Consider the following 68,761-nt stretch of genomic DNA (forward strand, 5'->3'; position numbering starts at 1 on the left):
CAGAAAATAAATCCCAATATTTTGTATTGGATACATTTTGGATGTAGCAAAGCATTAAGTAACTTCAGTTCAAAGAGTAAAGAGTTTCATGAAAACAGCTATTGAACAACAAGAACAACCAGAATCTAAAATAAAACCATTCTGCATGAAAATCAACACTCTTTGTTGTCCTTTTACAGATGCACAAAACACACACAAAACAGAAGCCAAAATCTAAAAAAAGAAAAAAGCAAAACAAAACATGACGTGCCTAGGTCAGGGGTGTGTGTGCCTGTGACACACACGCAGACCCGATACAAAGAATATCTTATGTTTGATTTCCACCATGCTATTATTAAGATATAAATAGATTATACCTCAACAAGAGAGGGTGCAGCAATGTCATCAGAAAGCAGAACTGTGCTGTGAGAATAACAATTCCCGTGTTTGCTATTATTTAACTTATTACACCAAATACTTTCAAATATTTTAAGCTTTTATTAGAGTCACAGTATCATCTGTACTTGGTGATGTGTGCAAACTGTCAAAGTAACATGTTATTAGCAAAATGAACAAAGTGCAAAATATACTTTTCAGTTTATGAAAAATAAAACAGAAATGTTTGAGCTAATATATAGTTAACTACAGCAATGGAGTAAAAGTGCAGTTCCTTCAAATAATAATGTGATACTCAAAGAGAAACTGCTGCCACATCTGCTGCTGGAGTAGTTTTACACCTCTGTCCTGGTTTATCAACATCACAGATTAGCAGGAACAACAAAAGTACAAGTGAGCCATGAGTCCAGTGATATTACATCTGCATTATAATTTGCAGATCACAGTGGCTCTATAAAGTCAAAATGCTTGAAACAATGGTGTCGCATCACAACAACAAGAATAGCAGTGCATTTAGTCATGAGGGGGGAAAAGCATCATGATAAATTAAGAGCATAATTGAAACTTGATTTCACACTGTCTCTGTAAGTTATAGACATAGGATGTGTGTTTGCATATAAGCTTTGACTGTTTGTAGCTCCAGTGAAAAACTTGCATTGATTATGGGTTTACACTAACTACAGCGGGACAGACAAGCATCCATGGCTAGTGCCATTATAGCCAAAACTTTGTTTGCTGTACTAAGCCTTTAGAAAATAGTAGTGAGGAATAAATACATCTGTATGTTAAACTGTACATAAATGTACATTAAATCTTCAAAAGGTGTTGAGGGATTTCTAAAATAATGCTGTGCAATATTTCATGTAGTGTGATGTAGAAAAGATCTCACCATGACTATTCATTCCTTACTCTACAGGTTTTTACAACTATGACAAGTAATCATGGACTCATATAAATTTAGTGAATAAAGAAATGCAAAACACGGAAAATATAAATAAAATTTACATTGCAAAAGAGAAAATGAAGGCTCAGTGACGCATCATAGGAAATCGTACTCATTCATTTATATTTAGAAATTAAAAAGCTGTTGCGTACCCTTTTTGTTTAAATGCACAATTGAACACAGGGTGTGGTAAAGTGCGTTAGCAGAATGATTTGACAAAAGAGGAGATGAATGTCTGAATGTTCATGCTGTAAAAATGTAAACACACCCAATCCTGAGCTCACCTGTTCAGTATATAAAGTGTGGGAGTGCTCCTGAGATTTAGTATCACAGTCCAAGGAAACTAATCTGCAGAACTGACCTGTTCATCACAATGAAGCTGACTGCTCTAATTGTCCTTTGGGCACTCTCCAGCACAGGTAACTGCTCTTTTCCTTATCATTCAGGATTTAATTTAAACATTTAAAGTCTAAATTTTACAATAAAAGAAAAATAAAACCTTAAAGTTTATTTTATATAGATATTAAATGTCCTTTTCCAAGAACATCCAAACAGTTTACAAGATTAGGTAACTACATGAGCATCACACCACAAACATAACTAAGTTTTCTCTCAAAGCATTATCAGGAAACCAAATATCTGTCAGCATATATGTAGAGAAAACCGATCAATGAGTGTGATACACCCAATTAAAAAGCAAACAAGCAAACAAAAAAAAACCAAACCAAAAAAACCCAAGAGGCTCTGAGAAAGATATGCCATACATTTTGTTTTAGTTTATAAATTCTGTTTCTGAATCTGTTTGGCAAACTGATGTGGAAATCTTTTACTTTCGCCAAATCATTTCACTGAGTGGATAAGTTCTACTTCATGCTGAGCAAAACTGGGAAGTGGACATTTCTGTGAAAATGCTTCCTAGAAAGTAGGTAGTGGTTATTTTCCAATTCAAGCTACACTTATACTTTTCCAGCCAAAGGTTAATTATAATTTCTTTAGAATGATCATTATTTTAACTTCTAATTAGAGTTGATTGGGATAAAGTGATCGATAGAGGAAATTCTACTTCAGTCGTTAAACAAAGTGGAGGAAAGGCGTTACACTCAGTAACTATCCAGCAGGTAAATAAAAGAAAATAAGATTTAATGTATAGACTATGGAGCAGTTATCCTGCACAGGTCAAATTATTATGGTGAAGTATTCACAGGGTGATCTGCTAGCAGTGTGGTGTAATTTAGATGCAAAGACCCAGCAAGTTCACTTCAGTAATATACAGTGTTCTGCCAGGAGGAGCCCAAACTAACATCTCAAAGAAATGAGCAGACCAGGTAGGGTCGCTGAGGGAGCGAGTAATAACCTATTAACAAAAAAAGGTTTCAATTAAATTTGATTCAATTTTTTTTATAAATGATTCCCCTACCCAACCTTGAATATTTGTCAGGTAAATGTCAGGTTAGGAAAAGGAGGTACTTCTAAATGCACTCTGTGTGTTAAAACAAAAATGCCAAGGAGGAAAGACATAAGCCATATTATGTCTTACTGTTTCTGTCCATAAATCTGGCAAGGATTAAACCAAGTTCTATCATTCTGCATTAAGAAATATTATTCACAAAGTGAAAACATTTAAGACACTTTCCAGGAAATTCACTAATTGGAAAACAAGAGCAGTGTTGGTTCCTGGTGCATTATGACAGGTGTTATGTAACTACATTCTTTATGCTCATTGTAATATAAGTGTGCATAATGTGATACTGGTATCTCTTCATAGTGTCCTTAACTGGGAGGACAGCTCTTTTCTCAAGTTTGGAGTGAAGGAAAATCAGAACGTGTTCTTAGGTTCTACACTCAGATAAGCAAATATATGTAGATGCAAGATTGCTTTTAGAGGGGAGCTACAGGCAAGAGACACAGGAAAAAACTTGGAGCCACTCAATCATCTTACCGTAGGGGAGCTTTTCCCAAAATGAAGAGTGCTGCAGCTCACTTTAAAAACCAGAAAATAAATCCCAATACATTGTATTGGATACATCTTGGATATAGCAAAGCATTAAGTAGCTTCAGTTCAGAAGAAAAAACAAAACAAAACATAACGTTTTGCTGCAGCAGTATAAAGCATCTGTCTGAATAATTTCACTGAACAGATCGGTCACCTGGTTTATCAACATCACAGATTAGCAGGAACAACAAAAGTACAAGTGAGCCATGAGTCTAGTGATATTACATCTGCATTATAATTTGCAGATCACAGTGGCTCTATAAAGGCAAAATGTTTGAAACAATGGTGTCGCATCACAACAACAAGAATAGCAACTGTTTGTGATTGGGAAAACAGGTTTAACCCAGAGATAACTGGCAGTTAAAGTCCACCTTAAGATTTCATATTGCGGTAGATTCTTTTCTCACACTAGGTGGTGCTACACATGCCATAAAAATTATAACATTTTAAATATAGTTTCACAAACTGTTAAATGTTGGAAGGTTTTTAGAGCAGGCCTCCATGGTGTAAATTACCCTTAATAGATTAACCTTAAATTAACTTTAATGTAGTGTTTCATGTCGACTTTATTAAAAATATTTATACACACACACATGTTAAAGAGATTAACTGCATTTTATCAATCTGTGTAACAGTGTAAAGAAATCAAAGAGATAACGATTCTTTAATTATGCCAGTATACTGGGGTATTTTAAAACCTTTCATTTTTCATTATAACTTCAATCCTTTTATTGTTTCTCTCCTGATTGCAGCTGGAGCCCTTGAGTGTCAAACCTGCACAGATCAGACGTGTTCAAGCACAGCACTACTTCCATGTTCTTCAGAGACCATGTGTGTTACAGCTACTATTTTAGGTAATCTTCTCTTCATATTATGAAATTTCCCCTTGTGGGACTAAAGGTATATCAAATCAAATATTATGTAATAAACTTCAGTAAATTTCAATGACTTTGAAATTATGTGTACTTTCCATCAACATTAATAAAATACACTTCGAATTTGCAGCTACTTCATCTGGAAATACGGCAACACAAATCTACAAGGCATGTGCATCTTCCTCCCTGTGTCCAGTTACGAGCTCTCAGATATTTTCAATTAACATGGGTGTTCAAAGTGCTCTTGCATCTGCCACGTGCTGCAACACAGATAACTGCAACTCACAAACTCTGGATGGTAAGTACAAATCTATAAGTGTTTTATTAAAGACGCAATAAGAAACAATATTCTGATATTTGCTGAAATGTTCTCAGTTCTGAAATGAAATGATGCTCTTTTCTTTTACAGCTCCTGCTCCTCAGTCAAGTAATGGCCGACTATGTAACATTTGTTCCACCCCTCTGTGCGACACTCCAATACAGTGTCAGGGAGTGGAGGACCAATGCTTTCAATCAATGAGTGAGTCTTCATCATATATACTTTAACAAAGATCATCTTTAAATTGGCTTTTATACCTAAAATAAATTCAAAACATATTCTTTTTTTAAAAAATTAGTCAGTGGCAACATTATGAAGCATTTCATCAGTATGTGTAAGACATTTTATTTTGTACCTTAAATCTTTGAAGATGAAGGTCAGGATTTGATAATTAGTTCATGAAATTATATATATGTATTAGTTAACAAGTATTCCCCGCACGAAAATAGAACACCCAGTGTAGGTACACTATTCACTAAAAGGGAATCACAGTGGCTTCTGAAATTGTAACTACATGTTTTCATAAACGTGAAAGTCACTATAAAAATTGACTGAAAATCAGGCTCTGTTCTTCTCTCTGATTAAAAAATGTTTACCAGTGGCATTAGAAATGTTAAACAAACAACTACACCCTTTAGTGGTGTTCTCGGGTCACTGCAGTGAGATTTTGAGTTTCAGCAAACAGAACACAAACAGATTTTAGATTACTCTTTATGTGAAAGATATTGAAGATAGGTACAAAGCATTTCCCTAACCATTTGCAATCCAATAATGATGGTCAATGCCCACAACTCTACAGTTGATCTACAGTGTAGCTTCATGATTTTCTTTTGACTAAAAAATAATAAGAAGCTCTAAATAAAATGTAACAGAATATATTTAATAATAATTGCTGTGACAGGAGTGTTAGTGCATAAAAAAGGAAACCATTTTAATTATAATACTCTGAGTGCATGTTTGGATTGTCACAGGCTACTACACAGGCATGTTTGTCTTCTTATATATTTTTTGGTTAGAATTCACATGTCAACATGAAAGATTCTGAACATCAAATTAACCTCATGCATTATAAGTGTTGCGCACAACAGTTAGAGAGCACAAAAAAGGCTAACTGTAAAACTGCTGTCTGAGTTTCAAGTTTTATTGTCATGTACATATAAACAGTGTAGCCACATTTACCTGTAGTGAAATTCTTTGGCTCGTGCTCCTCAGCTTTATATGAACATATATAAGTCTGCAGTTATATTTTAAAAGAAAATAACCACAACAACAGCAATAATAATAATAATGATAATAATAAAGATAACAAATAACAAAAAACTAAAGTATTAATATTAACAGAATTTGAGACAGTTGTTCAGAATTTACAGTTTCAACAGTATAGGATAAGTTAGAGGGTATGTAAGTTTAGGCTTTTTGAGACTAGGTGGGTGTCAACAGAGGCTATAAAAGCTTTGGGTAACGCTCCACCATTTTGAGATTTGCTGTGCCCCTCTGCATGCATGTCTCCCCATCCGGATGGTTTGTGCTCATGTTGAATTGTATGGAATAAAACATTGTTGATTGAACATTTATACACCGAGTATTGTCCTTCCTTCAGCCCAAAGAATAAAAGAATTGGGAGGATTTAACACTGGATATCAGAAAAATTATTTTTAAGATGTCTTAACTAATGCTTTAAATATGATATGTAATGACATCATGACAAACATTTTTCATCTGCAGTGACCGACAGCACCAGCACTTTCCCAGCTTACGGATGTGCATCTACAAACCTGTGTGCAGCTGCCTCAAGCTTGAAATCTCTACCTTTCATGAACAGCATTGGTACGATAACAACAGGACCAACCTGTAATTCACCCTCGACCACTCCAGCACCAACCACAACCACCGCTGCTCCAACCACAACTACAGTGGCAACAACCACAACAACAACAGCTGCTCCAACCACAACAACAGTTGCTCCAACCACAACAACTGCTGCTCCAACCACTACAACTGCAGCTCCAATAACAACCACAGCTGCTCCAACCACAACCACAGCTGCTCCAACCACTACAACTGCTGCTCCAACAACAACAACTGCTGCTCCAACCACAACCACCGCTGCTCCAACCACAACTACAGTGGCAACAACCACAACAACAACAGCTGCTCCAACCACAACAACAGCCGCTCCAACCACAACAACTGCCGCTCCAACCACAACAACTGCAGCTCCAACCACAACAACTGCCGCTCCAACCACAACAACAGCCGCTCCAACCACAACAACTGCTTCTCCAACCACAACAACTGCCGCTCCAACCACAACAACTGCCGCTCCAACAACAACCACAGCCGCTCCAACAACAACCACAGCCGCTCCAACCACAACTGCTGCTCCAACAACAACAACAGCTGCTGCAACCACTACAACTGCTGCTCCAACCACAACCACAGCTGCCCCAACAACAACAATTGCTGCTCCAACCACAACAACAGCCGCTCCAACCACAACAACTGCCGCTCCAACCACAACAACAGTTGATTCAACCACTATAACTGCGGCACCAACCACAACAACTGCCGCTCCAACAACAACAACAGCTGCTCCAACCACAACAACAGCCGCTCCAACCACAACAACTGCCGCTCCAACCACAACAACTGCTGCCCCAACAACAACAATTGCTGCTCCAACCACAACAACAGTTGCTCCAACCACAACAACAGCCGCTCCAACCACAACAACTGCTTCTCCAACAACAACAACAGCCGCTCCAACCACAACAACTGCCGCTCCAACAACAACGACAGTTGCTCCAACCACAACAACTGCTGCTACAACAACAACAACAACAACTGCTGCTCCAACCACAACCACAGCTGCTCCAACCACAACAACAGCTGCTCCAACCACAACAACAGCTACTCCAACCACAACAACTGCTGCTCCAACCACAACCACAGCTGCTCCAACCACTACAACTGCTGCTCCAACAACAACAACTGCTGCTCCAACCACAACCACCGCTGCTCCAACCACAACTACAGTGGCAACAACCACAACAACAACAGCTGCTCCAACCACAACAACAGCCGCTCCAACCACAACAACTGCCGCTCCAACCACAACAACTGCAGCTCCAACCACAACAACTGCCGCTCCAACCACAACAACTGCCGCTCCAACCACAACAACTGCAGCTCCAACCACAACAACTGCCGCTCCAACCACAACAACAGCCGCTCCAACCACAACAACTGCTGCTCCAACCACAACAACTGCCGCTCCAACCACAACAACAGCTGCTCCAACTACAACAACAGCCGCTCCAACCACAACAACAGCCGCTCCAACCACAACAACTGCGGCACCAACCACAACAACTGCCGCTCCAACAACAACCACAGCCGCTCCAACAACAACAACTGCCGCTCCAACAACAACAACTGCCGCTCCAACCACAACAGCCGCTCCAACCACAACAACAGCCGCTCCAACGACAACAACTGCCGCTCCAACCACAACAACAGCTGCTCCAACCACAACAACAGTTGCACCAACCACAACAACTGCCGCTGCAACAACAACAACTGCCGCTCCAACCTCAACAACCACAGCTGCTCCAACCACAACAACCACAACTGCTCCCACAACAATCACAGCTGCTCCAACCACAACAACCACAGCTGCTCCAACCACAACAACAGCTGCTCCAACCACAACAACAGCTGCTCCAACCACAACATCTGCGGCACCAACCACAACAACTGCCGCTCCAACAACAACAACTGCCGCTCCAACAACAACCACAGCTGCTCCAACCACAACAACAGCTGCTCCAACCACAACAACTGCAGCTCCAACCACGACAACAGCCGCTCTAACAACAACAACAGTTGCTCTAACCACAACAACTGCCGCTCCAACAACAACAACTGCCGCTCCAACGACAACAACTGCCGCTCCAACCACAACAACAGCCGCTCCAACGACAACAACAGCCGCTCCAACGACAACAACTGCCGCTCCAACCACAACAACAGCTGCTCCAACCACAACAACAGTTGCACCAACCACAACAACTGCCGCTCCAACAACAACAACTGCCACTCCAACCTCAACAACCACAGCTGCTCCAACCACAACAACCACAGCTGCTCCCACAACAATCACAGCTGCTCCAACCACAACAACTACAGCTGCTCCAACCACAACAACAGCTGCTCCAACCACAACAACAGCTGCTCCAACCACAACATCTGCGGCACCAACCACAACAACTGCGGCACCAACCACAACAACTGCCGCTCCAACAACAACAACAGTTGCTCTAACCACAACAACAGCCGCTCCAACCACAACAACTGCCGCTCCAACCACAACAACCACAGCTGCTCCAACCACAACAACAGCTGCTCCAACCACAACAACAGCTGCTCCGACCACAACCACTGCGGCACCAACCACAACAACCGCTGCTACAACAACAACAACAGTTGCTCCAACCACAACATCTGCTGCTCCAACCACAACAACAACTGCTCCAACCACAACAACAGCTGCTCCAACCACAACAACTGCGGCACCAACCACAACAACTGCTGCTACAACCACAACAACAGTTGCTCCAACCACAACAATCACAGCTGCTCCAACCACAACAACTACAGCTGCTCCAACCACAACAACAGCTGCTCCAACCACAACAACAGCTGCTCCAACCACAACATCTGCGGCACCAACCACAACAACTGCGGCACCAACCACAACAACTGCCGCTCCAACAACAACAACAGTTGCTCTAACCACAACAACAGCCGCTCCAACCACAACAACTGCCGCTCCAACCACAACAACCACAGCTGCTCCAACCACAACAACAGCTGCTCCAACCACAACAACAGCTGCTCCGACCACAACCACTGCGGCACCAACCACAACAACCGCTGCTACAACAACAACAACAGTTGCTCCAACCACAACATCTGCTGCTCCAACCACAACAACAACTGCTCCAACCACAACAACAGCTGCTCCAACCACAACAACTGCGGCACCAACCACAACAACTGCTGCTCCAACCACAACAACAGTTGCTCCAACCACAACTGCTGCTCCAACAACAACAACAACAGCCGCTCCAACCACAACAACAGCCGCTCCAACCACAACAACTGCGGCACCAACCACAACAACTGCCGCTCCAACAACAACAACTGCCGCTCCAACCACAACAACAGCTGCTCCAACCACAACAACTGCGGCACAAACCACAACAACTACCGCTCCAACCACAACAACAGCCGCTCCAACCACAACAACAGCCGCTCCAACCACAACAACAGCCGCTCCAACCACAACAACTGCGGCACCAACCACAACAACTGCCGCTCCAACAACAACCACAGCTGCTCCAACAACAACAACTGCCGCTCCAACAACAACAACTGCCGCTCCAACCACAACAACAGCCGCTCCAACGACAACAACAGCCGCTCCAACGACAACAACTGCCGCTCCAACCACAACAACAGCTGCTCCAACCACAACATCTCCGGCACCAACCACAACAACTGCCGCTCCAACAACAACAACTGCCGCTCCAACAACAACCACAGCTGCTCCAAGTACAACAACAGCCGCTCCAACAACAACAACTGCCGGTCCAACCACAACAACTGCGGCACCAACCACAACAACTGCCGCTCCAACAACAACAACTGCCGCTCCAACCACAACAACAGCCGCTCCAACCACAACAACTGCCGCTCCAACCACAACAACTGCCGCTCCAACAACAACAACTGCCGCTCCAACCACAACAACAGCCGCTCCAACCACAACAACTGCCGCTCCAACAACAACAACTGCCGCTCCAACCACAACAACAGCCGCTCCAACCACAACAACTGCCGCTCCAACCACAACAACAGCCGCTCCAACCACAACAACTGCGGCACCAACCACAACAACTGCCGCTCCAACAACAACAACTGCCACTCCAACCACAACAACTGCCGCTCCAACCACAACAACTGCCGCTCCAACCACAACAACCACAGCTGCTCCAACCACAACAACAGCTGCTCCAACCACAACAACTGCCGCTCCAACCACAACAACAGCTGCTCCAACCACAACAACAGCTGCTCCGACCACAACCACTGCGGCACCAACCACAACAACCGCTGCTACAACCACAACAACAGCCGCTCCAACCACAACAACTGCCGCTCCAACAACAACAACTGCCGCTCCAACCACAACAACAGCCGCTCCAACCACAACAACTGCCGCTCCAACCACAACAACAGCTGCTCCAACCACAACAACTGCGGCACCAACCACAACAACTGCCGCTCCAACAACAACAACTGCCACTCCAACCACAACAACCACAGCTGCTCCAACCACAACAACCACAGCTGCTCCCACAACAACCACAGCTGCTCCAACCACAACAACCACAGCTGCTCCAACCACAACAACCACAGCTGCTGCTCCAACCACAACAACAGCTGCTCCAACCACAACAACTGCGGCACCAACCACAACAACTGCCGCTCCAACAACAACAACTGCAGCTCCAACCACGACAACAGCCGCTCTAACAACAACAACAGTTGCTCTAACCACAACAACAGCCGCTCCAACCACAACAACTGCCGCTCCAACCACAACAACCACAGCTGCTCCAACCACAACAACAGCTGCTCCAACCACAACAACTGCCGCTCCAACCACAACAACAGCTGCTCCAACCACAACAACAGCTGCTCCGACCACAACCACTGCGGCACCAACCACAACAACCGCTGCTACAACAACAACAACAGTTGCTCCAACCACAACATCTGCTGCTCCAACCACAACAACAACTGCTCCAACCACAACAACAGCTGCTCCAACCACAATAACTGCGGCACCAACCACAACAACTGCTGCTCCAACCACAACAACAGTTGCTCCAACCACAACAACAGTTGCTCCAACCACAACATCTGCTGCTCCAACAACAACAACTGCTCCAACCACAACAACAGCTGCTCCAACCACAACAACTGCGGCACCAACCACAACAACTGCTGCTCCAACCACAACAACAGTTGCTCCAACCACAACTGCTGCTCCAACAACAACAACAACAGCCGCTCCAACCACAACAACAGCCGCTCCAACCACAACAACTGCGGCACCAACCACAACAACTGCCGCTCCAACAACAACAACTGCCGCTCCAACCACAACAACAGCCGCTCCAACCACAACAACAGCCGCTCCAACCACAACAACTGCCGCTCCAACCACAACAACTGCCGCTCCAACAACAACCACAGCTGCTCCAACCACAACAACCACAGCTGCTCCCACAACAACCACAGCTGCTCCAACCACAACAACCACAGCTGCTCCAACCACAACAACCACAGCTGCTGCTCCAACCACAACAACAGCTGCTCCAACCACAACAACTGCGGCACCAACCACAACAACTGCCGCTCCAACAACAACAACTGCCGCTCCAACAACAACCACAGCTGCTCCAACCACAACAACAGCTGCTCCAACCACAACAACAGCTGCTCCAACCACAACAACTGCCGCTCCAACCACAACAACTGCCGCTCCAACAACAACAACTGTCGCTCCAACCACAACACCTGCCGCTCCAACAACAACAACTGTCGCTCCGACCACAACAACTGCCGCTCCAACCACAACAACTGCCGCTCCAACAACAACAACTGTCGCTCCAACCACAACAACTGCCGCTCCAACAACAACAACTGTCGCTCCAACCACAACAACAGCTGCTCCGACCACAACCACTGCGGCACCAACCACAACAACCGCTGCTACAACAACAACAACAGTTGCTCCAACCACAACACCAGCCGCTCCAACCACAACAACAGCCGCTCCAACCACAACAACTGCGGCACCAACCACAACAACTGCTGCTCCAACCACAACAACAGTTGCTCCAACCACAACTGCTGGTCCAACAACAACAGCCGCTCCAACCACAACAACAGCCGCTCCAACCACAACAACTGCGGCACCAACCACAACAACTGCCGCTCCAACAACAACAACTGCCGCTCCAACCACAACAACAGCCGCTCCAACAACAACAACTGTCGCTCCAACCACAACAACAGCTGCTCCGACCACAACCACTGCGGCACCAACCACAACAACCGCTGCTACAACAACAACAACAGTTGCTCCAACCACAACATCTGCTGCTCCAACAACAACAACTGCTCCAACCACAACAACAGCTGCTCCAACCACAACAACTGCGGCACCAACAACAACAACTGCCGCTCCAACCACAACAACAGCTGCTCCAACCACAACAACTGCGGCACAAACCACAACAACTGCCGCTCCAACAACAACAACTGTCGCTCCAACCACAACAACAGCTGCTCCGACCACAACCACTGCGGCACCAACCACAACAACCGCTGCTACAACAACAACAACAGTTGCTCCAACCACAACATCTGCTGCTCCAACAACAACAACTGCTCCAACCACAACAACAGCTGCTCCAACCACAACAACTGCGGCACCAACCACAACAACTGCTGCTCCAACCACAACAACAGTTGGTCCAACCACAACGGCTGCTCCAACAACAACAACTGCCGCTCCAACCACAACAACAGCTGCTCCAACCACAACAACCACAGCTGCACCAACCACAACAACTGCCGCTCCAACCACAACAACAGCTGCTCCAACCACAACAACTGCGGCACCAACCACAACTGCTGCTCCAACCACAACAACAGCTGCTCCAACCACAACTGCAGCACAAACCACAACAACTGCCGCTCCAACAACAACTGCTGCTCCAACCACAACTGCTGCTCCGACCACAACAACTGCCGCTCCAACAACAACAACTGCCGCTCCAACCACAACAACAGCCGCTCCAACCACAACAACTGCGGCACAAACCACAACAACTGCCGCTCCAACAACAACAACTGTCGCTCCAACCACAACAACAGCTGCTCCGACCACAACCACTGCGGCACCAACCACAACAACCGCTGCTACAACAACAACAACAGTTGCTCCAACCACAACATCTGCTGCTCCAACAACAACAACTGCTCCAACCACAACAACAGCTGCTCCAACCACAACAACTGCGGCACCAACCACAACAACTGCTGCTCCAACCACAACAACAGTTGGTCCAACCACAACTGCTGCTCCAACAACAACAACAGCCGCTCCAACCACAACAACAGCCGCTCCAACCACAACAACTGCGGCACCAACCACAACAACTGCCGCTCCAACAACAACAACTGCCGCTCCAACCACAACAACAGCTGCTCCAACCACAACAACCACAGCTGCTCCAACCACAACAACTGCCGCTCCAACCACAACAACAGCTGCTCCAACCACAACAACTGCGGCACCAACCACAACTGCTGCTCCAACAACAACAACTGCTGCTCCAACCACAACAACAGCCGCTCCAACCACAACAACTGCCGCTCCAACCACAACAACTGCAGCTCCAACCACAACAACTGCCGCTCCAACCACAACAACTGCCGCTCCAACAACAACAACTGCCGCTCCAACCACAACAACTGCCGCTCCAACCACAACAACTGTCGCTCCAACCACAACAACAGCTGCTCCGACCACAACCACTGCGGCACCAACGACAACAACCGCTGCTACAACAACAACAACAGTTGCTCCAACCACAACAACAGCCGCTCCAACCACAACAACAGCCGCTCCAACCACAACAACTGCGGCACCAACCACAACAACTGCTGCTCCAACCACAACAACAGTTGCTCCAACCACAACTGCTGGTCCAACAACAACAGCCGCTCCAACCACAACAACAGCCGCTCCAACCACAACAACTGCGGCACCAACCACAACAACTGCCGCTCCAACAACAACAACTGCCGCTCCAACCACAACAACAGCCGCTCCAACAACAACAACTGTCGCTCCAACCACAACAACAGCTGCTCCGACCACAACCACTGCGGCACCAACCACAACAACCGCTGCTACAACAACAACAACAGTTGCTCCAACCACAACATCTGCTGCTCCAACAACAACAACTGCTCCAACCACAACAACAGCTGCTCCAACCACAACAACTGCGGCACCAACAACAACAACTGCCGCTCCAACCACAACAACAGCTGCTCCAACCACAACAACTGCGGCACAAACCACAACAACTGCCGCTCCAACAACAACAACTGTCGCTCCAACCACAACAACAGCTGCTCCGACCACAACCACTGCGGCACCAACCACAACAACCGCTGCTACAACAACAACAACAGTTGCTCCGACCACAACAACTGCCGCTCCAACAACAACAACTGCCGCTCCAACCACAACAACAGCCGCTCCAACCACAACAACTGCCGCTCCAACCACAACAACTGCAGCTCCAACCACAACAACTGCCGCTCCAACCACAACAACTGCCGCTCCAACAACAACAACTGTCGCTCCAACCACAACAACTGCCGCTCCAACCACAACAACTGTCGCTCCAACCACAACAACAGCTGCTCCGACCACAACCACTGCGGCACCAACGACAACAACCGCTGCTACAACAACAACAACAGTTGCTCCAACCACAACAACAGCCGCTCCAACCACAACAACAGCCGCTCCAACCACAACAACTGCGGCACCAACCACAACAACTGCTGCTCCAACCACAACAACAGTTGCTCCAACCACAACTGCTGGTCCAACAACAACAGCCGCTCCAACCACAACAACAGCCGCTCCAACCACAACAACTGCGGCACCAACCACAACAACTGCCGCTCCAACAACAACAACTGCCGCTCCAACCACAACAACAGCCGCTCCAACAACAACAACTGTCGCTCCAACCACAACAACAGCTGCTCCGACCACAACCACTGCGGCACCAACCACAACAACCGCTGCTACAACAACAACAACAGTTGCTCCAACCACAACATCTGCTGCTCCAACAACAACAACTGCTCCAACCACAACAACAGCTGCTCCAACCACAACAACTGCGGCACCAACAACAACAACTGCCGCTCCAACCACAACAACAGCTGCTCCAACCACAACAACTGCGGCACAAACCACAACAACTGCCGCTCCAACAACAACAACTGTCGCTCCAACCACAACAACAGCTGCTCCGACCACAACCACTGCGGCACCAACCACAACAACCGCTGCTACAACAACAACAACAGTTGCTCCAACCACAACATCTGCTGCTCCAACAACAACAACTGCTCCAACCACAACAACAGCTGCTCCAACCACAACAACTGCGGCACCAACCACAACAACTGCTGCTCCAACCACAACAACAGTTGGTCCAACCACAACTGCTGCTCCAACAACAACAACAGCCGCTCCAACCACAACAACAGCCGCTCCAACCACAACAACTGCGGCACCAACCACAACAACTGCCGCTCCAACAACAACAACTGCCGCTCCAACCACAACAACAGCTGCTCCCACCACAACAACCACAGCTGCTCCAACCACAACAACTGCCGCTCCAACCACAACAACTGCCGCTCCAACCACAACTGCTGCTCCAACAACAACAACTGCTGCTCCAACAACAGCAGCTGCTCCAACCACAACAACAGCTGCTCCAACCACAACTGCGGCACAAACCACAACAACTGCCGCTCCAACAACAACTGCTGCTCCAACCACAACTGCTGCTCCGACCACAACAACTGCTGCTCCAACAACAACAATTGCTGCTCCAACCACAACAACAGCTGCTACAACAACAACAACAGCTGCTCCAACCACAACAACCACAGCTGCTCCAACCACGGCAACCACAGCTGCTCCAACCACAACCACGGCTGCTCCAACAACAACCACAGCTGCTCCAACCACAACAACTGCTGCTCCAACAACAACAATTGCTGCTCCAACCACAACAACAGCTGCTACAACAACAACAACAGCTGCTACAACAACAACAACTGTCGCTCCAACCACGGCAACCACAGCTGCTCCAACCACGGCAACCACAGCTGCTCCAACCACAACAACTGCTGCTCCAACCACAACAACTGCTGCTCCAACAACAACAATTGCTGCTCCAACCACAACAACAGTTGCTCCAACCACAACAACCACAGCTGCTCCAACAACAACCACAGCTGCTCCAACCACAACAACAGCTGCTCCAACCACAACAACTGCGGCACCAACCACAACAACTGCCGCTCCAACAACACCAACTGCCGCTCCAACCACAACAACAGCCGCTCCAACCACAACAACTGCCGCTCCAACAACAACCACAGCTGCTCCAACCACAACTGCTGCTCCAACAACAACAAAAGCTGCTGCAACCACAACAACTGCCGCTCCAACCACAACAACAGCTGCTCCAACCACAACAACAGCTGCTCCAACCACAACAACAGCTGCTCCGACCACAACCACTGCGGCACCAACCACAACAACTGCTGCTACAACAACAACCACGGCTGCTCCAACCACAACAACTGCTGCTCCAACAACAACAGCTGCTCCAACCACAACCACAGCTGCTCCAACAACTACAACTGCCGCTCCAACCACAACAACAACCGCTTCAACCACTATAACTGCTGCTCCAACCACAACAACTGCTGCTCCAACCACAACAACAGTTTCACCAACAACTACAACTGCCGCTCCAACCACAACAACTGCCGCTCAAACAACAACAACTGCTGCTCCAACCACAACCACAGCTGCTCCAACCACAACCACGGCTGCTCCAACAACAACCACAGCTGCTCCAACCACAACAACTGCGTCTCCAACCACAACAACAGGCGCTCCAACCACAACAACTGCCGCCCCAACCACAACAACAGTTGCTCCAACCACAACAACTGCTGCTCCAACCACAACCACAGCTGCTCCAACAACTACAACTGCCGCTCCAACCACAACAACAACCGCTTCAACCACTATAACTGCTGCTCCAACCACAACAACTGCCGCTCCAACCACAACAACTGCCGCTCCAACCACAACAACCACAGCTGCTCCAACAACTACAACTGCCGCTCCAACCACTACAACTGCCGCTCCAACCACATCAACTGCCGCTCCAACCACAACAACTGCGGCACCAACCACAACAACTGCTGCTCCAACCACAACAACAGTTGCTCCAACCACAACAACTGCTGCTCCAACAACAACAACAGCTGCTCCATCAACTACAACTGCCGCTCCAACCACAACAACAACCGCTCCAACCACAACAACTGCCGCTCCAACCACAACAACAGTTGCTCCAACAACTACAACTGCCGCTCCAACCACAACAACAACCGCTTCAACCACTATAACTGCTGCTCCAACAACAACCACAACTGCTCCAACCACAACAACAGCTGCTCCAACCACAACAACTGCGGCACCAACCACAACAACTGCTGCTCCAACCACAACAACAGTTGGTCCAACCACAACTGCTGCTCCAACAACAACAACAGCCGCTCCAACCACAACAACAGCCGCTCCAACCACAACAACTGCGGCACCAACCACAACAACTGCCGCTCCAACAACAACAACAGCTGCTCCAACCACAACAACCACAGCTGCTCCAACCACAACAACTGCCGCTCCAACCACAACAACTGCCGCTCCAACCACAACAACAGCTGCTCCAACCACAACAACTGCGGCACCAACCACAACTGCTGCTCCAACCACAACAACTGCTGCTCCAACAACAACAACTGCTGCTCCAACAACAACAGCTGCTCCAACCACAACAACAGCTGCTCCAACCACAACTGCGGCACAAACCACAACAACTGCCGCTCCAACAACAACTGCTGCTCCAACCACAACTGCTGCTCCGACCACAACAACTGCTGCTCCAACAACAACAATTGCTGCTCCAACCACAACAACAGCTGCTACAACAACAACAACAGCTGCTCCAACCACAACAACCACAGCTGCTCCAACCACGGCAACCACAGCTGCTCCAACCACAACCACGGCTGCTCCAACAACAACCACAGCTGCTCCAACCACAACAACTGCTGCTCCAACAACAACAATTGCTGCTCCAACCACAACAACAGCTGCTACAACAACAACAACAGCTGCTACAACAACAACAACTGTCGCTCCAACCACGGCAACCACAGCTGCTCCAACCACGGCAACCACAGCTGCTCCAACCACAACAACTGCTGCTCCAACCACAACAACTGCTGCTCCAACAACAACAATTGCTGCTCCAACCACAGCAACAGTTGCTCCAACCACAACAACCACAGCTGCTCCAACAACAACCACAGCTGCTCCAACCACAACAACAGCTGCTCCAACCACAACAACTGCGGCACCAACCACAACAACTGCCGCTCCAACAACACCAACTGCCGCTCCAACCACAACAACAGCCGCTCCAACCACAACAACTGCCGCTCCAACAACAACCACAGCTGCTCCAACCACAACTGCTGCTCCAACAACAACAAAAGCTGCTGCAACCACAACAACTGCCGCTCCAACCACAACAACAGCTGCTCCAACCACAACAACAGCTGCTCCGACCACAACAACAGCTGCTCCGACCACAACCACTGCGGCACCAACCACAACAACTGCTGCTACAACAACAACCACGGCTGCTCCAACAACAACAGCTGCTCCAACCACAACAACAGCTGCTCCAACCACAACAACAGCTGCTCCAACCACAACAACTGCGGCACCAACCACAACAACAGTTGCTCCAACCACAACAACAGTTGCTCCAACCACAACTGCTGCTCCGACCACAACAACTGCTGCTCCAACAACAACAATTGCTGCTCCAACCACAACAACAGCTGCTACAACAACAACAACTGCTGCTCCAACCACAACCACAGCTGCTCCAACCACAACCACGGCTGCTCCAACAACAACCACAGCTGCTCCAACCACAACAACTGCGTCTCCAACCACAACAACAGGCGCTCCAACCACAACAACTGCCGCCCCAACCACAACAACAGTTGCTCCAACCACAACAACTGCTGCTCCAACCACAACCACAGCTGCTCCAACAACTACAACTGCCGCTCCAACCACAACAACAACCGCTTCAACCACTATAACTGCTGCTCCAACCACAACAACTGCTGCTCCAACCACAACAACAGTTTCACCAACAACTACAACTGCCGCTCCAACCACAACAACTGCCGCTCAAACAACAACAACTGCTGCTCCAACCACAACCACAGCTGCTCCAACCACAACCACGGCTGCTCCAACAACAACCACAGCTGCTCCAACCACAACAACTGCGTCTCCAACCACAACAACAGGCGCTCCAACCACAACAACTGCCGCCCCAACCACAACAACAGTTGCTCCAACCACAACAACTGCTGCTCAAACAGCAACCGTTCCAACCACAACAACTGCTGCTACCACAACATCAGCTGCTGCTCCTACAACAGCTACCCCAACCACAACAACAGCTGCTACAACCACAACAACTGTGGCACCAACCACAACAACAGCTGCTCCAATCACAACTACAGTGGCAACAACAACAACAGCTGCTACAACAACAACAACAACAACAGTTGCTCCAACCATAACAGTTGCTACAACAAAAACAACAACAACAGTTGCTCCAACCATAACAACTGCTGCTCCAACAACAACCACAGCAGCTCCAGCAACAACAGCTACTCCAACCATGACAACAGCTGCTCCAATCACAACTACAGTGGCAACAACAACAACAACAGCTGCTCCAACCACTACAACTGCTGCTCCAACAACAACAACAGTTGCTCCAACCACAAAGACTGCTGCTCCAACAACAATAACTGCAGCTCCACCACCACCAACAGCTGCTCCAACCATGACAACAGCTGCAACAACAACCACTAAAATGCCTTCAACAGCTATAACATCCACGACGACAACAAGTCACGCATCCTCTGTCAGAATGAATGTAATCCCTCTATTAGTGGCACTCTTTGTCTTTACCATCTATTAAATGGTAAATCATGGATGGAAACCCCATAAAAACACTAAAACTGTGAAAGGATGATTTTTTTGTTTTATCTTACTGTTTACTTCTTCTTTTCCTGTTTAGTTGGGATTTAAGTTTCATTCACTTCAGATGTAAGTAAAAGGTTAAACCTGCTGGGTAAACCTTAGCATGGATAACTATTTAACAAACAATTACCCTTGTGACTTATAAAGTGTAATATCTATTTAATATTTACCCACAAATATATTTATCTATTTATTAAACTCATTATACAAATGTCTTGAAAAAATGTAATAGTGCAATAATAGGAACAGAAATATACATACAGAAATAGACAACCAAACTAGTTACTTGGGATTTTTGTTATATGTGATTCACTGACAGCATTTCTAAAACTAGTCACTGTAATTACACCAAAAAAAGCCAAAGGATTACAACTATGACCATGATAAAGTTTTCAACAGACAGTATGATGGGATTAGTTTTTTTGCTTTGAAAATATCCCATTGATGGCAAGGGGAATAAAGAAAGCTATGGCAGTATATTTGTTTTGTATAATGTTATGATTGTCACGACTGTCACTTATTTTCTTGAATTTTCTCAATCATATTGATGGTAACACATGGCCCCACTTTTAACATTTATAAAATTACAGAATATATTAACCATATGTTATTTAAGATGAGATACTCTGGTTTCCCCTAAATGTAGACTTTTACTCTCTTCACCCTAATAAAACTATTAATGCAACCAATTGTTTTTCTACATGAATTACCGTACCTATAAGATATTTCAAAGTTTCTTTAATGAAGTGATATATTTCACACTATTCAACAATATTTCATTATTAAGAAAGTTAATGTTTTTTTGCTGGCTTTTCTAACTACCAGTACATTTCCCTAATAGATATACATATTTTGATAATTGAAAAGGAAGGGGGATGTGTTGAATTATATATTCTTTTTAAACGAATATAATCTCTGTTTCTAGTTATCAGGTTTCAGTTATGTTGTCCTCGGATCTTTAGTGGTTCTAACAGGCACTAACTATTTGTTTCTTTTTATAAAGGGCTTGGAGTGGTTGATAAGATTGGAAATAAGCTTCCTAAATGCTTATCGATCACATAGTAGTATATCATGTCACAAGAACCAAAATTAATTGTTGTAATGGAAGTAATAACTAATATGAATTTAGGCAGGTTTGCAACCAAGCAGAAAAGTCTTTCAACATCCCAGATAAATAAATATGAAATCACCACACTTGGAGAATGTTCATTTAGCTTTTTTTACTTCAGAATTTGAATGGCTTCCCCCTTTTTAAAATTAAGTACATAAAACTTTATGTAATGTTACGATATAAATATATATTTTTAATGCTTATTTTCTGATTATATTGCCTTTTGTACTTTGTAATAGAGGCATAAGAAACAACTAGGTCAGAGGGTGACAGGTCGATCTGGCAACAGACTTTAGAAAGGGGAAGTAAAGAAAGGGGAAGTTTAGTGCAGAGCTGCACAGGAAACCAGACACAAGCTGCAGAAAATTCATACCTGAGCATGTGTGTTCTGTCTCCATTTCCAGAAATGTAAAAATAAAGATTTTTTTGAGCGTTACCACTCTGAGTTCAGTCTTTCTCTTTCGCCAAAAGAATTCAAAAGAACGTGATTTAATAGTAATCATTTGATAATTTAAACATTATGGAAACCAAAAAGGAGACTCCGCTGGAGAGAGGTCAGCAGCTGATGGATGGATGGCTTCGACAAAGAAAAGGTCATTAGCAATAGGCCACAAAGGAGGTGGAACTCTTCTGAATCTGGAGAAGGAAAATTCAGTGATGCAAGCTCTGACAAAGTGTCTGGTGACTTAGGGGCAGACTCCCTAAAACATTCATAGAACATACAATTTAATGTTAGTTGCTCTTGAAAGGTGTGAGGAACCTAAAAACACAGAAAAAAAAATGCAAAATACAATCCTGTCTTTGTGTTTGAAAGGCAAGCACAATCATAGCCCCTCTCATTTGCTGTCATGTTATTAACTGTTATTTTTAACTGCAATTTTTGTTTTATGTTATTTTAAACCAGTAGTTTTGTAAATGAATCACATTTTTTAAATAAAGCTTATCATGGTGAAGGGGTTTGTGTGTCCCAGGGATCACAGGGGCTATGTTGGCAGGGGGCTTTTGCCCCCTTGGTAGGGTCTCCCATGGCAAATTGGCCCTGGGTAAGGGACCAGACAAAGAGCGATTCAGAAAACCCCTATGAGAAGACCATTGAGGGGACCGTTCACCCAATGGCATGTCCAGCGTGCTGGCCTGGGGGGTGCACAGGCCACCCCCCCAACCAGACTGGCCACCCCAGGTGCCACCCCGAAGCTAAAACAATAAAATTCAATTAAATATCAAATGTACGATTACGTTTTCGTAGTGAAGCTCAGATATCCGAGTGTAGGTGAATGCAGCATCGGCAAAGGAAGGAGAAAGACGGCACCACAGAAAGCTATTTTCCAGCGAAAGAATATGGAGAATAAATGTCCTGGTAAGTAATATTAAGTTTGTTGAGTTTAGTAAACTTCGGTGAAATTAGAATACCAAGGAAAAAATAACACTTAAAGAATTATTGCAACCGCCGAATATTTCAGTAGGCTGGGGGGAGCTAGCATAAGAGTTATTAGTTATAAGATATAATCCAAGTCGTAACATTGCTGTGTGGAGCTGCAGATTTGGTTGCAGGTTAATACTGGCAGTGTCGCCATGCCAGCTGACTGCATTTCATCATCAGCCAGTGTTGTTCTTTATACATCAATATTACCAAAGTTTGTGCCATGTTCAATGTAGGGATGTGCAGTTCTGGTCCTCCTGGTTTCAGATGTTTCCATACTTCAACACAGCTGATTTAAAGAATCATTTACAGACTTGTGCACAACTAGGTGTTTGGGGATTATTTGGTGACAGGTGACAGATCAGTGGAGGCACGGGGTCTGTTGGCACAAATTGACCTCACATTTATTGGCAATTTATCCACATTTAGAAAAATTCTAGGGGAAATTAAGTTGCTTTCTGATGTACTTCAGTCTCCATCTCTTGATCTAGCAAAGGCTGTAGACCTAATTCATGCACTTCAAGACACCTTGGACCAATATAGAAGTGAATCCTGTTTTGATGAGCTGTGGCAAGACGCAATGGATATTGCAGAACAGTGTACTGTTGCCTCTGAGACAGTTAAGAGAAGGATGCAGAGAGAGAGCCTCAGGCTAAAGGGTTATTTTGTAGATTCTCCAATCGGGCAACACAGGTGTAAGGAGGATGACAAGGACAAGTTTAAGAGGGAAGTATTTTACCCCATTCTTAACCATGTACATGCAGAGATGGAGAAGCGCTTCAACAAGACCAATTGTGATATTATGCGGGGTATACAGGCACTAAACCCCAAGAGTAAGAGCTTTTTGTCAGAGGAAATAGTTGTAAGCTTGGCTGGTCTGTATGACTGTGATATTGAAGACCTCAAACATGAGCTGTATCAAGCTAGAAAGGTTGTTCAAAGGAGAGCAGGGTGTGGGAATGAACTCTCCAGTATTTTGGGGTTTACTACCTTCCTAGAGCCTTACAAAGAGGTGTTTCATCAGCTTTTTCATTTATGTCGAATAGCTTTAGCTTTACCTGTCAGCAGTGCTACTTGTGAACGTAGCTTTTCAGTGCTAAAGCTTAGAAAAAATCATCTACGAACAACTATGACTGATGAGAGGCTTAGCAATATTGGAGTTTTGAGTATTGAGAGGAAAAGGGCAAGATCATTAAGCCTGGATGACTTTGTAACACGTTTTGCCACCCGTCACCGTAACAGGCGGATCTACCTATTCTAAGTCATTGATAATATTTAATGAAGCATAGAGTAGGTACTTGAGTAAATGTTCTCTTTCAAAACATAAATATTTTGCAACTACAAGTGCTGCTGTTCACAAATGTTTTTGTACTTCTTGTCTTCTTAACATGTAACAGAGTCTTATTAAAAGTTCAGTATATTTTAATAAGTTTAAATAAGTTTTGCATTGCATTGGCTAATTTGCCAATTGTATGTTAAAAATGTTTGTAGTTTAATGTTCAAAAATGTTTTAGCCCAAAACATATGTGCACTATATGTCAGTAAAAATACTTGTCCTTGAATGCTGAATAAACTGACAAAGCACTGATTGTATCTCTTGTACTTTATCAACACAGTATCTAAACACTTTTCACTGTAGTGGTGAAAATCTCATTCTAATAAAAGTTAAAAGCGCATCCAGTTATTAGGTTTATAGGATTATTGAATTATGGTTAACGGTTGGTAGAATTTTTGTTTAACATTATCTGCCAATTACATCTGCCACCCTTCTCCAAATCTGTGCCCCTACCTGGCCACCCCAAAAAAGATTTTCTAGACACGCCACTGCGTTCACCCTACCCAGGATATGGTTTCAACACTACTTCTTAGCCAACAGGCTGTTAAAATTCAATATTAAATTTTAACAGCGTTCGACTGCCATGATAAAACAAAATCCATAAATCCATAAATAACAAAGTCAAATAATGCCATATTTTATACAACAATCAATAAACCAATAACCAAACAAATCATAACATATTATAGTCATCTTATAATGAATTTCATTCAAAATACTATTATACAAAAACATTCTCATGGGTCCCATCAAAGCTAATAAACATTATCCAAAATTAATCAATTAACACATTTAATCACAGGTGTTGCGCAACAAGTTCAATAATCTAAAGGGAGTTCAACTCAATTCAAAAGTCTCATAGGCCGTTTTGGCATTTAATCAGAAAAGTAACAAAAAACATCCAAAACGGACAAAACTACAAAAATAAAATCACTCGCTCAACTCTTGATACGTTAATTCAACATTCGGCCATAGTGAAATAAACAAAAACAACAATATTCAATAAATCAAACCAGTAATTGCACTTACTGTCACTAGCCTAGCATTAGCTTACCGGCGTTTTAGAATGCGCGACCGCGGCTCCGTATTTTCATTAATTGTGACAAAACAAAACAAACAAATAACTCACCGTTGAGTCGATTGAGAGAGGGTGTAAAGGTGAATGAATCGGCCGGGTTATTGCACGCTGTCAACTGGTATGTAGTCTGTAATTTGTCAATATCTGACAAGAACGCCAACCAGGGCTGTATCCCAATTCAGGGTCTGCAGCCTTAAAGTACGCAGCCTTAACGGTCCACCAGGGCCGCATACGCAAAGACCGCTAAGGCCGGAAGTGCGAGGCTTGTGAAATGGGACGGTCTAGCCTCCGTCTGCCCAGGTTGCCTAGCAACCATGACACTAACAGCTGGAAACGTTTCATACAGCTTTGTTTGACAGAAATGAAGGAAAAATCTTTTGTTCATTTGTTTGTTTGTTTCTACATGAGCTTTGATTTGATAAGCATCTGAGGCTGAGACCAAGGGACTGTGAAATCATGATTATTGGGCTTCACTTCTGTACTGAACAGTCATTTAAGATTAGCTAGTAAATAACAATTAGCTAATGTTGTTCATGAGACTAAAGTCATCTCCCTTTGGTAATGTACATATAATATGGCCAATATTAAAGTTATAATTTCAATCATTATTACAACAGTGAATGAACTCTGTTTCAAATACTGAGCTTCAGTAAAGATTCAAGCTGCATTTATTTATATTATTTATATTTCCTGTCACCTTAAATCTTCTCTCAAAGACAGGTTTCTGTCTTGTGGGGTCAGATGGTACCATGGTTACACTCCCCCCCAATCCCATGGACGTCCTTGTACATGGACTAGGCTGGCAGTGAATGACTGGTTGGCTGAGGTGTGAAGGCATCGTATCCTCTTCTTCATCGTCTTGAAGAGCGAAGGAGAAGACAGAACTTAACTCATGCAGAAAGGTCTGAACGCTCTTTAACAGAGGCTTACCAGGCTTGATGTACTGCAGCCGATCAGGAGGATTCCTGGTGCAGGTTGAGTGCCTTAAGGGCGGTTCTGCCTCAGGACTCAGAGGCTCTGATTCAGTAGGTGAGTGTTGTGACAAGTTATTACTGGATGGTTCTGGAATAACTGGATCAGAAGATAGACTTTCTTCATCATGAGAGGTTTCTGCAAGCTCAACTGGCTCAAAGCCAGCTTCCAAGGTTTCGTTATCAATAACTTGTTCCTCTTCAACAGGTACAGGTATAGGTTCCTCTGTGTTCGCTTCCTCTGTAGCCAATACTACAGGGTCATCTGGCTGGTCGATAACTTGAACAGATTGCGGAGTATTGGGTAAGTCAATGGTTGTTGTGAATGTGACAGGTTCAGCAAAGAAAGGAACGGGTAGGTATGAGATGAGTTCCCCTTTGTCATTGTCATCATCATCAGCAGCAGCAGCAGCATGTACAGGAGACACAGGTAACACAGGCATTTTCCCCTTTTGCTTAGTAAGCATTTCATTTTCAGAAGGTGGTAAATACCCACAGGGCAGTAGGAGGTCTCGATGTAAAGTCCTCAGGGGCTTGTCTTGGCCTTCGGGTCGAACTGTATACACAGGAAGATTGCCGGCTTTCTTCACTACAATGTACACAGATGACTCCCATTTATCTGCAAGCTTGTGTTTGCCTCTTACCCGCACGTTCCTCACAAGAACTCTGTCTCCAACATTCAGCTGTGATGCAGTGATATTCTTATCAAATCTGTTTTTGTTACGTTTCATCACTTTTTCTGAGTTTTCAATGGCCAGCTTGTAACTTTCTTCCAGGTGGGACTTTAGTTTTTCCACATATTGTGTGTGGGATGTTGATCCTTCTTTGGCAAGGGGTAGTCCAAAGGCTAAGTCCACCGGTAAGCGAGGTTGGCGACCAAACATGAGCTCATATGGTGAGAAACCTGTAACATAATTTCTTGTGCAATTGTATGCATGCACCAGGGGCTTTACAAAATCTTTCTAATGACATTTCTGTTGAGCTGTCAGTGTTCTTAGCATATCCAGTAATGTTTGGTTAAACCGTTCAACAGGATTGCTTCTTGGATGGTATGGAGTGGTTCTTATTTTGTGGATCCCAGCCATTTCACAAAGCTCTCGGATGATTCTGGATTCAAAGTCAGGGCCTTGGTCACTGTGCAACCGTTCTGGGATACCATAATGAACAACAAATTTCCATTGCTGCCAAAAGGGCTTGTGGGGACCAAAAGCACAGGACAAATTCAAATCAAGGGCAACCATTTCAACTGTCTTCTTGATACTGGCTCTCAGGTTACTACCATTCCTTATGCCTTCTATAATACTTATCTTTCAGACCACCCAATGAAACCACTAAATGATCTGTTGGAAGTAGAAGGAGCAAATGGACAAGCCGTACCTTACCTGGGATACATTGAGATTAACATGACGTTCCCAGCTGATTTTCTTGGTTCATCCATTGATGTAGATACACTTGTCCTTGTCGTGCCTGATGTCCAGCAATCATACCCAATGATACTTGTTGGCACCAACACTCTTGATGTTGCTTACAGCAAACACTGTGATACCCACCCTGAGCAGTCATTCCTGCCAACTGGTTCCGGTTACATTGCAGTTTATAAAATTCTCCGCCATGTCCAGAATTTAAATGACCAGTATGCTCCTGTAATCTTAAAGTCAGACCAACCACATACCATTACTCCCGGCCAAACCACTGTCCTTGAGGGATGCCTTGTCACAAGGCTATTCCAAGGTGAGATAGCAGTTATTCTGGAACACCCCACCTCCAGTTCTCTGCCTGGTGGACTCATGGTAAAAACCTGCCTTGTGGACTTACCTCAACGTTGGCCATGTTTTCTGACTGTTGTAGTGAGTAATGAGTCTGACCATGAAATCCACATTCCAGCTCAAGCTATCTTTGCAGAAATCAGTGCCTTCCAGGAAGTCACATCCATTATTCAGACCAGTCTACAGAGTCGTTACCTCCATCTCAACCACAATACAACTTTGGAGATTCCCCTTTAACTTCAGACTGGAGAAAACACATTGTTTAAAAGCTCAACAGTATTCCTGAAGTATTTGCCAAACACAATCTGGATTTTGGCAGGACCGACAAAGTTAAACACCAAATCAAATTGTCTGATCCAACCACTTTCAAGCAAAGACCACGACCAATTCATCCTCAAGATCTTGATGCTGTAAGGAAACACCTGCAAGAACTTCTTGACTCCGGAGTTATCAGAGAATCCGACTCACCATTTGCCTCTCCAATTGTGGTTGCGCACAAAAAGAACCGCAGTGTACGTCTTTGTATTGACTACCGCAAACTCAATCTGCAAACAATCAAAGATGCTTATGCTCTGCCTAAACTGGAAGACACCTTCTCCGCACTTGCAGGATCAAAGTGGTTCTCAGTGCTAGACCTCAAGTCAGGATACTACCAAATTGAAATGGAGGAGAAGGATAAAGCGAAGACTGCCTTTGTCTGCCCATTAGCATTCTGGGAGTTTAATTGGATGCCACAGAGGATTACCAATGCACCAAGCACATTCCAATGGCTGATGTAAATCATGGTTACACTTAGGTATGCATAAAAACCTTTCATTTAATTACAAAGCCCGGTCTTCAGTTAATTCAATACAAAATATTACATAGAGTACACTATACAGGTTATCGGATGTTCAAAATGGTCTTTTTGTCCTCCAACAACTGCTCACACTGTCAAGCCAATACACCGGACAATTACATCCACACTCTTTGATTCTGTCCACCAGCTCAGAATTGTTGGAGTGAGATATGTGAAGACTTATCAAAGTGTCTGAAATGTAACATTCCAACTTCCCCTTTAGTGTGTTTGTTGGGCAACTTAGATTAGAAAAGAATATAGCCCACATGGTTTTCACTGCACTATGCATTGCCAAAAAAAAAAAAGTCCTCATTAATTGGAAAAATAAAAATAATCTTAATTCTAAGCAATATAGAAATCAAGCCAACTCGGGGGCTCTTCAACTTAGGTCAGTGGCGAGAGGACACATCCCTGTGGTGCTCCTGTGTTGATGGTGATGCTGTTAGACGCATCCAGTTTGTCTTCCTCACAGCTGACGGTATGGAGGTACATAAATACCCACCGCTAGTATGTACGGAAGACTAGGTTGAGTTAGTTAGGTTTAATAGGCAGATAGAGGGGATATTGCTCCTGTTAATTGTGTGTCCAAGGTTTATTGAAGGGAATGTCATCAAGTTGATGTGTTGGAATGAGGCTGCGTGGCATAGGTGCAGTTCAGCGTTTGGATTTTGTAATGTTTTGAAAAAAATGGAGACACACCAATTAATACAATGTGGTGATGTGGATGGAAAGAAAAGACAGCCAAAACCAACTGCTAATGCTTTGGAGAATCAGATTGAAAGGCTTCAAACAGAACATCACACTAAGATTAATAAAATTAAAAAGGTCATAAAGGTTATTAAAGAGTTAAAGCAATCTGAAGATAATGTTTCCACTGTTCAGGCTCAGTTAGAGAATTTGTCTGTGTTGCTTAATGAGGCAACTCATCTGCATGAAACCTTGCTTCCTTTGCTTCCTCAAGAAGAGCAAGAAAAAGTAAATTGCTTGGTTCATAAGTGTGCGAGCACATAATACCGAGTTTATGGAAGAGATAAAGAAATGGCTTCAAGATGCAAAGGGAAACCCTCAGAGCAAAAACCAGGTGTCTGAGCTTGATTTGCCACAGTTAAATCCACCTGGTGTTGATTCCTCTGATGTATTACCTGCTGGAAATGGTTCTGGTGCTTCTAGGCACGCAGGGAATGTTGGTAAAGGTACTGCGATAGATGATGTTAATCCAAGTGATAGCATCTCTAATGTTGCAAACAAAAGTTGTAGGAAAAGCAAATCATCACTCAGTGGCTCAATGGTTTCATCTGCCTTGTCAGCACGCATAATGGCAGAAGCTGACATGGCTGCCCTTCTTGTTCGACAGAGGTTGTTGAAAGAAAAGCATGCTTTTGAAGAACAAGAAATACAGCTTAAGAAAAGAAAAGAGCTGCTTGACTTAGAAACTGAAATAGCAGCCTCAGCAGCAAAGGTGAATGTTTTAAAAGCTTCTGAAATGTCCCGAGTCTCAAGTGCTGTTAATGGTGAATCTGATGGAATGAATTCGTATTTAGAACGAGAGCAGGGGCGTTTAGGTGTCTTAAATCCTAATGCTCCGACGTTCAAACCTGTGTTGCCAGAGCGACCATATCAGGGTGTTGATGCAAGTGATCATCAAGCGCATGTATTGGATGTAAGGCCCAAGGTTAAAAATATTTCTCAGCCTAAGGTCGTTTCATTGGAACAGTCAGAGACGAAGCCACAAGTATTTCCAGGTGCAGTTTCAACTACTCAGATGATGTCGCAGTCTCACGCACAATCAAAACCTCTTACACATACAGTGCAAGGTGGTGAGGGTCATGATCATCTAGTCACAGTTTTGAAGAAACAGAATGAAATTACAACTTTATTGGCTGAGCAGCAGTCTCTGCTTTTGTTACCAAGGCGTGACATTCAGTTCTTTGATGGTGATCCTTTACAATATCAAACATTTATGAGAGCTTTTGAGCACATGGTGGAGAGTCAAGCTCACAGTGCTAAGGATTGTTTATATTTTCTCGAGCAATACACTAGAGGCCATCCAAGAGAAATGGTCAGAAGCTGTCAGTATATGCCTGCTGAGTATGGATATGCTAAAGCTAAATCTTTGCTCCAGGAGAACTTTGGCAATTCGCTGAAAATTGCTGCTGCCTACATTGAAAGGGTCAGTAAATGGCCACCTATAAAATCTGATGATGTGAAGGCTTTGCAGGAATATGGGTTTTTATTAAGGCAATGTTGTAATGCAATGGGAGACGTTGAGTCCTTGCATGAGTTGGATGTCTCTGCTAACATGCAAGCAGTTATAAAAAAGTTGCCTTATAAGCTCAGGGATAAGTGGAGGAATGTTGTCTGCGATCTGCAGGAGAGGTTTCAACGTAAAGTGGTTTTTTGCGATGTTGTTGAGTTTGTCGAAAGGCAAGTTAAGATCGCAAGTGACCCATTGTTTGGAGATATACAGGATCCTCCGACAGCCATCAGAAAGGAGGCTAGGAATGGTAAGTCTCAGTTTTACCCTAAGGCTAAGCAGAGTAGTTTTGCTGCAGTGGCCAAGGTGGAAGGGAAGATTGGGCCAGTGTTGAGGCAAGAGAGTGGTTCAGTTGTGACCAAGGTTTTCTTGTTTTGTGGAGCAGGGCATATGTTGGATTTGTGTCCTTTGTTTGAAAGAAAGTTGCACTGTGAAAGATTAAATTTTTTGAAAGAGAATAAGATAAGATAACCTTTATTAGTCCCACACGTGGGAAATTTGTTTTGTCACAGCAGGAGTGGACAGTGCAAAAGTTATGAGGCAAAAATTAGAATACAATAAGAATAAATACAGTACACAACTGTACAGAATAGAATAAAATAAAATACTATATACAGTAGAATAAAATAAAATAAATATACAATAAGATAAAAATAGAATACAAATACAAATACTATATACAACTGAGTAAAAATACAACGATGACAGAAAGGATTATTGCACTTAGTATTATTGCATATGTATGGATGTGTGTGCTTGATCAGTTAAAGTCTTTATTATGGAGTCTGACAGCAGTGGGGAGGAAAGACCTGCGAAATCTCTCCGTCCCACACCGTGGGTGCCGCAGTCTCCCACTGAAGGAGCTGCTCAGTGCTGTCACAGTCTGCTGCATGGGGTGGGAGATGTTGTCCATCAGGGATGACAGCTTAGCCGCCGTTCTCCTGTCACTCACCACCTCCACTGGGTCCAGAGGGCATCCTAGAACAGAGCTGGCCCTTTGGATCACCCTGTTCAGTCTCTTCCTGTCCCCAGCAGAGATGCTGCCGCCCCAGCAGACCACGCCATAAAAGATAGCAGAAGCCACAACAGAGTCATAGAAGGTCTCCGCAGCAGGTACAGCCTGCTCTGCCCTTTCCTGTAGAGGGCGTCTGAGTTATGAGTCCAGTCCAGTCTATTGTTCAGATGAACACCAAGGTACCTGTAGCTGTCCACAGCCTCAATGTCCATACCTTGGATGTTCAGTGGTTGCAGTGGAGAATGCTTGTGCCTGCGGAAGTCTACCACCAGTTCCTTGGTTTTACTGGCGTTGATCTGGAGGTAGTTCAGCTGGCACCAGCCCACAAAGTCTTGGGTCAGACCTCTGTACTCCTTGTCGTCCCCATCAGTGATGAGGCCGACTATTGCAGAGTCATCAGAGAACTTCTGCAGGAAGCACTGGGTGGAATTGTGGGAGAAGTCTGCAGTGTAGATGGTGAAGAGGAACGGAGCCAGAACCGTTCCCTGTGGGGCCCCCGTACTGCAGACGACCCTGTCCGACACACAGCCCTGAGTCCTCACATACTGTGGTCGGTTGGTGAGGTAGTCCAGGATCCAGGTAGTGAGGTGATGGTCCACTCCAGAGTTCACCAGCTTGTCCTTTAGAACCGAGGGAAGAATAGTGTTGAAGGCACTGGAGAAATCAAAGAACATGATTCTCACAGTGCTTCCAGCGGTCTCCAGGTGAGCGAGGGAACGATGTAGGAGGTGAATGACGGCATCATCCGCTCCAATGCCAGGCTGGTAGGCAAACTGAAGTGGGTCCAGTGATGAGCTTATTAGGCGCCGAAGCTGAGCCAGGACCAACCGCTCCAGGGTCTTCATCAGGTGGGATGTCAGAGCCACCGGCCTGTAGCTGTTGAGGTCCTTGGGGCGTGAAGTCTTTGGCACTGGTACAACACAGGAGGTTTTCCAGAGCTGTGGGACTCTTCCCAACCTCAGGCTCAGGTTGAAGAGGTGCTCCATCACCCCACACAGTTGGTCCGCGCAGGACCTGACGACCCTCGAGCTGATGCCATCTGGACCCGCTGCCTTCTTGCCATTAATCCTCCTCAGTTCCCTCCTAACCTGGGTGGTTGAGAGAGACAGGCTGGAGCCTTGTGTTGAGTGTGTATTGGATGCTGCAGTTGGGGGTGGGGGGGAGTGAGCAGGGTGAATAGAGGAGGTGTGAAGTGTCTGAGCTGGAACAGCAGCAGTGGGGGTGGGTGAGTCTGCAGCCGATGTTGCAGACTGCCTCATGGCTGAATCAAATCTGTTGAAGAAATGATTCAGTTCATTTGCCCATCTCACATCCCTCCCAGGCAGAGAGTTCTGCTGTTTGTGGCCCGAGATGGTTCTGAGGCCTCTCCAGACTTCACCAACGTTGTTTTGTTGAAGCTGGTTCTCCATCTTCTGCCTGTAGCTCTCCTTCCCATTCCTTATCAGTCCCCTCAGCTCTCTCTGCACCCTTTTCAACTCCTCTTTGTCTCTGGATTTGAAGGCCCTCCTCTTCTGCTTGAGGACGGTTTTAATTTCTGGGGTAATCCAAGGTTTGTTGTTGGAGAAACACCGTACAGTCCTGGTAGGTACAGTGTTATCCACACAGAAGTTTATATAGTCAGTAATGCATGTAGTAAGGCTGTCGATGTCCTCTCCGTGGTCATCACAAATCACCTCCCACACAGTCGACTCAAAACAATCCTTAAGAGCCTCCTCGCTCTCCTCTGACCATCTCTGTACTGTGCGGGTGGCTGGTGGCTCCCTGCGCACTAAGGGCTCATACACAGGGACAAGGTGCACCAGGTTGTGATCAGATCTGCCCAGGGGAGGGAGAGGTGATGAACTGTATGCCTCTTCTGCATTGGCATACAGTAAGTCCAGTGTTTTATTGACTCTGGTTGGGCAGGTCACATACTGGGTGAAGGTGGGCAGTGTGGAGTCCAGTGAGGCATGATTGAAGTCCCCTGATATTATGAGAAGGGCTCTCGGTGATTGTGTTTGCAGTCTGCTGACCACAGAGTGGAGAGAGTCACAGGCTGCATCCGCGTTGGCCGAGGGGGGGACATACGCTGTTATCGCGATAACATGCGAGAACTCCCGGGGCAGGTAGTACGGACGCATGCTAACGGCTAACAGCTCAATGTCTCTGCTGCAGAGTTGCTCTTTTACAGTGATGTGCCCAGGGTTACACCATCTGTCGTTCACAAAAACTGCCAGTCCCCCTCCTTTCCTCTTACCGCTGTCTCTGGTCCTGTCCGCTCGCAGCAGCTGGAATCCCGGTAGTGTCACGCTTGTGTCCGGAGTTAGCGATGTTAGCCACGACTCCGTTAGCATCATGATGCTACATTGCCGGTACTCCCTCTGTGACCAGGTTAGCGACATGAGCTCATCCATCTTATTGGTGTGTGTTTTGGTTGTCTGCGCATTGGGCACAGAAGCAAGGACTGTAGGAAACGTCTCTTGTGTAAAGTCTGTAATCAGAAACACCCCACACTCTTACATAGCCACTCCAAGCAGAGGGAAGGTGTTGCAGTGCAAACTATAGGAGGGGGAGAACCACCAGATGAAGGTCCTTCATGTGCGGTGCAAAGCAGTGGTGTTACTGGGGCCGGTGAGCAAAATAGTGCTCTATCCGTAATACCAGTTAGAGTGAAGGCCAAGAAAGGTAATCAGTCACTGATAACCTATGCTTTTCTAGATCCTGGGAGCTCAGCTTCATTTTGTACTGAAGGGCTCATGAATAGACTGAATCTTTCAGGAAGGAAAACTGGCAGATTTTTGCGGACAATGGGTCAGGAGAAAATGGTCAGTAGTTATGTTGTTTCAGATTTGGAAGTAGCTGGTTTGGATTTAGATCACTACTGTGACTTGCCTGACTTATTTACTCAGAAAAGCATGCCTGTTCATCAACGTAATATTCCCCGACAGGAAGATCTCGATAAATGGCCACATTTGCGCTCTATTAAGATACATTCCGGGGTAGACCTGTTGATCGGGACCAATGTGCCCAAGGCTTTAGAGCCATGGGAGGTTGTTAGAAGTCAGGATGGAGGTCCCTATGCAGTAAAAACTATGCTGGGTTGGACGGTGACTGGTCCTCTCAGAGAGGATCGTAAGACTGACATTTTTGATGTGAGTGTCAATAGGATTTCCGTGGCAAGATTGGATGAGCTGTGGGAACGTCAAATGAAGGCTGATTTTCCAGAATGTATTCAGGATGAGCAGTTTGCTTTGTCTAGAGAAGATCAGCAGTTTATGAAGTCAGTGATGGACTCTGTTAAGTTGGTTGATGGTCATTACACCATTGGTTTACCTTTTAGGTGCAATCAGGTAAACATGCCAAATAATAGGAAGGCTGTAGAACAGCGAGCTATGAGCCTTAAACGGATGTTTATAAAGGATGATTCCTGGTTGTCAGGGCCAAAGTTTCTTGCTGAACCAGAAATTAATTGGCCAGTGAACCTTGATTTTGGGAAGATCTCTTCGAATGATCCAGAGATTAAAATGGCCAATTTAGTTGATGCTGTTGATGCAAATGAATACAAGAGTGCATTAATCAGGGACATCAAGAAGGCCTACAGAAAGCTGGCTTTGCAGTTACACCCCGACAGAAACCAAGACGACCCGCAAGCCCTGGACAAGTTCGCAGACTTGGGGGCAGCCTATGAGGTCCTCTCCGATAAGGAGAAAAGGAAACAGTATGACATGTATGGAGAGTACAGGCTCAAAGAGGGTCACCACAGCTCTCACAGTGATATCTTCTCCAGTTTCTTTGGTGACTTTGGGTTCATGTTTGGTGGCAACCGACAGCAACAGGACAGGAATATTCCCAGAGGAAATGACATAATACTGGACCAGGATGTTACACTGGAAGAAGTGTGCTCTGTGAACTTTGTGGGTGGTGAATGTGAGTTGAAAGAGGCAGTGGAAGGATGGAATCAGGCACAGATTCATGAGATGCTGCTGCAAAAGGGCAAAAAGTGGATTTTTCATCCCCCTGCTGGTTCCCATCATGGCAGTGTTTGGGAATGTCTCATAAGGTCTGTCAGGAAGGTAAATGGCCTGTATTTATATAGCGCCTTACTAGTCCCTAAGGACCCCAAAGCGCTTTACATATCCAGTCATCCACCCATTCACACACACATTCACACACTGGTGATGGTAAGCTACATTGTAGCCACAGCCACCCTGGGGCGCACTGACAGAAGTGAGGCTGCCGGACACTGGCGCCACCGGGCCCTCTGACCACCACCAGTAGGCAACGGGTGAAGTGTCTTGCCCAAGGACACAACGACCGAGACTGTCCAAGCCAGGGCTCGAACCGGCAACCTTCCGATTACAAGACGAACTCCCAACTCTTGAGCCACAGTGTTAAATTCCATTTTGAAAGTGCAGAATTTGGACGAAGAAGGCCTTTGTACAGTTCTTTGTGAGGCAGAGGCTATTGTGAACAGTAGACCAATAACCAAAGCCTCTACTGATCCTAATGATTTGGAGGCCTTGACTCCTAACCATCTGTTGCTGCTTAAGACCAAGCCATTGATACCACCAGGAGTGTTTCAGAAGGGGGACGTGTATGGACGACGTCGATGGAGGCAAGTACAGTACATGTCTGACCTGTTCTGGAAGCGCTGGGTTAAGGAGTACCTGCCCCAGCTTCAAGAGCATCAGAAGTGGCAGAAAATTGGACGGAACTTCATTCCTGGGGATGTGGTTATCGTTGTCGATTATTCTGCGCCTCGTAACTCTTGGGTGACTGGAAGGATTGTGGAAGCAATTTCTGACAGTAAAGGACTTGTACGTCAGGTTCGTGTTAAAACAAAGACTGGTTGTTTGGACAGGCCGATCACTAAAGTGTGTCTTCTACAGGAAGCAGAAGAGTCATGAAGATTGACTTTTTCAAATGTCTATTTGTATTAATGTATATTTGTTTATTTTGAATTAAAATTGTATCTTTGAATGTTTGATAAAGGATAGATCATGTTTCTCAATGTCTCCTACATGGTAAGTATGATGTAATTATTGCTCTAAAATAATTAGGGGCTGGTATGTAGGAGCCATATGAGTTGTTCATTTTTGATTAAGTGGGTTGGTTTAAATAGACTCACTGTATTGGTGCACGGGTGTGGGGTGTGTCTCATGATTGTGGTAGATGATAAATGTGGTTGCACTCACCTGTTCACGGCACCTGATGTTGATGAGCAGAAAGGTAGGGTGAGCATGAGGCAAAACTTTCTGTTGACCGCAGCTTGAGCGCAGCTTGAATGATTTTGATGTATTTTAACTAGAGCTTAATGGTTTTTGTATATTTGTGCACTAATTGATGCCATAGACCAGATTGTAAGTTGGCATAGTAGTTAGTGCAGTTATTGGTGAGTTGTAGTTATTTGTTTGTGCAGTCTGTGCATTTGTTTAATAGTTAATCCCATGTGCTGATTTATATATTGGACAGTTGCATGTGGAAATAAAGGAGCAAATGGTACAGAAGTGTATTTTATGCGTTTATTGTTGCGCGTCATCTGTGTCCTCATGTTTAGCCTGCCGCGGCCATAGGTTGGAGAAGCCACAACAGCTGTTCTTGGGCACAGGGATGACGGTGGATCTTTTGAAGCATGTGGGGACCACAGACTTCGCCAGGGACTCGTTAAGATGGAAGTGAACACACCTGCTAGCTGGTCAGCACAGCAGCGCAGCAGACGGCCGGTGATGCCGTCTGGCCCCACCGCTTTCCTTGTGTTCACTCTCCTCAATGCCGCTCGGACGTCGTGCTCCACGATGCTGATCACCGGTCTCTCTAGAAGGTAAACTCAAACTTGGATTTATTGTAAAAAAAACAAAAACTACACTGAAAACTACAAAATCAAACAGGCTGAAAGGAGCAATTAGGGAATGAGAAACAGGAGAGGAACACAGCTGGGGCAAATCAGGGCTGACGAGACAAAGAAAGCAAAACCAGACACATTAACATGAGACATGGACTTTCAAAGTAAAACAGAAAACACAGAATGAACTTACAGAGCAGTGTTGGGAAGGTTACTTTTAAAATGTATTCCATTACAGAATACAGAATACATGCCCCAAAATGTATTCTGTAACGTATTCCGTTACGTTACTCAATGACAGTAACGTATTCTGAATACTTTGGATTACTTAATATATTATCATGCTTTTTACAACAACGTGAATGTACTATTGCCGTGTGATTTATTACTATTACTGAAGGTCCGCGACTCCGAACTGTAGTAAAGGGACCTCTGACTAATACGGCGGGGTCCCTGTCGGCTCGTAGCCGAAAACTAGCTTTACTTTGTTGTGTGGGTCAACTTTTCTTGACAGAGAGACAGAGAGAGGCGTTGAAAGACTGCTCCAACGGAACTTATTGTTTTCGGAGGAAAACACGAACACAGTGTACAGTCTTAATAGCTTACTTACAACTGGGCTCATCAGGCACTCTTCTTGGCTGAAGTGGTTATTATTATATTTACATGCTTCCAGCTCCCGTTTTTCCTCGATGACAACTCCTACCTTTCCACTCCCCTTTTTCTCTCTCCCTCCTCGCGCTCACAGACCCATAACGTGTATGGCAGTCCATTCTCTCTGCAACACGGACTACACTGCCCATGATGCTACATTCTTTAGAGCTATGCTTGTAGCATTCTGCCTGTTAGCTTAGCACAACAACAACAACAACAACAACGAAAAGGCGCTCTCTCACCTAGGAAACACACAGTCGCAGAGAGAGAGAGAGAGCGTCGCCCATGGTTACGGTGGCCTGTAACCATGGCAACCGTAGCGCTGCCGCCTGGAACAACAGAACGTAGCTGTCAAACAAAACCCAAACAGTCCTGACCCGCGACAAAATGAAACAGGAAAGTACCGCAGTGTAATCCATTTATTTCAACAAAGTAACTGTATTCTGAATACCACCTTTTTAAACGGTAACTGTAACGGAATACAGTTACTCATATTTTGTATTTTAAATACGTAACGGCGGTACATGTATTCCGTTACTCCCCAACACTGTTACAGAGACAGACTCACAAGCAGACACTGCAACAGAAGGAACAGAGACGAGAGACCAGGGCAGACACAGACACCGACTGGACACAGAACAGAGGGAAGTATGGAACCAAACTTAAGAACTACAAAATCACACACCAAGAAGAACTGGGGAAAGAGAAATGCAAAACAGAAACCAAAACCTTCACAGTAATAAACTGTACAAAAGGCCCCGTAGTTATGGTTTTATTCTGTTCAGTTGTTAGTTCACCTGTAGTTTTTAGAGTGGCCAGTAGAGGTTACCCCGCCGCTTTGTATGAGAGAGACTATGTCCAGGGAGAAACCTGGGCAAAGCACCTGAGCTTTTCTGCTCCAGATTACTGGCAGAGAATTGGTTATTCCGTGAGAAGTGTGCGTTAATGAGCAACAGACCACACACACACACACACCCATGCCCACGCACCTAAACCTGTATGCAATACCTGCTCCTCTGACAATCCCTGTTACCTTCAACTGTGTGAAGTCAATACAAGAGTCTGCACTATTCTCGGTGTCTTCATTGTCTCCCTTCTGAACATTCATCCGGGCCTTGAGCAGTGTTCTGGCCGACACTCCGGGGAGTGGTAGCTGCAAACCTGAACTAGCACCTTACAGTCCTCCCAGTACAAGCTATCTACCCAACATTAATGGTCCTTCGAGCCGGATGTAAGCTGCTTCTACCCTAACAAGATGGATGATAGTCAGAACTTCTCAGCTCTTGGTGCGCGCCCACGGCGTAATGTACGTCGTCCCCTCTGCTATTAAGCTTATGAGACTGACTTCTCCGGGCTTGGTGCAGGTTACCAGGAGGAAGGTGAGACAGGAGGCGACACCCGTTCTTCCCACCATCCTCCGTCTGACCCCTCTGATGACCACTCACACGGCCATGTCACATCATTGAGAGCAGAGTTAGAAGATATACAATGTGAAAGGTTCCTGTTCCAGCAGTCGCATGACCAGATGAGAGCCGGGCTGGCTAATTTCCAGGCCCTTCATGCTAGTTTGCTGCAGTTGCTGGACCGTGCAGAGAGTCTGCAGCTCAGTCCACCGCCCAGAGCCCCTGCTGTTCATCTCCAGCCACCCCCTGCTGAAGAGCAAGAGGACTGGCCTCCACCACCTCCTCCTGTTGTGTTCAAGGAGGAGTCTGTCTCCAGCCAGTGTCCAGTTGCAGACCGTATCGATACGATGATGAAAGAGCTCCGGGATCTGAAGAGGGAGTCTATGGCTGCACAGGAGAGTCAGATCATCCCCCCACATGAATCTAAGCCAGGGTTCACTTCTCCTCAGCCAAGGACCACCTACCCTCCAGCGCCGCCTCCGAGAGCACACCCCCATCCATTCCAACCACTGCCAGCTCCACCTCCGTCCTCATCTACTCCTTTCTTGACCTACAGGGGGCCTCGTCCAAGCATTCCCAAGCTCACACGCTGTGATCCTGGGGAATTTTACTCGTCTAAAGATGGCGCTAGAGAACTTATTGCCCCCGGAGAGTTCAGAGCTCTTCAGGTACCAAGTCTTGTTAGATCACCTACACCTGGAGGAAGCAAAGTTGATAGCGGACGCTTACCTCCATTCTGCCACGCCCTTCAGTGACACTACGAACGCTCTTAACGACAGGCTTGGGCAGCCCCACCAGCTTTCCCTGAGAAGAATTGCTGCTGTCATGGACTCACCTGACATCCGCCGAGGGGATGCAGCCGCATTTGAGCGATTCTCTCTCCACATTCAGTCGCTCGTGGGCATGCTGAAGACTTTAGGCCCTGATGGGGAGGTCGAACTCCAGTGTGGCTCCCATGTGGCTCGACTCCTTAGTAAGCTTCCTTCAGAGCAAAGAGCTGATTTCCGTCGGTGCATGTACAACCATTCTGGTCAGGCTTACACCCTGGACGACCTGGCTACCTGGTTAAAGTACAAATCCTGGTGTCAGGACTATGCCGGCTTGCCCACTCCAGCGATCACCAGAGAGAAGCCTGATGTCAGACCAAGCAGACGCTCTGTTGCAGTTCTTCACAGTGCAGAGAGCTCACCCAGGTCACCAGGTACCACTCCAAACAAAGCTAGGCAGCAACCCTACTGCGCCTTTTGCGATAACCGTGCCCATCACCTGAGTCAGTGTCAGGAGGTCATCAAGCTGAGTCGCGAACAGCTCACAGACTGGATAAAGACCAACAAGAGGTGCTGGCGTTGCGCTGCTCCCATCAGGCAGCACAGTGTACCCTCAAGAAACCCTGCAGCCTGTGTCAGGGTCGTCATCTGCAGGTCCTTCATGACGTGAATTCTAAGCCCTTAAAGACACATGGCCCAGTGTCTGCTCCCCTACGAGAAGGTGAGAATCCTACGGGCGTCCTGTACCTCGATCGTCCTACAGAGAGCGGCCAAGTCCTGTTAAAGGTTGTCCCAGTCATCCTTCGCCATAATGGCAAGACTTTGAGCACTCACGCAGTTTTGGATGATGGGTCAGAGAGGACTATGCTGCTACCCACCGCTGCCCAGAAGCTTGACCTTCAAGGCATCCCAGAGACACTTCCATTGCACACTATCAGGCAAGATGTGCAAACTCTTTATGGATCATGTGTCTCATTCGAGATCTCCCCTGGTGGCAAACCTAAGCTGAAGTACAAAGTCCGCAACACCTTCACCGCCACCCGTATCGACCTAGCCGAGCACAGCTACCCGGTGGAGTCCTTGCAGCGGAAGTACAGACACCTCCGAGGCCTGCCTCTCCAGTCCTTCAAGAAGGTCAAACCTCTCCTTCTTATTGGCAGTGACCACCCACAGCTCATCACTCCAACTGAAGCTGTCCGTCTTGGTCCACCGTGTGGTCCCGCTGCTATGCGCACCAGGTTAGGGTGGACACTACAGGGTCCCTCCAGCCTTATAGGTTCCTCTTCGCTGCCACAACAGTGCCTCTTCACGACCGCCATTCCTCCCCAGGTGAGTGAGCTACTCAAACATGTAGAAAAGTTATGGCAGGTAGATGTTGTCCCGGTGCCAGAAGGCAAGGTGGTTACCCGTTCAAGAGAAGATAACTATGCAGTTAGCCTGCTAGAGCAGAAGACAGTTCATGTAGATGTCGAGGGCATCCAACGCTATGCCACCCCCCTCCTTCGCCGCGAGAACATGCCACACCTTAAAGCTAGCCCTAACGCTGTCGTTCCCAGTTTGAGAAGTCTGTAGAGAAGGCTCCAGAAAGATCCAGAACGAGCTAAGATCTACTGGGCGGAGATAGAGAAGTTGGTCCAGGCCGGTTCGGTGGTTAAGGTGTCCCCCTCTGAGGTTGCTCAAGCAGATGAGTCATGGTACATCCCTCACCACCTTGTTAGCCACAACGGCAAAGATCGCCTTGTGTTTAACTGTTCGTTCCAGTTCCAAGGCCAAGCCCTCAACGAACATCCTCTACCTGGGCCTACCCTGAGCGCATCGCTCCTTGGTGTCCTCCTTCGCTTTCGAGAGCATGCCGTAGCCATTAGTGGTGACATTAAAGGTATGTTCCACCAGATTTGCCTTCTTCCCGAGGATCGTTCCCTCCTGCGGTTTGTGTGGCGGGATCTGCACCCCGAGGAACCGGTGGCTGTTTATGAATGGCAGGTCCTCCCCTTCGGTACAACCTGCAGCCCATGCTGTGCAACCTTCGCTCTGCAGCGCCACGCCAGGGACCACACGGAAGGAGTTGATCCACTACGTCACTCTGTGGGACAGTGCTTCTATGTTGATAACCTTCTCCAGAGTGTGCCGACCCCTGAAGAAGCCCGGGACCTAGTGGACAGGCTAAGAACCCTCCTGTCTTCTGCTGGATTTGTCCTTCGTCAGTGGGCCAGTAATGAACCCAGCACCATTGGCCATCTACCTGAAGACCTCAGATCCACAAGTGCAGAACTTTGGCTCACTCAAGACAAATCAGACACCTCTGAGCCAACTCTGGGCCTTAGCTGGCACTTCCCCACGCACACCTTGGGTTACAGACACCGCAAAATCAGTTATGGCGCCCCCACTATGCGGAATATTTATAAGGTTCTCGCAAGCCAATACGACCCACTTGGCTTTATCCTACCGTACACCACCCGAGCCAAGATGCTGGTGAGGCGCCTTTGGGATCAACAGAGGGGATGGGATGACCCACAGCTTCCGCCAGAACTACTCCAGCAGTGGAAAACCTGGGAAGAGGAATTGCCGTTCCTTGCACAAGTCCTGCTTCCTCGCCCATATCTCCCAAAGCACATCACGGAGTCAGTTAGTGAGAGAGAGATTCACATATTCTTTGATGCATCAGAGCAGGCTTATGGCGCAGTGGCCTACATGAGAACAGTGAGAGGTGATGGCAGCTCACATCTGGCCTTCCTGATGGCTCGCTCCCATGTTGCCCCTAAACGCATTCTCTCCAAGCCTAGACTCGAGCTGTGTGGTGCCCTCTCCGGAGCTCATCTCTCCCGTCTCCTTAGAAATGAGCTCACTCTGGACATAAAGAGAATAGTGCTGTGGTCTGACTCCACAACTGTACTCACCTGGTTGAGGTCCCAGTCATGCCACTTCAAGGTCTTTGTCGGCACCCGCGTGGCTGAGATCCAGGAAGTAACTTACTCGCACACCTGGCGCTACGTGGATTCAGCCCAGAACCCCGCAGATGATATAACCCGTGGGAAGTCCCTTCCCGAGATGACCAGACCGAATAGATGGAGTCAAGGGCCTCCTTTCCTGCTCCTAGGTCCAGAACAGTGGCCTCCAGAGCCAAGTGGCACCCTGGCTGAGCCTCCAGGCCCATCTGAGCTCCATAAAGAGTCCTTTTGTGGATTTTCTACCACCTTTGACCCCGCCACTTCGAACTTCAGCAAATATGACACCTGGACACAGCTGCTGGAAGCTGCTATTACGCAGTTGCATGGGGCGGCCAAAGGCGGTGGAACTTCATCGGCTTATGACTATGTTCAAGCAGAGATGCACGTCCTGAGAGAAGCTCAACAGGAGAGATTCCCTGAGGAGTATCGACTCCTTAAGCAGGGGAAATCTATCAGTCGCAGCAGTCGTCTCCTTGCACTATCCCCTGAGTTCGACCACGAGAATGAGGTCATCCGTGTAGGTGGACGTCTTCGCTGCTCTGAAGATCTCGCCTTTACCAGCTCCCATCCTTTACAGGGAGTGCAGAATTATTAGGCAAGTTGTATTTTTGAGGAATAATTTTATTATTGAACAACAACCATGTTCTCAATGAACCCTAAAAACTCATTAAGGTTCTTTATTTGTCACATGCATAGTTATACAAGTATAACACACAGTGAAATGTAGCCTGACACGCTCCTCGACATGTGCAAAAAAATTGGGGGGGGGTGTAGAGGAAGGACATTATATATATATATATATATATATATATATATATATATATATATTCGTCCGGCTGTACCTTCCAAGCCTGCAGCTTCGGCAGAAATGGCGGTCATCCCCTGCAGATATCACACAAGGTTTGGTGGTGATGATCGTAGATCCTCAGCTGCCTTGCGCTTCCTGGCTCGTGGGCCGCATCTCCAAAGTCCACCCCAGTCCCGACGGGCACATCAGGTCTGCTGACATCAAGGTGAAGGACCGGACCTTCACCTGACCTGTGGCGAGGCTGGTGGTACTGCCTGCCCTCCCGGACGAAGACAGGACAATCACCGTGACTTTGTTTGTAAAATTGCCTTTTGTTGTGAGCAAATGTACTTCATACATTTGGGGGCGGCTGTACAAAAGGCCCCGTAGTTATGGTTTTATTCTGTTCAGTTGTTAGTTCACCTGTAGTTTTTAGAGTGGCCAGTAGAGGTTACCCCGCCGCTTTGTATGAGAGAGACTATGTCCAGGGAGAAACGTGGGCAAAGCACCTGAGCTTTTCTGCTCCAGATTACCGGCAGAGAATTGGTTATTCCGTGAGAAGTGTGCGTTAATGAGCAACAGACCACACACACACACACACACACACACACCCATGCCCACGCACCTAAACCTGTATGCAATACCTGCTCCTCTGACAATCCCTGTTACCTTCAACTGTGTGAAGTCAATACAAGAGTCTGCACTATCCTCGGTGTCTTCATTGTCTCCCTTCTGAATATTCATCCGGGCCTTGAGCAGTGTTCTGGCCGACACTCCGGGGAGTGGTAGCTGCAAACCTGAACTAGCACCTTACAGTCCTCCCAGTACAAGCTATCTACCCAACATAAATCAAAAATGAGAACACATAAAGGTACCAAACTGAAAACACTGGGTCAATGACCCAGGTACCCTAATACACTCAAGGAAAGATTCAGGATATTGTTTCAGAATATAGTTTCTCTCTGCTCCCCAGTTATAAGTTTGCCATTTTCCTCTGTCAAACAGCTCATGCTCAATAACTAACCCCACTTTCCCTGTGCTCTAGAGGCTCTGTGTCGTCCTGCCCTGGGAAACCACCAGCTCCCAAGTTTTCCCCAGTGACCCCTTTTCTGAGACCCTTCGTCGCCCTGTACCATTCCCCTGTGTTGTATAGAGTTGTAAACAGAGATGGGCAGTAACGCGTTACCTGTAATCCAATTACTTTTTTCAAGTAACGAGTAAAGTAAGGGATCACTATTGCAAAAACGGTAATTAGATTACAGTTACTTTGCCGTAGGAACGCTGCGTTACTGCGTTACTAAAACCGTGATTTTTTTTGCAAGAATGTCTCATGACAGTGACGTAAGCAAGTGCGACGTTCGTGACAACAGCTGTGTGCAGAGCAACAATGGATCATATATCGAGTGCGGGAGAGAGTATGAGCGTGCAGCGTTTAAAGTGTGGAAGTACTGACCTTATTTTGAGTTTGATTCCATAAAAAGTGACAAAAACATTAGCGTCCATTAGCATTGTGCGTGGGAAGAAAACTTATTTTTACTGCAAAAAAATCCCCCCTAAACGTCCAAGCAAGCACCGAGTGCGCTACCACGTAATGGGAAACTCACAGAGAAACTCGCGGATTCTTCAACTGACTGCTGCGGCACACCTGCACCAGGATAAACCTCCGCCTACCCCGCTCCTGCTTTACAGGTGAAAATAGAGCAAAAGGACCGCTACTCTTTGACTTGATTTATTTTCTGCTGTGTTTTACTTGCATCTATTTGAAAGAGTGAGTGTAAACACACACAAAAAATTATTTAATGTGCTGGAATGTGCAGAAAATAGGTTTAAATATTAAATAAATTTCTTCCAGTCAGAGAATGTTGCATATAATAAAATTTTTGCTTGATGCATAAAGTTAAAAGATTAAAACTAATAAAACAAGTTTTAAAAAGGGACTTTTCCATCACATTTTGTATGATGGATTATGCAGAAAAAGTAGAATTGGGCTGAAAGATCTATCGCTTTATTACCTATTCAGGTTGTAAATCGTGTTTTTAAAAAGTAACTAAGTAACTAAGTAATTAATTACTTTTTAAAATAAGTAATCAGTAAAGTAACTGGATTACTTTTTGGGGGAAGTAATCAGTAATTAGTTACTGATTACTTTTTTCAAGTAACTTGACCAACACTGGTTGTAAATAGTAGTTATCGCACTAACTGCAAATTCGTTTCACTGTACTTGAACCATGCTGTCGCTGTTTCACCAAATAAATCACTTGTGTTAATTCTGAGCTTACTGCATCTGCGTTTGAGTCTTTCCCTTCCATGCTGGCCACAGGCCATCGTGACAGGCTGTCTCATCTGAAGGCTAAGCTTCTGCTAGTCTAGCTCTTAGGGTCACTGAGGCATGCAAACCCCCTTGACCACCTTAATATGTCAATCACTCATGGGCAAAACTGAAAAATAAAACAAAAAATAATAATAATGAAATGCTACTCATCAGATTAAAACAAGTAACAACATGTCATTTACCTTAATGGATTGCCTATAGCAGATATATTCTAACCCAAAAATAACACTTCTCACTATTGCCAATAATAAGAAAACTAAAAAGGGTAGGCCAAATTATTTAAAAAAAAATAAGTCACTCACCAAGACTTTAAAAATAAAACTGCAAAATAGAATTAAAAAAATAAAATATCTATCTAGATCTTTACAGCCAACATTTTTTTTATCTTAATTGGATAGACTAATTCTCAAATAAATTTGAAAAATGAAGTAAGAATAAAATGAGACCTCTCAAAATAGCCAGTATTTACAAAATTGCAAAAGGGTTGGCATAGTAATAAAAAAAAAGAAATTATGAAATCATGTCTTTTCCTACAATTCTCAAACTAATTTGCAGAACACAGCAGATTTAGAACAGAACATTTTAATTTCTTCCTCCTCTTTTGTCTTGTTTAAGGCTTGTTTGTTTTGCAGGGCCTGAACAGCTCCATGGTCCTTTTGTCTGGGTGAGTTCTGAGGCTTTCTGTGTTGTTGGGGTCTCCACACCTGGGCGGAGTCCCCTCACTTCCACAGACTGGCACCTGTGAGTAATTAATAATGAATTAGTAATTATTGTCTTTCTCTGCTCACAGTAAACATCCAGATGTTGTTACTCTACATTGCCATAACTTGCCTTTGTTCACTGATCTACCCGCAACTTCTGTGTCGGGTCTAAACTCAGACCTCGCTGACTCAGAGACTTATTCCCATGAAGGAAAAAAAGCAGGGCAACAGCGGTCGATCTACAGTATTTTACTTGTGCAAGGGAGGCCTCGTCGGTATCTTAGGAACGCACTTCAAATCCTACCACAAAATGGCTCCGACTCTGGCCTCCGCTCGCTGCCTTTTATTGAAAAAATTGTTACAATAAACAATAGTTTACAATAGTTTACTCAAGCACCTCCCCTTGTAAAACCCCCCTTGGTTACAAAGACAAGGCACTGTGTGTGTGCGCACGTGTAAGCATGTGTGCAAGAATGTGTGTGTATGTGGTGGTGTGTGTGGGGGTGTCTCTCTCTGTGTGCGTGACTTCCTGATCACAACATCCTTAGTCATAAAGGGGTAATCTCCCCCACACCCAAAATATGGTTCAATTCCTGTATTGGTTCACCATACACAACACAGTGAAGTCATAAAAGGGCAGGAAGCTTACCAAACATCAAACAAACCTTCACAAGGGATGTGCTTGTGATAAAACACTACAGCCTCCCCCGCAACCTCGACGCGCTGGGGAGGGGGCCAAAGGAATGCCTTTGATCACAGAGTTTGAAACAATGTAGAGATGGTAAGCATAAAAATGACATTTAACAATTCACTTTAACATTTCCCTCCTGTTTTGTTATTTTTATGCTCCAAATTATTCCCGTGTAGTATGTTCTCAGCCATGCACCACTTGCTTGACATTTTCAGCGCAGGCGTCATTTATACACAGGCTTCTGTCATGTCATTAATTTCATTAATTTCAAATTGTTGCAAAAGTACATAATTAACAAATGTATTAGAAATCATTTTAGTTAGCATTGATCTTATACAAGGTAAAATGCATCATATACATAAACAAATCAATGTCAACAGTCCAAAAACAGGAGTTAATATTTTCAAAAGAAGATGCCACCAAGGACCAGACATTAACCAAGCTATCCAGCTTTGTGGTGTATCTCCTCCTGGTGTGCGATTCATCATGTATTTCTGCAATGTGGTTAAATTCTGCAGTGCTTCATAAATGTCTCCTTCACTTGTATATCTATCTGGTATGAACATACAACATGTTTCTCCTATCAATTTGCATACTCCTCCGTGCGATGCAGTTATCAAGTCCAAAGTCAGTCTGTTTTGCAATACCATTGTCCTTATGGCCCTTTGCTCCTCTGCTAAGGCTGTCCCAAGGGTCTGGGTCCAATTTATGTCTCAGTAGTGCATATCTGTTGATTTCTACATGAGTTCCAACTTTCCCGACCCCAATCCATGGGAACAATCCTTGTAGGAACTTGGCTCTGGGTCCCCAGATTCGAAACTCCCAGGGGACCTCTATGGGCAGAAATCTGTGCCATCAGAAACTGAATTTGAATAAGTTAAATTTGAATTTGAATTGCTCAGACTGAATCTGAATTGTAACTTGAATAAATGCTTTTGAAAACCAAATTTGAATTAGTCTAATTTGAAATTGAATTTATGGTTTGAAAATGATCATCACTAAATTGAAATTGAATTTTATATTTTGAAAATGAATTGATTTGCTTTGAAACTGCATTTTATCCTTTAAAAATTCAGCTCTCGAATAATTTCAGTTTCACTTCTCACCATTCAGTTTCAGTTCTACAATTCAATTTCAGTTCCAAAATTCAGTTTTTTGGAACTTACATCCGGTTCCGGTTCAAGCGCAGATTAATAGAACTACGTTTTACTAGTGGACCGAAAGTGTTACCGACGGGAATCTACAGCGTCTTGAGCTGAATTAAGACTTCAGAAGTCATTCGTCATGTCGAATGACCAGCGGATGAACTCTCAGGTTGGTAATAAATGTACTACATGTATAAGAACAAGCGTCATGTTAACAAATGATAGCCGTACGGTAACTTTTATGCTTATTGTAGCTCCTAGCTAAAAACACTAATTTAGCGTAGTTTGCCCTGAATTCAGCTTTGACAACAAATATGATCGACTGTTTCTAGTAGAATTCCAAAGTTGTCATCTTGGACCCTCTCAGAGCACCCCCTCTGTATGCTTGGAGAGACCCCTACAGTAGGGAAACATGCAAAACGGTGTCCAAACCTTTGTATTTTAGCTTTATTTATGTCTTACACAGCATCCCAACTCTTTAGCTAACTTAATAACTTTAGCTAAAGTGAATAGTTAGTCTAATTCATTAGTGCAGCATTACTGGATCACCTCTGTTTGAAGTGATATAATATGATATACAACTATCACTGAAACAGCAAACTTTGTAAATAAGCAAACAACACTTCTCATTCTCTAAACGTTTGGCCACAGCTGTAGATTACACTATCAGTGCTTGTTCACTCTTAACAATAATTACATTTCTAAATTTACTTTGTGCATTTACAGGTAAACAATATCTAATATTTTATCTGACTGCTTTGTCTTTGAAAAGGGTGAAGAGCCTGAGGCCGGTGACAGTCCAGTTCCACTCTAAGTACATCCTTACAGTGGCTCACAGGACAAGGCTACATTCCTGTCCTGCCAGAAGAGAAGAGAAGCTTCAGAGTCTTCATGCAGTTCAACCACACCTGTCATATTCCATATGACAGGGGTCTCAAACTCCAGTCCTCAAGGGCCAGTGTCATGCAACTTTTTCATGCCCTCGAGGACTGGAGTTTGAGACCCCTGCCGTATGGTATTTATGCTGTTTTCTACCCCACAGTTACAGCATGTCTGACTGCCTGTTCAGCATATGCAAAAATATATGAGTTTAAGCATGTGATGACTAAGGCCTTCCATTATGGTGTTTGTCATCACATGTCACAGACATCTGGATGATCATTTGGAATAAACAAAATACTAAAAACTTGTTACTTCATCTTATCTTTATTATTGTTCTTACTTTACATTGTTAGGCATTAGGTTTATTTGTAGTAGTCCTTTCCAACTTCTTTCCCTCTTCCATGTTACTGTGGCAGCTTGTCAGCATCTATTTGGGGTTGGGAGTGGAACAGAAAGTAAGGAAATCCAAAGTGCCATTAAAACCAGGAGAGTTAAAAGATGGTCGATTTAGGAGGTGACCCGACAACTTCAGCCTGTCAAACATATTAATGGAGCAGTATGTTAAAAAAAATAATAATAATCTAATTAAGTAGAATTATTATGGTAGTTAAACACAGTGATAGTTGTATATCATATTATATCACTTCAAACAGAGGTGATCCAGTAATGCTGCACTAATGAATTAGACTAACTATTCACTTTAGCTAAAGTTATTAAGTTAGCTAAAGAGTTGGGATGCTGTGTAAGACATAAATAAAGCTAAAATACAAAGGTTTGGACACCGTTTTGCATATTTCCCTACTGTAGGGGTCTCTGCAAGCATACAGAGGGGGTACTCTGAGAGGGTCCAAGATGACAACTTTGGAATTCTACTAGAAACAGTCGATCATATTTGTTGTCAAAGCTGAATTCAGGGCAAACTACGCTAAATTAGCGTTTTTAGCTAGGAGCTACAATAAGCATAAAAGTTACCGTACGGCTATCATTTGTTAACATGACGCTTGTTCTTATACATGTAGTACATTTATTACCAACCTGAGAGTTCATCCGCTGGTCATTCGACATGACGAATGACTTCTGAAGTCTTAATTCAGCTCAAGACGCTGTAGATTCCCGTCGGTAACACTTTCGGTCCGCTAGTAAAATGTAGTTCTATTAATCTGCGCTTGAACCGGAACCGGATGTAAGTTCCAAAAAACTGAATTTTGGAACTGAAATTGAATTGTAGAACTGAAACTGAATGGTGAGAAGTGAAACTGAAATTATTCGAGAGCTGAATTTTTAAAGGATAAAATGCAGTTTCAAAGCAAATCAATTCATTTTCAAAATATAAAATTCAATTTCAATTTAGTGATGATCATTTTCAAACCATAAATTCAATTTCAAATTAGACTAATTCAAATTTGGTTTTCAAAAGCATTTATTCAAGTTACAATTCAGATTCAATCTGAGCAATTCAAATTCAAATTTAACTTATTCAAATTCAGTTTCTGATGGCACAGATTTCTGCCCATAGACCTCGCTCAAATCCGTGAGCCCTGTGCTTGCACTCTGTATGTCTCTCTTTGTCTTTGATCCTGGATGGTGTTTAATTCTCTCCATGAAGAAAACATGATCAGACAAATTCACTAGTGCACATAGACCACCTCATTTTGCTGGTAAAGATGGGTAAGCCTTATGTCCTATTAAGTTCCGGTTCTTTGGATTCTTTAGGGCCAAGAAAGACACGGCTCAAAAGTGGTCTTTTTACTTTTAAAAATGACTTTGGAACAGTCTGCCTCTTCAAATTAGGACCTCTCCAACACTTGACATTTTTAAATCCTGTCTGAAAACATCTTCACTCCCTAGCTTTTAATTGTGACTGAGTTTTGTTTTGTTCTCTTTGTTTGTGTTTGTTTTACTTTTTACTCTGTACAGCAATTTGGTCAACTTGTGTAGTTTATAAACGTGCTTATAAATTGATTGATTGATTGACTGATTGCTGTTCAAAGCACCCTAATAGTAGTCCGATATCACCAGTGTTGGGTAAGTTACTTTAAATTAGTAACTTAGTTACATTACTAGTTACTCCTATCAAAAGTAACTCAGTTACTTCAAGTTACTCATTACTTTCAAAGTAACTAGTTACTAGGGAAAGTAACTTTGGTTTTACCCAGAATTCTCTTATTAATGTGTTGCTTCCCTAACTGGATACCCAGCAAGGATGCCAGTCTTCTAGCTTGCTTACATGTTAGCACTATCCTGCCACAAGTACACTGTGCCACCTAATGGCCTGAACCTAAAATGGTTAAAATGGCAGTGTAGTAGTGCGAGTGCAAGTTAATGATGAAATGAATGAAACTAAATTAGAAATTAACAAAGTTTGTTTTATGTGTCACTTTTGTATCTGTTTGTTTTAATCTATTTCAGTTGTTTCAACCCTCTACAAATGCAAACTCATCATTCTGGGGTTGTTACAGCAGTGTCTAATCATTGTACGTAGTATCACTAGGAAGAAGCAGTGGATCACAAAACACAACATACAGTGTGTTGAAACGTTTGAAAGATATTTATTTTTGCCATTTAAATGGACAGAAAGTATGCTTTTAGCAGTGCCAACATTAAACTGTACCTCAGACAATTTAGGACCTGTAGGTATCAAAGTAGGTATCAAAGTGCAAAAACATGTAGTGCAAAAAATGATTTAACATAAACACGGTGAGGTTTGTCCATTCTTTGTAAACTTAACTGCTGAATTGCACCAACTGGAGACCTCATTTTCAGTAATAAAAGTATTTTCAGAGAAAGAGAAGAGAAATAAAATTAATTACAAGTATGTTCAGCCCCACAAACAGAAATAAAATAAATAATAAGTATTTTCAGCTTCATAAACAGTCAAACCAAAATAATATTGCCTCCATACAGGCCATGTAGATAAATAAAATATAATGGTATTTTAAGTGCTTCAGAAGCCCAAGTTTCACTTGGAAATAACCCTGCTTTACCTTGTAGAGCACCACTGAAGGCAACACATCATCATCATATGAGCACTACTCAACTTTGGTTCCATCAAACCAACGATTGTACCTCAAGAGGAGAAGCTTCTCAAACTTCTGATCAGACAACTTGTTCCTCTTTGGAGTGAGAATCAGGTTTCCCAGGCTGACAAGCCTTTCAACTGGGGCACTTGAAGGAGTAGCTGCATTAAGTTTAAGAGAGAGTTTCTTTATCAATGATTCAGAGAGTCTAACCCTGTTGCTCCTGATTTGAGGTACTCGGCTTCAGCAGTGGCATATATGTCCTCATTTTCTTCAAAGGAGAAGAACTCATCCTCTTTGCTAGAATCCGCGTGCTGTGTTGTGTTGGTGGCGCTGGTACCTGGTTGTAGCTGATCTTGCTCAGGGAGAGGTTTTCTTTTTTTTTTTTTTCTTTTTTTTTTTGACGAATAACACTTCTGTGGCTTGCAATCCGGTGGACGAGTCTGGGTTTGGCAGTTGCCAGGAGAACGGTACTTTTCAGACTGCACTGTGTCATGTGTAAAGGAGGGGAGATTATTGTGTGGGGTTGTTTTTCAGGAGCTGGGCTCAGCCCCTTAGTACCAGTGAAAAGAACTCTTAATGCTTGATCATAGCAAGACATTTTGGACAATTTCATGCTTCTGACTTTGTGGGAACAGTTTGAGGATGGTCCCTTTCTGTTGAAACAGAACTGTGCACAAGTGCGCAAAGTAAGGTCCATAAAGACATGGATGAGCGAGTTTGCTGTGGAAAAACTTGACTGGCCTGCACAGAGTCCTGACCTCAGCCCAACAGAACACCTTTGGGATGAGTTACAGTGGAATTTGTGAGCCAAACCTTCTCGTCCAACATCAGTGTTCAACCCCACAAATGCACTTCTGGAAGAATGGTCGAGTTGAAGCTGTTAGAGCTACAAAGGGTGGGCCAGCATCATATTGAACCAAATGCATTAAGAATGGGATTTCACTCATGTTCATATGTGTGTAAAGGCAGACTTGTGAATACTTGGCATTACAGTATATAAATGAGTACAGGTTAAAACTATTCCCAAATTACTCTAGGCTTCCTTTTTTTTTTTTTTTTTTTTTTACCTTTTTCTTACTCCTACCACAGTGTTTTTTAATTTCATCAGTGTTGGGAAGGTTACTTTTAAAATGTATTCCATTACAGAATACAGAATACATGCCCCAAAATGTATTCTGTAACGTATTCCGTTACGTTACTCAATGACAGTAACGTATTCTGAATACTTTGGATTACTTAATATATTATCATGCTTTTTACAACAACGTGAATGTACTATTGCCGTGTGATTTATTACTATTACTGAAGGTCCGCGACTCCGAACTGTAGTAAAGGGACCTCTGACTAATACGGCGGGGTCCCTGTCGGCTCGTAGCCGAAAACTAGCTTTACTTTGTTGTGTGGGTCAACTTTTCTTGCGAGAGACAGAGAGAGGCGTTGAAAGACTGCTCCAACGGAACTTATTGTTTTCGGAGGAAAACACGAACGTACAGTCGAGTCTTGATAGCTTGGCTGAAGTGGTTATTATTATATTTACCTGCTTCCAGCTCCCATTTTTCCTCGATGACAACTCCTACCTTTCCACTCCCCTTTTTCTCTCTCCCTCCTCGCGCTCACAGACCCATAACGTGTATGGCAGTCCATTCTCTCTGCAACACGGACTACACTGCCCATGATGCTACATTCTTTAGAGCTATGCTTGTAGCATTCTGCCTGTTAGCTTAGCACAACAACAACAACAACAACAACGAAAAGGCGCTCTCTCACCTAGGAAACACACAGTCGCAGAGAGAGAGAGAGCGTCGCCCTGTAACCATGGCAACCGTAGCGCTGCCGCCTGGAACAACAGAACGTAGCTGTCAAACAAAACCCAAACAGTCCTGACCCGCGACAAAATGAAACAGGAAAGTACCGCAGTGTAATCCATTTATTTCAACAAAGTAACTGTATTCTGAATACCACCTTTTTAAACGGTAACTGTAACGGAATACAGTTACTCATATTTTGTATTTTAAATACGTAACGGCGGTACATGTATTCCGTTACTCCCCAACACTGAATTTCATTATAAATACAATAATGCACACATGCACACACATTCACTTAGAGATGGCCCGGAGCAGGAGTGTGCCATATTGAAGGTAAGTTTCAGAGTGAAGTAGTCAGTAACCTTCTTTATCCACATCAGTTCATTTTACAGTTAATTACCCAATTTTGCAGAAAGAATATTTCCATTACACAACATAGTGTGGTTGTGCATGTGTGTGTGTGTTACATAAATAGAATTTCACTCGCAATCATGGCTTTTCTGTGTTTATGTTTATTCATGTTTGTGTGCGTGTGAGTGTGTGCGCGGGTGGGTGTGCGTGTGTGTATTGCTTGGGTAGCAGTGTTTAAAGGTCTAATAGCTATGGGGCTAGAATTGGCCTTTTAAAGGTTAATTTACAGTGTTTAGACTTCATGAGTGTGTGTGCATATTGAAGTTTACGAGTTTTGTTATGTTTGCTGAGCAGTAAAGTAATTCACAGTATGAACCCCTCTCCTTCACATTGCTTGTAGGCATGTATGTGTTCTGTTCTATGTGTATGTGAACTTTAAACCACCTGACATTATGAATTGCTTGAAGGTGAGCTAACACAGCTGTGCTGCGTAATAATTAAGGAAAATATACTGGTATTTTGGAAAGTAATGCTGTTTTCTTTCTTCTTAGACTTAAAATGGACTGTTTTTTCTCAGCAAAAATGTTTCTTAAAAAATGTTTCTTGAAACAAGAACTAGAAACAGCTGGTCTAGCGCCATCAGAGGCTCCCTAAGAGAACCTTACCAATATGTATTTCCCTCTTTCCTGCAAAAATAAAGTAAATACAAAATACAGTTTTAAATAATGATTTCTTTTAGTAAGGGAACAAAGTTATCCAAACCTACCTGGCCCTGTGTGAAAAAGCAATTGAGCCCTAAATGTAATAACTGGTTGTGCCACCCTTGGGAGCAAGAACAGCAATCTTCTGAGTCTTTCATATTGGCGTGGAGGAATTTTGGCCCACTCTTCTTTCTTTTACTTCAGCCACATTGATGAGCTTTCAGGGAGAGGTTTTCGACACTCTACCAGCAGACGTGCCTTTGCGAGGTCCTTCCGCGCCTGGTCATGTAGCCAACGAAGCTTAAATTTTGGTAGTGTCACAGCAGCCAGCAAAGCATCTTCACTTCCAAGGACATGTGCAAACCTTGTTTTGACTGCCAGTAATAACGACACAGTAAAAGTGCAAAAAACATTTTTGCATGAGAAAGTATGCATTGTTTCAACATTAAATTAATTAAACATTAACAGCATGCTGTAGTTTTATATAGAATGTATTTTAATTTGTAAATAGCGTGTATTTTACTACGCTGTATTTATTTTATTTATTTATTGGGGTTAAGTATCTGTAACTGTAACAGCATTCACTTGCATGTGAACAGCACAGCACAATATAAAAAGCAATTGAGTAAAACATTTCATTAAAGATAAACACAAATGAAAATATCATCTCTTACCTGGACAACTGTATCTGGTAGCCCAACAAGAATTTGCAGACCATTTTTTATAGCCAGAGTCTTGGTCATCAGCGATTCCAGTGTGGGTAGGAGTGTGGCATAAAAACAATGGTCTTCTCCTTGAAGAATGTCCAGTGCCACAGTAAGTGGTTTCATGACTGCACAGTACTCTCTGATACACTGATGCTCCCTCTCATTGAAACATTTCAACTGTAATGTGGATGAGATTGTGTTCAGCTCCACCACAGGTATCTTTGAAATTCTCTCCAGAGCATAATAGAACGAGTTCCACCTTGTTGTGCAAGGTACTAGTAGCTTCTTTGCAATAATGCCTTCCACAATCTCAGCAGCCACTGTGGAACGACTGGCCATGTTCCACAGCCCTGCACATTTTGTGGTGGCACTTCTGTAGATGGTTTTTGTTGCAGCTTCAGACAATAGCCACTTCTCCACATCAGTGCAAGAGATAAGATTCATTGTGTGCGATGCACATCTCTGATGTGGCGGTAAAGAAATTGCATCATCAGCATCATCAGCACCATTCTGCAGCACATCCCCAATCGAAACAAAAGTCACCTCATCCTCCTCATATTCAGAGTCATCTGACTCAGGTGGTGGCTGGTACACTTTAAAAGCCTTGACAAAATTGGAGCCATTATCCGTTACAGTTGATGTGATTTTAAACGATAGGCCATGAGATGAGTTAATGTTGTCCAGCTCAGATGCAATACTGTCATACGTATGTCGACCCAGAAATCGCCTGCATGCCAGCGCTGCTTTCTCACATTTCATGTTTTGTGCATTTATCCAATGCGCGGTCACACCAAGAAAACTTTTATTATGCACAGTCCAAATGTCTGCTGTTGTGGAGATGTATTCTACCATGTCAAGTGTATTTTTGAGCTCTGACTCCATGTTGGCATATTCTTGGTCTAGGAAACTGGAAAATGTCTTTCTGGATGGTGCCTTCCCAGCTCTCCCTCGCACAGGTATATGACTAATCAGTTGTCTGAAAGCATGGGACTCAACCGTTGAGATGGGTTTCATGTCTTCCACAACATACCTGACAATCAGCCTGTGTAGCTGGGGCTGGGTGATGGACTGTGCAGCAGGCTGTCCAAAATCAAGCTTTCGTTGTTTTGCTGGAATAGCGTCAACAGAGCTAGAGTCACCGACGTTGCCTTCGGGTTCTTTTCCAACTAAGTTGGTAGATGCATGTTGTTTCTGAAGATGTTTCATCAGATTAGAATTGCTAGTCTTTGATGTCGAAAGAGTTTTAGAACCTCCACAGAGAGTACAGTTTACGACAATATTCCTGTCTTTTACCACCAGAAAGGAGAAATAATGTGAATATTTCCAGGACAGAAAACCCATGCCTGGACCATCTTCGACTGCCGCCATGATTGTAGCTTACGTCACAGTGTCACGTGCCCTTTTTACGTCCAACACGGAAACTGCAGTCGTGGTGCTTTCCTTTGTACTTGGGACTCAGAAATTCGGGACTGCAGATGAGCTGCATATGTGTTTAGTAGTAATTTGTTTTTGTAGAGGGCTAGCAAAACAAGCATTTTTGAGGGTGTCGCCATATTGGAATCCAGACTTCTCCAACGAGGCTAACCAGAACGCCGTTCACTCGAGTGTGACATTATTCCCAGGTTCGTGTTCCGATTTCCGAGGTAAGTCAAACGCAACACACAAAGTAACGAATAACGACCCTATCTAAATCCCAGTAACGAGTAACGCGTTCCTGATTTTGGCATAATAACTAGTTACCGTGCTCGTTACCGCAATAATAACGTAGTTACTGTAATGCGTTACTCAATAACGCGTTAGTCCCAACACTGGATATCACACAGAATTGTCACATGATATTAAACAGTAGCTGTTGGTAGAGTTACCAACCACAATGAAGCAGTTCTTTTTCATTTGTAGATTCAAACTGCTCTTTGTCTTTTTGGTCACAAGATGGCACTAAAGACGACTGTGTTGAAAACCTTGATTAATGAACAGTTTTTCATTACACATTTCAGTGCTTCATAAAGCTTCATTTTACCATCCTTACTATTTAAAACCCTAATAATCTGGATTTGGTAATCCCTAAAATCCTTAAAAACCTGTACCCGACACTCTTGGAAATTCTTTAGAAAGATTTAGTCAGAAGCAGGCAGAAACACTCGCTGCTGAAATCACCACCCTCAGAGGGTTGGTAAAAATCCCTCTCTCTAACAATAATTAAAAAAAAAAAATTATAAAGAAATTGTCCTTGATTTTCATTTAGCTCCATCCTGTGGGATTTGCCTGGTTAGATTTGTTTACATGTTTGAATCACAGTGTTCAAGATGCTGCATCCACAGGGACTCTAAGATTTGCTTCTGGCTAGGTTGCACAGGGCCATATCTACTCAGGCCTTCTACCCAATCTGTCATCCATTTTGGTTCTCTCGAGTTACTGGCTGCCTCCACTCACTTGCTTCGCTCATGAAGGAGCAGGAGCCCTCTCAGGGCTACTGCCTGAGTATGGCATCAAGATTCTTGTTCTGGGAGTGGGTGTTGGGTGCGCCTCAGTGGCACCCTTTGTCTCCGTGGTCTGGCTAGCCTCTTTCTAGCCTATCATAACAGCCTGCTCAGTTGCAGTCTGTGCTTCTGCAGGACTCACTCAAGCCAATCTTCTGTCTGGCAGACTGAGGCTTTCCACAATTGATGCACAATCTCAAGAAACAATATAGAAAATGTATAAATTGGGTATCTGCTGTTAATAATCTCCTGATTGCATAGTTGAATAAAATTGTATTCTGGAGGCAGGGAGCACTGTTTGTATAGCTGGTAATTAAGACCAGTTTTAACACTAATAACTATTTATTCTTGCCTACCTGTCAGCACATGGAGTTTTTCCACCTCTAATTAAATAAGTAAATACTGTAGGTTCGACCCTTTTTGGCAAGACATGTACCAGGTAGCGGATTTCTAGCAACATGTTTGAACCAGAGTATTAAAACAGATTGCAAAGATACTGCTACAACTGTTAATTTATTTGGAAAGTCGGAATGATGAACATTGCGTATAGTTTTAAGCACAGTGCCAGAGCTTCCAAATTAACTAATTATTCACAAAAATGTATCTAGCTAATTTGGGAGATTTTCATTGCAACCTGTAAAGAGTTTATTACACTATAAAAAGCTCCGTAAAGCTAGGTCATCTTACTATTCATCAGTGACTGAAGAAAATAGGAACCCCAGTTTTCTTACCAAGTTTCTTTTTAGCACTCAAAAAGGCTGTGTTTCTATAAATAAAGTCTAATTGAAAACCTACCAGTTTTTGCCTCTGCCTGCATCTGCATTTTGGTCCATTTTCACACACTGGCCTTTGCTGCCATAACAGGTTTATTGTGCAGACAGAAGGATATCTTTTTCAGATTGAATGCACACCAAACTCCAAGATTTCTCACAGTGATACTATGGCAGATAAGGAAATGTGATTTAGAGTAAGTATCTCCTTAGATACTGTGTTTCTTCAAAGCACAGTATCTAACATGATCTTTTATGATATTTAGTTCTGAATATAATAATCTCAGTGTTGTCTATATTTAGAATTATGAAATCAAAGCTCATCTACACTTTTGTGTCTTTAAGACATGTTTATGGTTTAATTAATGGATTTGTATCACTTGTCTTCATTGATAATTAAAGCTGAGTATCATCTGTGTAGCTATGAAAATGCAAGCTATAGTTTTTAATATTGTTAACTAAAGGAAGCATATGTATTTCATAAAATGTAACATCTTGCAAAATGCAAAATACAACTTTTACCGTTCCTTCAAAGCCACTTTTAAAATTATTAAATTTAAAAACAAATTATTTCAGAAAAACATTCTCACTTTAATCACACAGTTGCTGTGTATATTCTGCCAGTTTGACAAATTAGAAAGAAGCATTTAGGCTCATACACACAAAAAAGACAAATGACGCGCAAACTGAAGTTCACAAAAAACTCAAATGCAGACATAAGTCTGAATGACACAAAACAGGAGACAATTGTCATTCATTTCATTTTAGAAATGTAAGTCATTGTTCACTCTTTTTTGTAGCATTAAATGCTAAATGAAAAGGGTGTGGGACATGTACTTATGCCATGATTTTTTTCATAAGAACAAACAGCATGTTTGGACTTCAAAAAATCACCCAGTCTTGAGGTCACCTGTTCAGCATATAATTCAGTTATATATGTCTGTGAATGTTCTCAGTCATCCAGGTCATCATAGTCTAAGGAGCTTCGAAAGTGTCTGGATTTCTTTAAGATGAGGAGTGAAAGAAGCCATCTATGTCCATGGTGAACAACCCAACCATCTTTGAACAAAGGTGGTGGTTTACAGCACCAACTGTCTGCCATCTGTAATCCAGTTTTTAGATCCCTTCCCAGACACCTTAACACCCACTCAATGCTGGACCATTTGACCTCAGTACATCGCATGATAGGGTGGGGCTAGGTTTCACAATGGGTTCCCCTGAGACCTTGGTTGATTGTGACCTTACTCTGTTTTCACACCTTGCTTGTGTGATTAGGTAGAGGATCAATAGGGGGCCCATGACCCTCTTGGGGACACTCCCATAGGGCTTATCTAGAACTCTCTCTTAGGCAAGGCAAGGGAAGGCAAGGCAAGTTTATTTGTATAGCACAATTCAACAACAGGGTGATTCAAAGTGCTTTACAGAGACATTAGAAACTAAAATAAATAAAAAGCATGATTTAAAATTGATTAAAACAAGCAAACAAATAAACTAACTAATTAACAAACAAACAAACAAAACAGTATATAAAATCAAAACAGATAAAATCAGAACAATAGATAAAAGTAGTTAAAATGTTAGTTTTGAAATTTAAGCTTAAAAGTGTGGATTTGGTGCTTTATTCAAATGCAGCTGAGAACAGGTGAGTCTTCAACCTGGATTTAAATAAACTGAGTGTTTCAGCTGATCTGAGGCTTTCTGGGAGTTTGTTCCAGATATGAGGAGCATAAAAGCTGAATGCAGCTTCTCCGTGTCTGGTTCTGACTCTGGGAACTGATAAAAGACCGGATCCAGATGACCTGAGGGATCTGGAAGGTTCATACTGGGTCAGGAGGTCACTGATGTATTTTGGTCCTAAACCATTCAGAGCTTTATAGACCAGCATCAGAACTTTAAAGTCTATCCTCTGACGGACAGGCAGCCAGTGTAAAGACCTCAGAGCTGGACTGATGTGATCCACTTTTTTGGTCTTAGTGAGGACTCGAGCAGCAGAGTTCTGAATGAGCTGTAGTTGTCTGACTGATTTTTTTAGGTAGACCTGTAAAGATGCTGTTACAGTAATCAAGCCTACTAAAGATGAATGCATGGACTAGTTTTTCCAGGTCCTGTTGAGACATCAGATCTTTTATCCTTGATATATTCTTGAGGTGATAGTAAGCTGATTTTGTTATTGTCTTAATGTGTTTTTCTAAGTTTAGGTCTGCATCCATCACTACACCCAAATTTCTCGCCTGGTTTGTGGTTTTTAGGTGTATAGATTGAAGTTCTCTGATGACCTGTAATCGTTTTTCTTTGGCGCCAAAGACTATTACCTCAGTTTTGTTTTTGTTTAGCTGGAGAAAATTGTGGCACAACCAGTCATTAATTTCCTCAATGCATTTACCAAGAGCCTGTACAGGGCCTTGGTCTCCTGGTGACATTGTAATATATATTTGTGTGTCATCTGCATAGCTGTGGTAGTTTATTTTGTTGTTCTTTATAATCTGTGCCAGTGGGAGCATGTAAATGTTAAACAGAGGGGGTCTGTCAATGGAAAATTGTATTTAGTAGTCAGTATAATCTTTTAGTGATATAAGTTTGCTTATGGTAGGATGCCGTTTGTAGTTATTTGGTAGTGACAGGATGTGTGATTTTTAGCAGGCTTGGTTCACCCCCCACATCCTGGGAGCATGGGAGAGGTCGTACCTTGTTTTATTGTAGATACATCCTAACTTGAAGATCTGTTTGATGTTTGGTAGAGCTTCCTACCCTTTGTATGGTTTCACTGTGTTATCTTTGGTAAACCATACATTGGGTGTGGGGGAAGACTACCCTCTTTATGACCAAGGATGTTGTTCCTGCTTTTAGGTTATATGACCCTTTGTTCAACACACACACACACACACACACACACACACACACACACACACACACACACACACACACGCTCAATGGAGTATAAATAAAGACCGGGGCAGTTCTCTCACTGGAGTCTCTTAGAGTGGAGGCTGCCCTTGCTAGCAAGAAGTTCTGTGTGTTTCTCTTCTCTGAGTCTTTACTGAAGAAGTGTTTTAGAACATTTTCCCTAACATTTACTTGGTCCTTCGAGCCGGATCAGAATATATCAGAATTGTTATCTGTGACTCTGTTCCAGGATCCAGCACTGATTCCTGACGCCGTGGGGAGCCGGCACCGAAGTCTGTGCACAGCCCTCTCAGACGAGGAGAGAGTCCCAGAGCGTGAATTCGAGTCTGGGCCGGTGACCAGGTCCACGGCGCTGGGATTCAGTCTGGTGATCCGAACCGTCAGTGGGACATCGGGGGTGAGAAACACTATTTTGTATTTAAAGACGGCCGCAAAGATTTAAAGTAACGTGACAAATTAAAAATACGTTTAACAAATGAAAACACGTTGAGTATATAAAACGGCCGCAAAGGTTTAAAGAAATGTGATAAAATAGGTTTAAGTTCGCCAGAAGGAACTGTGTTTTGACCAGTTTTAGAGGTAGCTGAAATTATCTCGTGACAAATTAGCGCGCAAATGTCTATGTGTGTGTATGTGTCTGGAAGTAAGTTGATTTTACAGCACAATACGCTGCTGAACTACTTCCATTTTTTGTTTTCTTTGCTGAGGCTCACGTAGTGGTGACAAAGGAGAACGGTTGAGTTTCATCTCATAAAACTGATACCGCTTCACCGTTAGGGTGAAGTCGAAGGCCATATCAGTAAACCACCCTGAAGTCAAGCGTGCCAGTGACGGCCCAGCAGAATCTTTGAAAATGGGGGATAAACAAGTAAAATTAACACCTGATGAGAAATGTCTAGAAAAACAGCAAGCCGGAGCACGACTAATCCAAAAGAAAGAGAGAGGAATGCATAGTGGAAGAGCAAGAGGTAGAGGCTACACACACACACCAAACAGTGACTTTAACACTACATGCTGGAGGTGTGGAAAAGAGGGACATTTGGTACGTGACTGTAAGAAACAAAGAAGACAGTAACTCAGAATAGGATAGCAGCTCAGGTGAAGAGAGCAGTTCAGACTAGGAAGAACATAATAATCCCTCACCCAGTGAAAATTAGAGATCATAGTAGTTTGAAGTAGTTTAAAAAATGGTTGGAAACAGACCCGACTGAATAGATATAAATGCAAGAGGAGTAAAGTAAAATAAACAAAAGGCTAAATTACAACTTAATTTTAATGCATTCAAACTAATAATAAAAAGGATAACAACCTATAAACTGGTATTAATAATGAAAGCAGATAATTCACACAAACAGAACTGTGATAACTGGAGTGTGCAGCGTTTCCGTGAGCAGTTTTCCTGCATCTTGACTTGTGTGTAGAGTGTTCATAACATCAGCATTATGTTTTTGTTTATTTGTTTTGTTGGGTTGAAAAATAGTTAAATAAACTGGTGATCATATTTATGGATCACCATGGTACATATCAGCTATGTGATTTATTTACACAGATGAAAAAGTGAGTGTGAATGTGTTTGACGTCACAGTGTTTTTGTGCGCTGTGTAAAAATAATTGTTTTTGATTGTGAGAGCGGTGATTCTGCAGGTCACCAGCTATTTAAAATAATAATAATAATAATAATACAAACAAAAAAGAGTGAAAAAGAGACAAAATTTACATTGTAGATGAAAAATAATTATAGGAAAAAGGTTTTGTGTTGATCAACCAAGAACAACTACAATCTTATTTTCTGCTTTTAAGAAAGGACGGTTCACAAAAACAGAGAGAGAGAGAGATGTGTGTTGATTAAGCAGTGAGGATAATAATGAAAGTCTCTCAGTCTGTCGTTTACAGGTGGGGAACGGAACTGGATCAATTCTCCACGGGCAGCAGTCGGAAGAAAATTATAGGTTGAAATCATTAGAAAAAATAGAAAACACCCAGCCAGAATTTTTTGGCTGAATTGTTTTGCAGCTTCCCATCCTCATCCCGAACAAGCAAGCTCCAAGGAAACGAATCTCTCCCTGAAGACACCGAGTGCAGTTTCAGAAGCACAAGCATGAACATCAACAGTGGACAGGAGTCCAAGAGACAATACCAGAGTTCTGAGCAGAGAGGTCCAGCAGCGCTGTGGGCAAACGGCATCAGAAAGAGAAGAACCACCATCTAGATTGGATGGATGGAGATGCGTTTCCAGCAAGCTGCAAACTCACTGTGTGTGAAGGACTTTGACATTTGCCATGTTTGGAGTGAGATGGCAATAAAAGAGACAGTGGGACAAAGAGTGACACGGGACAAAGCTGAAAAAGCTGACTGCCATTGGACTGAAAAGTGGGAGAGATGAAAAGGAGCAGAAGAGGACTGAGGCGGCTGTTTTAGTGTGGGCAATCAAATTGGGTTAAGGAATTCGGGGAGACAGGCGACTGCCTGGAGGTGGAAGATTGACACAGTGTCCAGACCACCACAAAAGGGGGAGGACGACAAGCACTCAGGTATGCAAGTGTACTGTTAGAAAAAAATGGAAAGTGACACGACACATACAGATAATATGCACCAGAGATTAAAAAAAAAATCATACACAAAGTGTTACACATTAAGAGAGGGCATTTGTAGAAGGGGTTAACAACACACAGTGTGGTTGCCGATGGTAACCTGCAAGCATTTGGGGTTTAGCTGTGCCTGACTATGACAGAGTTTTTCATTTGTTTCTGAAACAAAATTTGGAGTGAACGGAGCTTTGTTTCAGAAAAAAAAGGGGGAAGGTACATAAAAGGATACATAAAAACAGAACATGCACTAACCCTACTAATACAAACACAAAATAACTCATGAAGATTAGACAACATTTTAAGTGTGTGAGTCCGTTTATCATCTTGTCCAAGTCACCTCGTGTGATGCAAAGACCTGGTGATTAAACTCATAGCTAATAAGACACATTAGGCTTATGTGTGTGTTGTGCAGCTGATGATTGATTTGGAGTGAATCTAGCTGATGATTCTTCTCCTGTTGAGAAGTCGAGCTTGCCGATTAGTATAATGGTATGATTTACCCTCCTGAGATGAGGAGTTTGTGTCATGACTTAACAAGGCCTTTTTATTTTGATACTTTTACAGTGCACTGAAAGTTTGGTTTGATAATCTGTTATTTTTCATTTTTATCTTTTGAACAGGCACTGATTTTGTTTGTCTATTTCTTTTCTTTAAGCAGATCCGCACGTCGGGAATTAAAAGTGCTATACGACCTGTCGAGAACGCCGTTACAAGTGCATTTTCTCCACATTAAAATGGGCTCAGGAGAAAGCCACTTATTTGGGACAATTATTAAATGAATGTCCCAGCCTGAAAAAGGATTCAGCGAGGTAATCCGATCTAAAAGTTTTTTTTATTTTTGAGATGACGTCATTTTGCTGAGAGTGGAAACTAAATGCGACAATCGATTCCACTATCAGCAAAGAAAGAAAGAATGAATGTATGAATGCGTGAGTGAAAGGAAAGAAAGCTGACTGACTGGTAAAAGAAACTGTGAGAAAGTGTACACACCTGCGCAGCGCTAACATTTACATTTCTTTTTACAGCAGTTGATTAATCATTTGTTTGATCATGTGGTTTATAAGAGGATTAGTTAATGTTTTTTTTTACTATAGGATTTCTGGGTTTATATGTGAATGACATTCTTTCCACGAGAAGGGATGGTTGACTTTATGGTCTTTTTATGGCACCTCTGGAACCTGTTGACCTGTGTCTGACCTCCGTCTGACCACAGTCAATGTGTATTGCTAATGTTTGTTTCTCTGAGAATGCTGTGGAGGATTCGGCAGAGGCGGACAAGTGACATTAGTAAAACAAATAAGAGATTACGATACTTATGGAATAGTTTATTATGGGCTCATTTGCTGGCCACTTTTGAATCCATAATAATATATGAGTGGAGTGACTTTGCTTAAGAGAAGTCACCGATTACATTAATGTTAACTGAGCACATGGGATGATCCATTTTTGAGGCAAATTGGGGTGATAATAGTGATTTAATGATTTGAGAAAACTTGCACATGACACTTGTCTTGCCCGTGCTTATTACTCTTTTGATATAATTGTTTATACGTGTGAAGTTTGATTTTATTTCCAGATCTTGTCTTCCAGGCCATGATGGCCAGTTTTTAAGACAGGGATCCAGGTTTGGTGAGTTGACGCATGAGAAGTGTCCATGCGTCAAGAGGTGGAGTCCAAGGATTAACATTAAACAATGTTTTCTATTATTATTGCTGCAGTGATTTAACCGTTTATTTACGGGTATTAAACCTATGCAAGTGGTGCACCCATGTTCAGATGAGGCTTTGATGGTCTATAAGTTCACTGAACTAAAGAATGTGGTTTGATGATTGTTGACATGCTCTCCAAATAGAAGTTTTTCTAAAATACAGGTGCAGCAGTAATCCCCTGGGAAATCTTCAGAGGCCCAGTGAGAAGCGAGAACCATTCCAGGCATAGCTGACAGCACCAGGCAGTGGTTGAGGTCAAAGGTCAAGCTGGTTAGGGCCCATCATGAGATCAGACTTTGGAGCCACAGCAAGGACCATGAAACTGCGTTGGAATGAGAGCTGTGCCAAAGGGGATTTCCAGAGGCCAACAGAGGAGATTGTGGACAACAGACGGGCACCTGAAGGATGAGGGGAGTGTGCCAAGCTCCATCGACAGCACATTAGGGAAATCTCACACTTGGTTGTTTCAGTGGTGAGGGGGGAGTGCTGATTGAGCCCCCGTAGGGTAAGCTCGCACTCCAACCTCCAGCCTCTGATCAACTCTAGGGCAACCAAGTGTGAGGTGTGATGGATCTGTGTGCAACCATGGGGAGGTGGACCCTCCTGGTTACCTTGACTATGATGCTCACCCTTACAGGACTTCAGCTGACCTCAACAGCAGCTGAACCAGGAGGCAGGCAGAAGAGATGGACACACGACACCTCTCACCTAAGGGACATGACGCAAGATCACATTCATCCGTGGATGAATAATGCCTGGTACCGTTATATCCACGACAGAACAAAGGCAGAATCGGCAAATACAGACTGTTATGTCTGTTCTCATATGCCCAGCACGTCGACACACCCCACATTATATGGCAAATATATGAACAACACTCAAGCAAAGTGTGCAGCCAGCTTTGCTGGCATTGGATTCCAACACAGCCGAATCATCATCGACGATAAAATCTCATACGCTGTTGGACTTAGTAATGGAACATGTGATCAACTCTTTTGGATCGACTTCAATGTGACAAATCGGAATATCTCTATCCATTTCCCAGTGTTCCTGGACCAAGTGCCAGGAAAGAACCACTCCATGTGTTACCAGCAAGAGAAAGGTAACAGACCCCTTGGAGACACCACAAATTGTGTCCAAGCTGCAAGCCACGGAGAGGGCGCACCTGTGAA

The 68,761-nt window shown here is 43.9% G+C and overlaps 2 protein-coding genes across 2 annotated transcripts; one reads left to right on the plus strand and one right to left on the minus strand.

The window, feature by feature from the left end:
- Positions 1-4,411: 4,411 nt before the first annotated feature.
- Positions 4,412-20,572, plus strand: LOC146555178 (uncharacterized). The gene is made up of 7 exons (XM_085252822.1): positions 4,412-4,484; positions 11,139-11,346; positions 12,010-13,005; positions 13,537-15,269; positions 16,935-17,372; positions 19,137-19,529; positions 20,478-20,572. The coding sequence occupies exons 1-7, from the start codon at positions 4,412-4,414 to the stop codon at positions 20,570-20,572; spliced, it is 3,936 nt and encodes a 1,311-aa protein (XP_085108948.1).
- A 24,316-nt stretch (positions 20,573-44,888) lies between these two features.
- On the minus strand, positions 44,889-58,506 carry LOC146555179 (uncharacterized). Its single transcript, XM_085252825.1, has 2 exons — positions 57,106-58,506; positions 44,889-45,080 (listed from the first exon to the last, which is right to left on the minus strand). The coding sequence occupies exons 1-2, from the start codon at positions 58,504-58,506 to the stop codon at positions 44,889-44,891; spliced, it is 1,593 nt and encodes a 530-aa protein (XP_085108951.1).
- Positions 58,507-68,761: the final 10,255 nt, after the last annotated feature.

The sequence above is a fragment of the Mchenga conophoros genome, linkage group LG17, assembly GCF_057382185.1.
Source record: "Mchenga conophoros isolate Kocher_MC1m ecotype Shallow Benthic linkage group LG17, M_conophoros_male_GT1.1, whole genome shotgun sequence".
In the NCBI taxonomy this organism is placed as follows: Eukaryota; Metazoa; Chordata; class Actinopteri; order Cichliformes; family Cichlidae; genus Mchenga; species Mchenga conophoros.

Excerpts from the sequence above, each read along its gene's own strand:
- LOC146555179 (XM_085252825.1), bottom strand. The coding sequence starts at position 58,506 with ATGGCGGCAGTCGAAGATGGTCCAGGCATGGGTTTTCTGTCCTGGAAA. Across the intron at positions 45,081-57,105 it reads TACCAGATACAGTTGTCCAG|GGCAGGCAGTACCACCAGCC; the intron begins GTAAGAGATGAT and ends TTCGTCCGGGAG.
- LOC146555178 (XM_085252822.1), top strand. The coding sequence starts at position 4,412 with ATGGGTGTTCAAAGTGCTCTTGCATCTGCCACGTGCTGCAACACAGAT. Across the intron at positions 13,006-13,536 it reads ACAGTTGCTCCAACCACAAC|CACTGCGGCACCAACCACAA; the intron begins ATCTGCTGCTCC and ends TCCGACCACAAC. Across the intron at positions 19,530-20,477 it reads GTCTCCAACCACAACAACAG|CTATAACATCCACGACGACA; the intron begins GCGCTCCAACCA and ends TGCCTTCAACAG.